At 40.3% G+C, this 72,089-nt stretch overlaps 1 protein-coding gene across 2 annotated transcripts; it reads right to left on the minus strand.

Annotated features, from left to right (window-relative positions):
• Positions 1-35,218: 35,218 nt before the first annotated feature.
• On the minus strand, positions 35,219-58,880 carry LRRC58 (leucine rich repeat containing 58). Of its 2 annotated transcripts, none has more exons than XM_064285916.1 (4): positions 58,299-58,880; positions 46,812-46,940; positions 45,043-45,320; positions 35,219-41,226 (listed from the first exon to the last, which is right to left on the minus strand). In XM_064285916.1, exons 1-4 carry the CDS (start codon positions 58,796-58,798, stop codon positions 41,111-41,113), a joined length of 1,023 nt encoding a protein of 340 aa, XP_064141986.1. In that variant the 5' UTR covers positions 58,799-58,880; the 3' UTR covers positions 35,219-41,110. The 2 variants fall into 2 exon arrangements, with proteins under 2 accessions (XP_064141986.1, XP_003412885.2); XM_003412837.4 differs by having other exon boundaries at positions 35,219-41,319; positions 58,299-58,875.
• Positions 58,881-72,089: the final 13,209 nt, after the last annotated feature.

Consider the following 72,089-nt stretch of genomic DNA (forward strand, 5'->3'; position numbering starts at 1 on the left):
GGCCTGCCTAATCTTTGGTTGAAGGATGAACCTCAGGAGTGACATCAGTACTGAGTTAAAGAATGTCCTGGGGAGGTGAGGCCAAGATGGTGGAGTAGTCAGACACTTCTGGTGATCCCTTTTACAACAAAGACCTGAAAAAACATGTGAAATGATTATATTTGTGACAAGCTAGGAGCCCTGAGCATCAAAGGCAAAGTCTGAAAATGGACTGAGCAGCAGGGGGAAGGAGAGATGGTTCAGAAGTGGAGAGGAGTTGCTGGACCTGAATTGCCAGGAACCCTCAGGCACCATTCACTGGAGCAACCACGGCAGGGCTGGTGGTAGCATCCTGGAAGCAGCTTCCTCAGGGAGAAACAGCCAGCCACACAGCATACTCACACGTCCAGAACCAGAGAAGAATGGGGCAGTGAGCAAAAGCTAAGTTTTTGTATATATTTTACCACTCCCCCAGTCCTCAAGCCGGCTTCAGTGGGTGTCGATTTCCCTGGGCCTGAGATAGGCTCTGCTGGGCACCCTGAGTCATTCTACCAGCTTTGGAGAAGGAATAAATTGACAACTGGGGAAAAGATAATCTGTCAACTCCATTAAGCTGGGGAGCTCAGGACAGAAGTGGCTCCTGTCCAGGAATAAATGGTCTGTGGACTTTGAATGACTTTTCCTCCTGCATGGACCAATGTGGGCCTCTTTCAGGAGACTAGGCCCTTGTTAGCAGACTGCAACTGTTTCAACTGTGCGGTAAAAGGGGGGTGTTTGATGTTTGACACTGCTTTGCCTATTAAACAGGGTCCTCACCCACCCATATCAGGGGCCTAAGGACTGGTGGCTCCACCCACGTCACCTAGCCACCCACGACAGGGGTCCAAAAGCACTGGGTGCTCAAGGTCCAGCTGCAGAACCCACCCACCTGTGCACTCTGGGGAACAGGGATGCACTTTTCTCACAGACACTGGGCGACAGTTGTCAGTGCCCGCCTTGTTCAGAGCATGACCCCCTGCTGCAACTAGATACCAGTACTTACACCAATCACCCCTGTCCCTCTAAGACTGTAGGACAGAGCCTCTACCACATGCTTGATGACCAACAACCTGGATACCTGAGCTGAATCCACACAGTAAAAGTGAATGGACTCCTAGTCTCATGTATCTGATAACAGCTGTAGCCACCTGGTAAAAGTACATTAGAGCTTCAAAGGCAAAAATAATCAAGCTAGCTCACTCAAGCAGCCTATCTGGGCATATCAAAAGAAAACAAAACAAGAAGCTAGGATACAGTAAGCATACATAAAACACACTAGTACAATAATTTATACATGGCTCAAAGACAAGAGTTGATATCAAATCACATAAAGAAGCAGACCATGATAGCTTCAATAAGTTCTGAAAACAAAGAATCAAGGGATCTTCTGGAAGAAGGTGCCTTCCTGGAATTACCAGATGCAGAATACAAAAGATTAGTATACAGACCTCTTCAAGACATCAGGAAGGAGATCAGGCAATATGCAGAAAAAGCCAAGGAACACACAGATAAAGCAGTTGAAGAACTTAAAAATGTTATTCAAGAACATAATGAAACATTTAATGAGCTGCAGGAATCCATAGAGAGTCAGCAATCAGAAATTCAGAAGATTAACAATAAAATTACAGAATTAGGAACTTAATAGAAAGTCAGAGGAGCAGAATTGAGGAAGTGGAAGGCAGAATTAGTGAGACTGAAGATAAAACACTTGGCCCCAATATATTCAAAGGAAAATCAGATAAAAGAATTTTTTAAAAAATGAAGAAACCCTAAGAATCATGTGGGACTCTATCAAGAGAAATAACCTACGAATGATTGTAGTACCAGAACAGGGAGGGATAACAGAAAATATAGACAGAATTGTTGAAGATTTGTTGGCAGAAAACTTCCCTGATGAGAAGATATCTATCCAAGATGCTCATCAAACTCCACATAAGGTAGATCTCAAAGAAAGTCACCAAGACATATTATAATTAAACTTGCCAAAACCGAAGATGAAGAGAGAATTTTAAGAGCAACTAGGGATAAAAGAAAAGTCACCTGCAAAGGAGAGCCAATGAGAATAAGCTTGGACTACTCAGCTGAAATCATGCAAGCAAGAAGGCAATGGGATAACTTATATAATGCATTCAAGGGAAAAAATTACCAGCAAAGAATCATATATCCAGCAAAACTGTCTCTCAAATTTGAAGGCGAAATTAGGACATTTCCAGATAAACAGAAGTCTAGAGAATTTGTAAAAACCAAACCAAAACTACAAGAAATACTAAAGGGAGTTCTCTGATTAGAAAATCAATAATACCAGATATTAACGCAAGACTAGAACACAGGATAGAGCAACCAGATGTCAACCCAGATAAGGAAATCACAAAAATAAATCAAGACAAAAAAAAACGCTCAAAACAGGGAAACAATGATGTCATCATGTAACAGAAGACAACATTAAAGCAATAAAGAGGGACTAAAAAAAAAAAAAAAAAAAATTTTTTTTTTTTTTTTAAGAAATGTATTTTTTTTTTAAGAAATGTAGTCATAGATCTTTCATATGGAGAGGAAGACAAGGCAATATAAAGAAATAAAAGTTAAGTTTAAACTTAGAAAGATAGGGGTAAATATTATGGTAACAACAAAGGAGACTAACAATCTTACTCATCAAAATAAAATACAAGAAAAAAAAGACTCAACAGAAACAAAATCAACAACAAGAAATAAGAGGAAAAGACAGTATATAAAGATAAACTACTCAACACAAAAAATTAAGTGGGAAAAAGAAACTGTCAACAACACACAAAAAGACATCAAAATAAGAGTACTAAACTCATAAAAAAAATACCTATCTATAATTACACTGAATGTAAATGGACTAAATGCGCCAATAAAGAGACAGAGAGTGGCAGAATGGATTAAAAAAACGTGATCTGTCTATATGCTGCCTACAAGAGATACACCTTAGACTTAGAGACACAAACAAACTAAAACTCAAAGGACAGAAAAAAACAAGCAAGCAACGATCAAAAAGAGCTGGAGTGGCAATATTAAGTTCTGACAAAATAGGCTTTAAAGTTAAATCCACCACAAAAGATAAGGAAGGTCGCTATATAACGATTAAAGAGAAAAGACACCAGGAGGATAAAACCATACTAGATATTTACACACCCAATGACAGGGATGCAAGATATATAAACTCTAACACCATTGTGAAAAGTGAGATAGAAAGCTCCACAATAATAGTAGGAGACGTCAACACACCACTTTTGGTAAAGGAAAGAACATCCAGAAAGAAGCTCAATAAAGACACAGAAGATCTAAATGCCTCAATCAGCCAACTTGACCTCATAGACATTTACAGAACACTGCACCCAACAGCAGCCAAGTACACTTTCGTTTTTAGCGCACAGGGAACATGCTCTAGAATAGACCACATATTAGGTCATAAAGCAAGCCTTAGCAGAATCCAAAACATCAAAATATTACAAAGCATCTTCTCTGACCATAAGGCCATAAAAGTAGAAATCAATAACAGAAAAAGCAGGGAAAAGAAATCAAACACTTGGAAACTGAACAATACCTTGCTCAAAAACAACTGGGTTATAGAAGACATTAAAGATGGAATAAAGAAATTCGTAGAATCCAATAAGAATGAAAACACTTCCTATCAGAACCTTTGGGACACAGCGAAAGCAGTGCTCGGAGGTCCATTTATATCAATAAATACACACATACAAAAAGAAGAAAGGGCCCAAATCAGAGAATTATCCCTACAACTTGAACAAATAGAAAGAGAGCAAAAAAAGAAACCCTCAGGCACTAGAAGAAAGCAAATAATAAAAATTAGAGCAGAATTAAATAAAATAGAGAACAGAAAAACAATTGAAAGAGTTAGCAAGACCAAAAGGTGGTTCTTTGAAAAAATTAACAAAATTGATAAACCATTGGTCAAACTGACAAAAGAAAAACAGGAGAGGAAGCAAATAACCGGAATAAGAAATGAGACATGTGATACCACAACAGACCCAACTGAAATTAAAAGAATCATATCAGATTACTACAAAAAATCATACTCTAACAAATTTGAAAACCTGGAGGAAATGGATGAATTCCTAGAAACACACTACCTACTTAAACTAGCACAAACAGAGCTAGAACAACTAAATAGACCCATAACAAAAGAAGGGATTGAAAAGATAATTAAAAAGCTCCCAACAAATAAAAGCCCGGGCCCAGATGGTTTCACTGCAGAGTTCTACCAAACTTTCAGAGAAGAGTTAACACCACTACTACTAAAGGTATTTCAGAGCATAGAAGAGGATGGAATATTCCCAAACTCATCCTATGAAGCCAGCATATCCCTGATACCAAAACCAGGTAAAGACTCCACACAAAAAAGAAAATTATAGACCTATATCCCTCATGAACTTAGATGCAAAAATCCTCAAGAAAATTCTAGCCAATAGAATTCAAGAACATATCAAAAAAATAATTCACCATGACCAAGTGGGATTTATGCCGGGTATGCAAGGATGATTCAACATTAGAAAAACAATTAATGTAATCCATCATATGAAGAAAACAAAAGACAAGAACCACTTGATCTTATCAATTGATGCAGAAAAGGCATTTGACAAAGTTCAACATCCATTCATGATAAAAACTCTCAGCAAAATAGGAATAGAAGGAAAATTCCTCAACATAATAAAGGGCATTTATACAAACCGAACAGCCAACATCATCCTAAATGGAGAGAGCCTGAAAGTATTCCCCTTGAGATTGGGAACCAGACAAGGATGCCGTTTATCACCACTGTTATTCAACATTGTGCTGGAGGTCCCAGCCAGAGCAAGTAGGCTAGATAAAGAAATAAAAGGCACCCAGATAAGTAAGGAAGAAATAAAAGTCTCTCTATTTGCAGATGACATGATCTTATACACAGAAAAACCTCAAGAAAACTACTGAAACTAATAGAAGAGTTCAGCAGAGTATCGGGATAAAACATAAACATACAAAAATCATTTGAATTCCTCTACACCAACAAAAAGAACATCGAAGAGGAAATCACCAAATCAATACGATTTACGATAGCCCCCAAGAATATAAAATACATAGGAATAAACCTGACCAGAGACATAAAAGACCTATACAATGAAAACTACAAGGCACTACTGCAAGAAACCAAAAAAGACCTACATAAGTGGAAAAACATACCTTTCTCACGGCTAGGAAGACTTAACACTGTAAAAATGTCTATTCTACCAATAGTACAATGCAATTCTGATCCAAATTCCAATGACACTTTTCAATGACATGGAGAAACAGACCACCAACTTCATATGGAAAGGAAGGAGGTCCTGGATAAGTACTGAAAAAGAAGAACAAATTGGGAGGACTCATACCATCTGATTTTAGAGCCTATTATACCACCACAGTAGTCAAAACAGCCTGGCACTGGTACAACAACAGATACATAGACCAATGGAACAGAATTGAGAATCCAGACATAAATCCATCCACATACGAGCAGCTGATATTTGACAAAGGCCCGAAGTCAGTTAAATGGGGAAAAGACAGTCTGTTTAACAAATGGTGCTGGTATAACTGGATATCCATCTGCAAAAAAATGGAACAAGACCCATGCCTCAAACCATGCACAAAAACTAACTCAAAATAGATCAAAGACCTAAATATAAAATTTAAAACGATAAAGACCATGGAAGAAAAAATAGGGACAATGCTAGGAGCCCTAATACAAGGCATAAACAGTATATGAATCATTACTAACCATGCATGAACACCAGAAGAGAAACTAGATAACTGGGAGCTCCTAAAAATCAAACACCTATGCTCATCAAAAGACTTCACCAAGAATAAAAAATTACCTACAGGCTGGGAAAAAGTTTTTAGCTATGACATTTCCGATCAGCGTCTGATCTCTAAAATCTACCTGATACTGCAAAAACTCAACTACAAAAAGACAAATAACCCAATTAAAAAATGGGCAAAGATATGAACAGATGCTTCACTAAAGAATACATTCAGGTAGCTAACAGATACATGAGGAAATGCTCATGATCAATAGCTCTTAGAGATATGCAGATCAAAACTACATAGAGATTCTGTCTCACTCTTAACAATGCTGGCATGAATCCAAAAGCACAAAATGGTAAATGTCGGAGAGGTTGTGGAGAGACTGGAACACTTATACACTGCTGGTGGGAATGTAAAATGGTACAATCACTTTGGAAATTGATTTGGCACTTCCCTAAAAAGCTAGAAATAGAACTACCATATGATCTGGCATTCTCACTCCTTGGAATGTATCCTAGAGAAATAAGAGCCTTTACACAAACAGATATATGTACACCTGTGTTCATTGCAGCAATGTTTACAAAAGCGAAAAGATGGAAGCAACCAAGGTGCCCATCAATGGATGAATGGATAAATTACAGTATATTCACACAATGGAATGCTACACATCAGTAAAGGGCAATGATGAATCCATGAAACATTTCATAACGTGGAGGAATCTGGAAGGCATTATGCTGAGTGTAAGTAGTCAGTTGTAAAAGGACAAATATTGTAGAGACCACTATTACAAGAACTTGAGAAATAGTTTAAACAGAGAAGAAAATATTCTTTGATGGTTATGAAAGTGGGGAGGGAGGGAGGGAAAGGGGTATTCACTAATTAGATAGTAGACAAGAACTATTTTAGATGAAGGGAAAGACAACACAAAATACAGATGAGGTCAGCACAAGTGGACTAAACCAAAAGCAAAGAAGTTTCCTGAATAAACTGAATGCTTCAAAGGCTGGCATAGCAGGGTAGGAGCAGGGTTTTGGAGACCATGGTTTCAGGGGACATATAGGTCAATTGGCAATAATAAAATCTATTAAGAAAACGTTCTGCATCTCACTTTGGAGAATGGTGTCTGGGGTCTTAAATGCTAGCAAGCGACCACCTAAGGTGCATCAATTGGTCTCAACCCACCTGGAGCAAAGGATAATGAAGAACACCAAAGACACAAGGTAATTATGAGCCCAAGAGACAGAAAGAGCCACATAAAGCAGAGACTACATCAGCCTGAGACCAGAAGAACTGTATGCTGCCGGGCTACAACTGAAAACTGCCCTGACAGGGAACACAACAGAGAACTCCTGAAGGAGCAGGACAGAAGTGGGATGTAGACCAAATTCTCGTAAAAAGAACAGACTTAGTGGTCTGACTGAGACTAGAAGGACCCCAGAGGTCTTGGTCCCCAGACTTTCTGTTAGCACAAGATAGAAACCAATCCCAAAGCCAACTCTTCAGACAGGGATTGGACTGGACTATGGGATAGAAAATGATACTGGTGAGGAGTGGGCTTCTTGAATCAAGTAGACACATGAGACACATGTTGGCAACTCCTGTCTGGAGGAGAGATGCGAGGGCAGAGGGGGTCAGAACTGGCTGAATGGACATGAAAATAGAGGGTGGAGAGAAGGAATATGCTGTCTCATTAGGGGGAGAGCAACCAGGAATATATAGCAAGGTGTATATAAATTTTTGTATGAGAGGCTGACTTGATTTGTAAGCTTTCACTTAAAGCACAATAAAAACTCCAAAAATAAGAATGCCCCAGGGTCAAACTCTCAGTGTTCCTCCAGTCTCTGTCAGACCACTAAATCTGGTCTTTTTTTCTATGTGTTTCTTCTAGACAGCATATACTTGGGTCATGTTTTTTATTCATCTGCCAAGCTATGTCTTTTAATTGGAGTGTTTAATTCATTTATATTTAATGTAATTAATGATAAGGTAAGATGTATCTGCCATTTTGCTATTTGTTTTACGTATATCTTACATCTTTTTTGTTTCTCTAGTCCTCAGTGGTTAAGGGCTCAGCCGCTAACCAGAATGTTGGTGGTTTGAAACCACCAGCCACTCCTTGAAAACCCTATGAGGCAGTTCTCCTCTGTCTTATAGGTTTTCTGTGAGTCAGAATCGACTTGATGGCCTTGGGTTCAGTTTGGTTTTCTTTTGGATTAGCCCTCCAATACTGCCCCCTTTTGTGTTAAGTAGATATTTCCTATCATATCATTTTAATTCCTTTGCTGTTTCTATATATATTTATGGTTTTTTTCCACCAGGCGCTCCTTGGAAACTCTGTGGGGCAGTTCTACTCTGTCCTATAGGGCGCTATGAGTCGGAATCGACTCAACGGCAGCGGGTTTGGTTTTTTTTTTTTCTTAGCGGTTGCCCAGGGGATTACAATTTACATCTTAATTTAAAATAATCTAGTTTGGATTAATACTAATTTAATTTCAATAGTGTACAAAACTTTGCTCCCATATTGTTTCATTCCCTCCGCCTCCTTTGTGCTAGTATTTTAATTCAAACATTATATTATTTTATACAGTATAAGGCTATCAATCCGATTTTATAATGAATTGTTGCTTTATGCGGTTGTCTTTCAAATCAGGCAGAAGAATAAAAGAATTATAAACAAAAAATACACTTATACTATATTTTGCTTTTGCCTGTGTAGTTACATTTACCAGTGTTCTTAATTTCTTCATATGGATTTGATTTCCTGCTAGTGTCGTTTCACATCAGCCTGATGAACTCCCTTTAGCATTTGTTGTAGGGCAAGTCTGCTAGCAACAAACTCAGTTTTATTTTTTAGGAATGTCTTAATTTCTCTTTAATTTTTGAAGAATAGTTTTTCCAGATTTAGAATTCTTGGTTGGCAGTTTGTTTTTTTTTTTCCCTTTTAGCACTTTGAATGTCATTCCTCTGTCTCCTGGCCTCCATCGTTACTGATTTAAAAGTCAGACGTTAATCTTATTAAAGATCCCTTGTATGTGAAGTCTTTTTTTGTTTTTTTGCTTTTAGGATTCTGTATTTGGCTTTCTACCAATTAAAAAAAAAAAATTTTTTTTTTGTAACCAATAGAGGATGATATGGCTTGGTGTAGATCTTTTTGTGCTTATTTTACTTGGATTTTTTTAGCTTCTTGGATATGTAGATTAACAAATTTTATCAAATTCCTCTGGGTAATGACTTTATATCTCATAACCTGAAGTATCTCATAGCCTGGAATTCCTCAGGTAATTGAATAATTTATAAACTGGAGATTACTAGAGGGAACTTGAAGAAGGCCAGAGAACACACTCATGCGCATTTTAACAGAAACCTTTCAAGGATAAAATGCCTGCATGACTTGTTCGTGCCATGAATGACTGCTTAAGTGAGGTGGTCGAATTCAAGGTAGATAGGAAGAAAGGACACTTCCGTGTTGGGCTGGCCTATGTGATGTTTTGGAATAGGTAGAGCCATTGTTCTTGTTTTAGACTTCTCCTGTGGTCTTACCTGAGGCCCAGAGCACTGAATGAATAGACTGTGAGTAAGCGTCTGAACTCTGAGCAGATTGTCCTACAGGTACCCTCCCTCTTGTCATCCATGTTAACCCTTCTCATGAAAAAAATGAGCTCTATTTTCTACCCTCTTGGTTTCTCATCTAGACTCTTCCTTTCGTTATGTCCCACTTGGATTGAAAACAAGGCTCCAAATTTTTTTTACTTTGAAACTGACCTGAAAACCTCTAGATTCCTCAGGCCCCACCCCCATCAACCAACTAGTGGCATCAGGTGCTAAATGCTCCCTGCCTGACCGCCAATTGACCTCCATAAACTGGCTTCAAGTTGCACTGGTACCTACGCTGTTGTGGTTAGTTTGTGAATGATACGTTATAAGGAGGTACTGTTGTCAGAATGACATTCATTCTTTATTACTATTCTTCCAACAAGTATTTATCAGTTGTAGGGGACACCAACCTCAGCCTTTCCATTTTTTTTCTTAACTTGATCCAAAAAGCAGTTTTGCTTTCTCAGAAGTGTTGAGGAGAAAGCTTACATTCTTCTTCCTTTCACCTTCCATTTGATATTTCTTATGGTAAGTAGAGTGGTTTTTATGAGTGTTATTTCAGGGGAAAAAAGACAAGGGGCCCTTCTTGGCGTTCTTTTGGAATTATCCTATGCACAGAAGACAAGCATTCTTTTCTTCTCCATATGGTAATCTAGTTGGATTGTTCTCAAGGACCTCATAGAAAAATTCTCACAGAGAAAAGTGCACTTGACCTGTCCTAAGAAGGTTCAGATTTCATAGGGCAAAGATTGGAGACGGTATTGCAGATAGAGGAAGTAGAATGAGCCAGAGCATGGAGGAAGGGATGCTCAAGGCAAGAAGCCCTTCAATGGAACCAAAGAGGTTTTATGGGGAAGTAATGGGATAAAACGGGCAGGTAGGTTGGAAGAAGATTATGTGATTTTTTTTTTTTCTTTTTGGTGATGATAAACATAGCAAAACATACATCAATTCAACAATTTCTACATGTGCAATTCAATAACATTGGTTACATTCTTCAAGTTGTGCCACCTTCCTCGATATCCTTTTCCAGATTGTTCCACCATTATCAACACAAACTTATTGCTCTCTAAGTGTCTCATGTAACATTTTGAGTAGCTGTTGTTGATTTGATCTCAGAGATAATTTTTTTAAAAGAACACAATGCTTGAGGCAGATATTCTTTCCTAATTAAGCTAAACGACATCAGGGGATGGTTTTGGTTTAAGGTTTAAGGCTTCAAGATATCTTTAGGATAATAGTTTTGGGGGTCATCCAGCCCCAGTGGTTCCAGAACGTCTGGATTCTATGAGAATTTTAAGTTCTATTCTACATTTCTACCATCTCCCCACTTTGATCAGATTTCTTCTATAGATTTTTTAATCAAGTCATTCAGTAATAGTAGCCGGGCACCATCCAGTTCTTCTGGGCTCCTGGCAAAGGAGTCAGTTGTTCATGGGGGCAATTGGACACATATTCCAGTTCCTCCCCCATAGCCTGACCCTTCTTCTTCCTCTGACGCTTCAGGCATATAGAGACCAATTGTTGTACCTTGGATGGCTGCTCGCAAACTTTTAAGACCCCAGGCACTGATTGTGTGGTTCCTTGACTGCTGGTCTAATCAGAGGCAGCAAAGCCTAATGGTTAAGTGTCAGTGGCCCTAGGTAAAAAAAAAAAGGGGGGGGGGAGGGAGTCCCAATAGAATCTAAACTCCCTGAGAGAAGAAAAATGTTCCATAAATAAATACCTTCATATATTACCCACTCAGCATAAAATCATACAATACCAAAACTGGCAAAGATTTTAGAAGTTTTCCAGCTCAACCTTCTAATTTTACAGATGAAAAAACAAGCTCAGGGAGGTGCAATGACTATACATATAAACACTAAGTGCACACCTAAAAAACATAAAGATGATGTCAGTGTGAGAAATTCATCCCTTAGAAATAAGACCATCAACAGCATCGTCTTTGAACAAGAAAGGAAGATGTCCTCCAGAATTCTAAAACACAGTGGGTGAGAACTGTTTCAGGTGGCAGAAATTCAATAATGTCCTATAAAGCAAGTGGGCAGATTTCTGCACCTTACATGTGTGGATACTGGTTCTGTGTGAACCAGAGGGACTGAGTCACCAGTAATTAGCAGATTATTGTTAGGTCATTATTTTTTCGTGTTACAGTCATGCACTGAAAAGACTCTTAGGCTCACTTTCAACCCCCAGAAATCTTTTGTTGGTGCATGCTGGGATGAATGGGAGGCCAGTAGAGAGACTTATCATTATGAGTCTCAGGAGAAAGGCTGTCTCCTAGGCCTTGCTTCTCAGACCATGAGTTCCACGGGACAAGAGAGAACAAGGAGCAGAGAAGTAGACATTGTATTAAGACTAATTAAATTAATAAAACTGTAATTCTTCAACCCACTTTCGTCACCAAACATTTTACGTGCTTAGGCCCCACACAGCCCAAGGGAGAGTTTCAACAGCTGGTCAAGAGCACCAGCCTTCCCCAACGGGATATCTAGAACCCAGCAGAGTAGATGCAAACTGCCAGTCCTTTGATGTTGGTGACTATGTCCAGCCCTTCTTGGGGATGAAAGTTGAGTAAGGCTTAGCCTTTTAAGCAAATGTCTTTTTTGCTTTTAATAAGCTGCCTTTGCCTGTGAGAAGCTGCATTTTCACAGCGGGAATCCAGGGGCTGGGCAAGCCCTGGGCAGAACATTTGGGATCATTAGGAATGAGAACTAAGTGAAAGTTTAAATTTTTTCTCTTACTATGTATTGTAAAAATCTCAAAGAGTACAGAGTAGCAAAAAAAAATAAATAAAAATCACCTCTAGTCCCACCATCCAGAGAGAACCACAGTTAATATTTTGGTAAATATTCTTTTAGACTTTTTTATGCATAATATGCATCATATTTTATATATTTTTTTAATCTTTTTTTTATTAGAAAACTTATAAATGCTTGGGGTAAATCTATTGAAACAGTATACCAAAGCGAAACCCATTCCTGTTGAGTTGATTCCAACTCACAGCGACCCTATAGGACAGAGCAGAACTGCCCCATAGGGTTTCCAAGGAGTGGCTGGTGGATTTGAAACAGTATAGGAATGTAAAATGTACTTCCAAATGTATATTTTCATGACATTTTTCATGTTAGTTCAGAGAGATTTATTTCATTCTTTTTAACAGTTGCTCGAGCAGTAGTCAGTGTTATGAACGTGCCATCATTTGTTTGGGTATTCTCCAATTGATAAAATTTGTGTAGCTACTGACTTTTCACTGAAATGACACAATCAAGATACTTACACTTGTTTCTTTGTGCTAGTATTTTCTGGAAGAGGAATTTCTGGGTCAAAGGGTATGGAAATACACTGTTGTGTAACCTGCTTTTTTAACCTATTCGTCTATTATAAGCGCCTTTTCAGGTCATTAAATATTTAATTTAGCTGCCTGGTACTATAATCTAGGAATGTATTAAAATTTATTTTCCTTATTCCCTAACACTAGAAATTTCCAGATTTTCACTATTATAAACAACTTTGCAATAAACATCACTGCAGCTCAATTTTTGTACCCATGTTTAAAATCACATCCTGAAGATAAATTCCTAGGCATAATATTGCTTGTTCAAGGAGTATGCACATTACAAAATAACCTTTATTGTTTCTTTCTTATTATAGAAACAATACATGGCCATCATAGATGAGAAAATATAGATTGACCAAAAAAAAAAAAAAAAAAACTATCACACATAAACTCACCACCTAGAGGTAAATTGGTCAAAACTTTGTGGAGGTAACTGTATACTTTTTTTTTTTAACGTGAGTGTGAATATAGAGTACATGCTTCTTTGAGCAGCCTATGATAAACAACTTTTCATTCACTACCATTATTATTTTTAATATCTGCCTCATGTTATATTTTATAGGTGTACCAAAATTTATCTGCACAATCCTTATCGCTGGACAGTTAGGTTGTCAGTGCATATATTTTAAAAACTTTTGGTAAATAATGACAAATTGCCTTCCAAAAAAATTGTTCAGTATTCCTTTCCACCCGAGTATGAGAGACTGCCAGCAGAAATAGAAGTTTTTCAGGGAGCCAGTAGCGAGGACTGAAATGATGGCTTCCCGGAACGTATAGACTGACATCTGAGGGCAAGACAGAGATTCCCTGCATGACTGGACAACTGAATGAGCCCCGAAGAATCCCAGGCAGGCTAAGCCAGGATCTAACGTGCTGCAGCAATGGGCTCAAACAGCAACGACTGTGAGGATGGAGCAGGGCTGGGCAGTGTTTCGTTCTGTTGTGCACAAGGTCGCCACAAGTTGGAACCAACTTGATGGCACCTAACAACCTTTTAGAAGGTGAGGCTGAGTTCCATTGTCAACTCAGCTAAGAACCCCACTGCTGAAGTGAATCCTAAGCACATATTTTGTGAGTGCCTGACTCTGCTCTGTGACCTCAGAAAGCTATGATAAATTCCCTTTTTATTTTCCTTAAGAAATAATCTATCTTGATTTATCTCTCTTGAGTTTCCTATAAACCCTTTTGACATTTTCAATTTGCTCTATTTCATTGAGTAATGGATTCTTTCAGTCCATTATCCACGTTGTATACTCTTCATGTCAAATTTTCCTACTTCAAGACTTAAATACCCTGACATTTAACAGAGTAGGCACTCCCTGTTACCTCATCTGTACTCTTTGTGATTTCATAAATTCTGATCATACCTCCTTTCAGTTTTCATTGTTGTGGTTTGATCTACCTTTTTGTTTGTTTGTTTGTTTTAATAATAAACTTTATTTTTTAGAGCAGTTTTAGGTTTCAGAAAAATTATGCAGAAACTAGAGTTCTCAAGTGTCATGGGTTGAATTGTGTCCCCCAAAATATGTGTCAACTTGGTTAGGTCATGATTCCCAGTATTGTGTGGTTGTCCTCCATTTCGTGATTGATGTAATTTTCTTAAGTGTTGTAAATCCAAATTGCTGCCTGTGGTTAATGAGGCAAGATTAGGTTATGTCAAAGAGGATTAGTGTGGGATGAAACACCCTTATTCAGGTCACATCCCTGATCCAAAGTAAAAGGAGTTTCCCTGGGGTGTGGCCTGCATCACATTTTATTTTACAAAAGACAAAAGGAAAGAGAAGTGAGCAGAGAGTGGCGGACCTCATACCACCAAGAAAACAGCACCGGGAGCAGAGCACATCCTTTAGAACCAAGGTTCCTGTGCAGAGAAGCTCCTAGACCAGCGGAAGATTGGTGACAAGGACCTTCCTCCAGAGCTGACAGAGAGAGAACGCCTTCCCCTGGAGCTGATGCTCTGAATTCGGACTTCTAGGCTACTAGACTGTGAGAGAATAAATTTCTATTTGTTGAAGCCATCAACTTGGGGTATTTCTGTTATAGCAGCCCTAGAAGACTAAGATACCATGTAACCCCTCTTTCACTTTATAAAGTGTTTCTCCTGTTAGTAACATCTTATATTCATGTAACACATTTATTACAATTTATGAAGCTCTATTCTTTTTTAACCCATAAAATTTATGATTCTCAAGCCCTTTGGTCCACCTTATGTGGACCTTCCTGATTCCATTAAATTATTATTAGAGTACCTACCATGAGGTCTTTAAGTGGTACAAATGTTTTGTGCTTCACTGCCAGTCTACAGGTTGGCGATTTGAACCCACTCAGCAGTACTGTGGAAGAAAAGACCTGGTGATCTGCTTCTGTTAAGATTACAGCCAAGAAATCCTATGGAGCAGATCTATTCTGTAATACATGGGGTTGTTGTGAGACAGAAACTACTTGATGGCAACTAACAACAGATTCTCCAAAAGGGACATAAAGTTGGAAAACTTACAGTCCCTATTACAGTATTATTCACAATAGCCAAAAGGTGGAAACAATACAAGTGTCCATCAACTGATGAATGGAATAAACAAAATACAGTATATGCATACAATGGAATAGTATTCAGCCATAAAGAGAAATGAAGTTCTGATACATGTCATGACACGGATGAACCTAGAAAACATTATGCTAAGTTATATAAGTCAGACTTAAAAGGGTAAATATTGTATGATCCCACTTATATCAAATATCCTGAATAGGCAAATGCACAGGACAAAAGGTTATTAGTGGTTGGCAGAGCCTGGAAACAGCGGGGGATGAGGGGTTATTGCTTGAGGGGTACTGAGTTTCTGTCTGGAACAATCAAAAACTTTTAGAAATGGATCATGGTGAAGGTTGTACAACATGGCCAATGCAATTAACGTCACTCAGTTGAACACTTAAAAAATGATAAAATGGCACATTTTTGTTATATGTATTTTACTACAATAAAATTATAAACAACACTTATGGCCCTTGATGAACCTGCTGTTCTCTTCCCCTGGGCTGTAGTTGTAGCCCAACAGGCCAAGTTTCCAGGCAGAGATAGGCAAGGACGTTGAGGGTGGACAGTCCATTCACTAAGCCACAAGGCCCTTTAGTGATGAGCAGAGATGGAAATTCATTTTCTTAACTTCTTGTGTCACAGAAGCAGACTCTCTGCAAGGCTAGGAAATTACCTCACAATCCCGACTTCTGCCTAGAGATTCTCCCTCCACTTGGGGCCTCTCCCTAAGCACCACGGTATTGGCCTCAAGGGGCACTGGAGTGAACCCCAGTGATGGTAGCTAAGGTGGGGAGGAAAAGGCTGAAATGACACCGGATTGCCCATATCAGAGAACTGTGTGACAGAGAGAGGGCCCTCACAAGACCCTCCAAAGAACTCAAAATTTTGATGTCTGCCACCCAAAAAACATCAACAATCTGCCTGTGTGAGCCGCAAAAGCAGCCACAGACATGTTTAAAGTGAAGAAGTGTTTGCCTTTTCTCCCACCTCCATTCCTTCTCCCTGTCCTTGTCACTGAAGCAGACCCCCAAGCCTCTCAAGGCAGAAGCCCAGCCTATTCTGAGGGAAGGGTGAGAGCTTTAAACCATATGAGGGTGAAGTTTTAAATGGATTGGGAAGTTAAGGAGCAGTGGTTGTTCAGTGGTCGAATTCTCGCTTTCCTTGAGGGAGACCTGGGTTTGATTCCCAGTCAATGCACCCCAGGAGTAGCCACTACCCGACCGTCAGTGGAGGCTTGCCTGTTGCTATGATGTTGTACAGGCTTTAGCAGAGCTTCCAGACTAAGACAGACTGAAAAGAAAGGCCTGGCGATCTGATTCTGAAAAAATCAGTCGACGAAAACCCTACAGATCACAATGGTTCAATTCCATTGTCCATGGGGTTGCCATGAGTTGGGGGCAGACTCAACGCTAGCTAACAACAACAGCAACAGAAAGTTATGAAATCCGCCCAAGATGCTCAACAAAACACGGTTGAAAGCAGTGACTGAAAATAAAACTATTTCATGTTTATAAGCCACCGAATATAAAGTCTTCAAAATAAACCAGTTTCGTGCACATCTGCTTTGATGCTGCAATTCCACAGTTAGGAGTGGAAACTACAAGATACAGCAGCTAACATACGACAAGATAATATATGTATATATATACACACACACACATATAAATACACATAGTGCTTAAGAGCTTGGCTGCTAACCAAAAGGTCGGCAGTTCAAATCCACCAGCTGCTCCTTGGAAACCCTGTGAGGCAGTTCTACTCTGTTCTATAGGGTCGCTATGAGTTGGAACCAACAAGACGGCGCTTAACAACAACATGAATCAGGATCGACTCAATGTCACACAACAACAACGTATAACACGATGTTTATTGCAGTGTTATTTGTAACAGCAAAAACAACTAGTAACAAAAAGAAAAATAGCAACAAAAAAACAAACTGGAAACAACATAATGGTATCAATAGGATACTGACTGAACCAGTTATCTCGATCACACATTTAAAACAACAAAAAGAATAGTAGCTCTGTACGTGTGGACTTGAAGATATTTTATTAAGTGAAAAAAGCAAGGACAACACAATGTGTATAAATCTTTAAAAATTAAAACTGCTTGTATAAAAATAAAAATGTGCACATACATAAAAAACATATTTATTTAAAAAAACTAAACAGTTGCCATCAAGTCAATGCCAACTCATGGTGACCCCCATGTGTGTCAGAGTAGAACTGTGCTCCACAGACTTTTCAATGGCTAATTTTTTGGAAATAGATTACCAGGGTTTTCTTCTGAGGTGCCTCTGGGTGGATTCAAACAGCCAACCTTTTGGTTAATAGCCAAGTATTTTAACTGTTGACACTATCCAAAAACAACAACAGAAAAAACCTTTTGTTGTCAAGTCTATTTTGATTCATGGCAACCTCGTGTGGTATATAAACTAAAAATATTCCTGGAAGTATCCATAAGAAACTTAAGAATGGCTTCCTCTGGAAAGAATGATTGAGATACTATCTCTTCATTTTATACCTCTAGGTGCTGTTTGAATTTGTTATTAAGGGCTTATGCATTGATATATTTTTTTAATATAACATATATGTGATATATGCATGTAAATTAATTTTAATGAAAGAATACGAAGAGAATGAGATGCTGCCGCCGGAAGAGAGGCGTCTGAGGTGTGAGAAAGCTGTGAGGTGGCAGTAAAAAGTTCAGTGCCTTGTCCTGTGACACTCGCTCACTGATGACTGGTGCGTAGGAGGCTACTGAAGTTTTTATGGAGGGTTCAGAAAGAAGCCAGGAAATGCACCTATTTCTGGAATCTGTTGAGGATGGGAACCTGGTAACTTTTATTTCCATTCCAGCTGTGATTAGACTCCGTAATGTTGTGTGAAATTAAAGAGCAGGAGGGTTTACTGGGCAGTGGGACCAGTTTACTACCTGAATAACCAAGGGTTTGACTTGCCCCAAGTTGTATGTAAAACCCGGGCTGGATCTCCATTGGATGAGACGCTGTCCTGGACTCCTGAACTCCTGGATTCTCAGAGCTGAAAAGGACTTGGATGTACCCTCCTTTTCCTTGAGGACACTGATACCCAGGGAAGGACATGTGGGTGGTAAGTGACAAACAGGATTGGAGCTCAGGCGTCCAGGCCCCTAGTCAAGTACTGTTTTCCTATAGGTTTGACACCAGCACTGTTCTAGTCCTGGTTCCACTATCTTCATTCAATTTCTCTTCCTGTTAGATGCCCAACTGCTCCTCAGAAGCGAAGGTCTGGTGTTTGGTGATTATATTTCTGATACTTTGCAGGATTCTGATTACTAATACTTTATCTAGAATGTTTGCACCTGTATTGTGAGATTAGTCTGTAGTTTTCTGTTTTTGTACTACTGTATTTCACCGATTCTGTGATGTGTATTTTTTCACATTTCAGCATCTCTGAAATCAGGATGCAGCTGGCAATTGCTGTCGGCGTCATGATGTTACTGGAATAAGGTTCTTGCTTCTCACCGGTCCAGAATGAGCAGGTAAGGCACGTAGTTTTCCACACGAGCAAAGCTTTATTGACGAGGCTTGAGAGCGGAGAAGAGGAGGGCCTAGAGCAATGCATACCCTCATCTCACAGAACAAAAGCCTGGCCTGAGTTTTTTAAAGTTCTTGGGTGGGAAAAGATTCATGTTTATTCATAGGCACAGGCGGGGATATGTTAACTAAGGTGCAAGCGCAGAAGCTCTCCAAGATGGCTCCTGTCCTGGAGGCCTCTGGGATTTGTAGCAGGACTTATTATGGGGTGTCGCGCCTGCACAGTCTCTCACTGCCCGGGGTTCAATTCCCAGCTGGGGTTGCAGCCCCTCTCTGCCCCTGGTGGAGGGCCATACAGTGGTCACAGGCGGATGTTCTGTGTGTCCCTGGGCCTGGTTTTCTCCAGCTGCTTCTGAAAGGCAACTTTAACCCCATTGTTTTGGGGAATGGCTTTGTGCCCTGGCCCATTTCTTGTTACTTTGTTTGCTGATTTGGGGACCCCTCTGTTCTCTGTCTTACTAAGTCTCTAGGTTCCACACTCAGCCCCCTATTACCTTCCTGATAGTATTGTCTATTTCTTTTTTACTTGTTTCTCCTCTAACCACACCAGTCTCTTTGCTGTTTCTCAAACAGTCACCCTCTGATCTCAGGGCCTTTGCTCCCTGTCTTAATGACACAGCTGTCACTGGCTGTGCTGTACCTGTGTGAACTTGCCTGAAACCTTCCCTTGACACCTGCTGGCAAGAGCAGAAAGCTACTGCATCAAAACCTGCCAAGTGAACGTCAGCGGTTAGGAAAAATCCCAGAGACAATAAAGAACCCTTCTTTTAGGAAAGGCAGTATTGCCAACGCTTTGGGTAGTACACAGGGCGGGCGATATTGTGTGGAAAAACATAGAGTTGGGTGCATTTGATTGAAAAGTGATTCAGAAGAGCGTGACTCTGAATATGAAGTTTTCCTTTTTAGGAGTGCTCTAAACCAATAGATGAGAAAAAATTTTTAATTTAAATGAAAATCGTAAGTGATAAAGTCACAGTTTAGTTGGTAGCATTTTTATGTTGTTGCTGTTGTTGTGTGCCATTGAGTTGATTCCGACTCATAGCGACTATATAATGGTGCATATAATGTGTATTTCACCGTCACTGGCATGCTAGAGCAGAAGAAATACTGTAGCTTTGGTATTGAACCACAAAATGAATTGAGGCGACTTTTATTTTCCCTCCCAGGCCTTGCATTTAAGATAACACCAGAATTAGCTAAAGGTCAGTTATACTCAGAAGTGAACCAAGGTGGTCCCGGGGGCCTTTTCCAAGTAGATATCTTTAAGCCCCATTCCAAGCTTTTCAATGCTCAGTGGTCTGTTTGTATTTTCCTTATGTCAAGGTCCATTTTGATAATGTGTATTTTTTTCTAGAAAATCACCTATTTTCTTTAGGATTCCAGTTATTGTCATGGGTTTCTCTCATTATACTTTTCCAATTTTTTCTCTCTTTGTAGTTTTCTACACAATTCTGAATCTAATCTACTTTTACTATCTTTTTTTTTTCCTTAATCAGGGTCGATCTTATTAATCTTTTGCAAAGAAGGATTTCATGTATATTTGTACTTCGTACTTCTAATTTCAGCCTTCATCTTTATTAATTTGATTTTCCTAATTTCTTTTGGTTTAATTGCTTTTATTTTCTAATTTCTTAAGAAATTTGTAAAGAAATTAGTTGGTTAGGAAAAACTAACTTTATTTTAGATACTGTTTTCTTCGAGAATGAAAACATCTAAGGAATACATTTTTCTCTTAGTTTTCACTGTGACATTTTGGATTGTGGAATAAAATGTCCTTTTTTCATTGCTTTATAGAGATTTTATAATTTTGATTCCCTCTTTGTATGGTTTTGGTCATTTTTATATTACTTATTTTCAATTTTATTGGGTTAATATCAAAGAATGTGCCTTTTAGAGTCTGGTACAGTTTTCTTTGTGGCCAAATATTTTAAAAAATACACATGGTTGCCAAAGAAATGTTTGGTGGTGGTTGTTTATCCGAGGTACGTTAGATTTGATATATAGTTATTACGTCAAATTTATTTATTGTATTATTCTACTCTGGGTCCTGCCATATTTGTGTATACTGAACTAGATTTCTCCAGTTTTAAGATAAACATTAAAGTCTTATGTTATAACTGCATTTTACCAAATAATTCTTGGAATTTTTTTGGTAATTTTTGCCTTATCTATTTAGCTGTTACCTTGTTGGCTGTATATATTTACACACTCTCAGTCCATGATCTTCTGTCTATAGTTTATCTCTGTATCTCTATCTGTCTTTGTTCTCATCTACTCACTACCAATTCCTCTCTTCTTTGTCCTCTTGCCACCTCTGTTATGATTCATCTGCGGTTTGTCTAGAGTCTCTCTCTCTCTTTTTTTTTTTTTAATAAAGCAACATAAAACTTGTGGCTTGTTTTGTAAGAATAGGGTACTTTTAGCCAGGTGCTGAGCTGGTTATGTCGCATTTAATTCTTGAACATTTTGAAAGTGCTTAAAGATAAAAAGACCTGATGAGGTTGTTTTTTGTTTTTGTTTTTAATTCTTTAATCACTTTCAAAATGCTCAAGAACAGAAGCCGTCATGGCCATCTCTTTCTTCTTCTCGCAGCTTCTCAGGCCACTCAGTGGTTTCACTACCTTGTAATGACAGCTTCGGTTCCGGGCTGACCTCCTCAACAGATTTTGTAGGGACAATTCCAGTTATCTATCTCTGGTTCGGACAAAAGTCTCATTTTCAGTAATGCTTCTGTAAAAGAAAAAAAAAAAAATGGCACTAACACGTTTAGTCACTTTTATGAGGCTTGAGAATGAACAGCGGCCATTCTTATGGTGAGGAAACTTGATTAGAACAAAAAGTGAGTTTAAGGATGGATCCCCCTCTCTTGGTAGATGAAAGAAGAGTGAGCCAAAAGAGTCTGTTTCTTTCTGAATTAATAATAATACCAGAAAGCACTAGGCTGTCAGAATTTCTCTCGGATATATTCTTAGGAGTGGGATTGCTGGATCCTATAGGTTTTTTGTTTTTTCTAGCTTTCTAAGGAGGTGCCATATGGTTTTACAAAGAAGCTGTACTATTTTGCATTCCCACCAGGAGTACATAAGAGTTCCAGTCTCCTCACAGCCTCTCCAACACTTGTTATTTCCAGTTTTTTTGATTCATGCCAGTAATGCCAGGGTGAGATGGTATTTCATTGTGGTTTTGATTTGCGTTTCTCTAATGGCTATTTTTTTTTTTTTAATGGCTAGTGATCGTGACCATTTCCTCGTGTGTCTGTTGGCTGCTTGAATGTCTTCTTTGGTGAAGTGTCTGTTCATTTCCTTTGCCCATTTTTTAATTGGAATATTTATCTTTTTGTTGTAGAGGTGTTGGATTTTCTCACAGATTTTAGAGATTAGGCCTTTGTCTGATTTGAAATAGCCAAAGAATTTTTCCTGGTCTCTATGGTTCTCTTTTTACTCTTTTGGTGAAGTCTTTTGATGAACGTAAGCATTTAATTTTTAGAAGATCCCAGTTATCTAGCTTATCCTCTGGAGTTTCTGTGTTGTTGGTCATGGTTTGCATCCTGTTAATGCCATGTATTAGGGCCTCTAGCACTATCTTATTTTTTTCTTCTGTGTACTTCGCAGTTTTTGGCTTTATATTTAGGGTTTTGATCCATTTTGAGTTAGTTTTTGTGTATGGTGTGATGTATGGGTCCTGTTTCATTTTTTTGCAGATGGTCATCCAGTTTTGCCAGCACCATTTGTTAAAAAGACTCTTTTCCCCATTTGATGGACTTTGGGCCCTCTCATCCAAATTTATACACATATTGTTTTGTGACTGCAATCCCCACAATCTGATAGCACAGTTCCCCTTTCCACCCTGGGTTCCCTGTGTTCATTTGTCCAGTTCCTGTGCCTTCCTGCCTTCTCATCTTGCTTTTCAGCAGGTGTTACCCATTTGGTCTCTTAAACTTGATTGAGCTAAGAAGCACGTTCCTCACGTATGTTATCGTTTGTTTTATAGGCCTGTCTAATCTTTGTCTGAAAAGTGGGCTTCTGGACTGGCTTCAGTTCTGAGTTGGCAGAGTGTCTGGGGGCCATTGTCTCGGGGGTTCCTCCAGTCTCTGTAAGACAAGTAAGTCTGGTATTTTTCTGTGAATTTGAATTCTGTTCTACATTTTTCTTCTGTTCTGTCTGGGACTCTGTTATGACCCCCATCAGAGCAGTCAGTGGTGGTAGCCGGGCATCATCTAGTTCTTCTGGGCTCAGACTGGTAGAGTTCATGTGCTACTTTAGTCCTTTGGGCTAATATTTTCCTTGCGTCTTTGGCTTTCTTCACTCTGCTTTTTCCAGACAGGATGGGACCAATAGATATATCTTAGATGGCCACTAGCAAACTTTTAAGACCCCAGACACTACTCACCGAAGTAGGATGTAAAACATTTTCTTAATGAACTATGATATGCCAGTTGACCTAGACGTCCCCCAAGACTATGGTCCCCAGCCTGCACACTCAGCAGCTCAGTCTCTGAAAGTGTTTGAATGTGTCTAGGAAACTTCTATGCTTTTACTTTGGTCCCCTTGTGCTGACTTCCCCTATACTGTGCGTTGTCTTTTCCATCACCAAAGTTGACACTTGTCTACTATCTAGTTACTGATTTCCCCTACTCTCTCACCAACCTTGTAACCAAAAAGAATGTTTTTTTCCTTTGATGGTTATGAGAGGTGGAAGGGAGGGGGGGAGGGAGAAGGGTTTTCACTAATCAGGTAGTAGATAAGTACTATTTTAGGTGAAGGGAAAGACAACAAACAATATAGGAGAGGTCAGCACAACTGGACTAAACCAAAAGCAAAGAAGTTTTCTGAATAAACTGAATGCTTCGAAGGCCAGCGTAGCAGGGGCGGGGATTTGGGGACCATGGTTTCAGGGGACATCTAAGTCAATTGGCATAATAAAATCTATTAAGAAAACATTCTGCATCCACTTTGATGAGTTGTGTCTGGGGTCTTAAACGCTAGCAAGTGGCCATCTAAGATGCATCAATTGGTCTCAACCCACCTGGACCAAAGGAGAATGCAGAACACCAAAGACACAAGGCAATTATGAGCCCAAGAGACAGAAAGAGCCACATATACCAGAGACTACATCACCCTGAGACCAGAAGAACTAGATGGTGCCCAGCTACAACCGATGACTGCCCCGACAGGGAACACAACAGAGAACCCCTGAGGGAGCAGGAGAGCAGTGGGATGCGGACCCCAAACTCTGATAAAAAGACTAGGCTTAATGGTCTGACTGAGACTAGAATGACCCCAGAGGTCATGGTTCCCAGACCTTCTGTTAGCCCAAGACAGGAACCATTCCTCAAAGCTAACTCTTGAGACAGGAATTGGACTGGAGTATGAGATAGACAATGATATTGGTGAAGAGTGAGCTTCTTGGATCAAGTAGACACATGAGACTATGTTGGCATCTCCTGTCTGAAGAGGAGATGAGAGGGTAGAGAGGGCCAGAAGCTGGCCAAGTGGACACGAAATGAAAGAGTGGAGGGAAGGAGCGTGCTGTCTCATTAGGGGGAGAGCAATTAGGAGTATATAGCAAGGTGTTTATGAATTTTTGTATAGGAGTCCGACTTGTTTTGTAAACTTCCACTTAAACCACAATAAAAATTAAAAAAAAAAAAGAACCTAAGTCTGAAAAAAAGAATGTTTTTTTTCTGTGTGTAAGCCTTTTATTGAGTTCTTATAATAGTGGTCTCATACAATATTTTTCCTTTTATGATTTACGTATTTCACTCAGCATAATGCCCTCAAGATTCATCCATGTTGTGAGATGTTTCAAGGATTCATTATTGTTCTTCACCATTGTGTGGTATTTCATTGTGCGTATGTACCATAATTTGTTTATCCATTCATCTGCTGATGGGCATCTAGGTTGTTTCCATCTTTTTGCTATTGTGAATAGTGTTGCAATGAACAGAGTGTGCATGTGTCTATTCACGTGACGGCTCTTATTTCTCTAGGGTATATTCCTAAGAGTGGGATTGCTGGATCGTATGGTATTTCTATTTCTAGCTTTTTAAGGAGGCACCATATTGTTTTCTGAAGTGGTAATACCATTTTTACATTCCCACCAGTAGTGCATAAGAGTTCCAATCTCCCCTCACCTCTCCAACATTTGTTTTTGTGCTTTTTGGTTTAGTGCCAGTGTTGTCGGTATGAGATGGTATCTCGTTGTAGTTTTGATTTGTATTTCTCTAATGGGTAGTGATCATGAGCTTTTCCTCATGTGTCTGTTGACCACCTGAATGTCTTCTTTGGTGAAGTGTCTGTTCATACCTTTTGCCCGTTTTTTAATTGGATTGTTTGTCTTTCTGTTATGGAGATGTTTAAGTATTTTGTAGACTTTAGAGATTAGAATCTTAAGTATTTTCCTTAGGTGGGAAAGCTTGAGTGTTAGTCTCTGACTTCTTACATATTTGCGAGTATCTTTCTTTCACCCTGACAACTAATGATGTCTTGGCTGGTCCCAGAGTTCTTGAGTTGCAGTGCTTTCCTCTCAGAAGTTTGCATGTTTTATTCTGCTGACTTCTAGCTCCTGGCGATGCAGATAAGAAGCCTCATTCTTTTTTCTGCATAATAAGGCAACTTGTTTTTCTGTGTGGAGGCTTGTAAAAATTTCTTTTTCCTTAGAGCCCAGGAATCTTACTAGGATATTCATAGGTGTATGGCATAGTGGTTAAGAGCTCAGTTTGCTAACCAAAAGGTCAGCAGTTCAAATCCACCGGGAACTCCTTGGAAACCCTATGGGGCAGTTCTGTTCTGCCCTGTAGGGCCGCTATGTGTTGGAACCAACTCAATGGAACCTAACAACAACAATTTTCTTTCATCTATTCAGCCTAGAAATTGGTGAGCCCATTTAACCAGTAGCCCCAGGTATTTCTTGGCCCAATAAAAATTTTCCCTTTTATGTGATTAATTATTGCCTCTCCTTAATATGTACCTTTTCTTCCATCTGTAGCTCCTGATATAGTACGCTAGGCCTCTTCGATCTACCCTCAAGTTTCTTGTCTTTTATGATTTCAGTTGTTTTATATCTTTGCTCTCTGTGCTTTGATGTATTTTCTCCACTCACTCTTCTAGCCCATTAATTTGAGTTTCATCGTGTACAGACTTGAGCTGAAAATCTTATTTTCTTTCACACCAGAGGTTTTAAAAATTTGTTTCCTGCACTTTTCTCTCATTTTCTGTACTTTTGTACTTTTCTCTTATTTTTCTGTACTTGTTGTGGTCTCTTCCAATGGCTGTATTTTGCTGCGTATATGTTCTGTTTCCACCGTCTGTCCATCACTTTGTCATACTGTGGAAGCTATGCCACCAGCATATAAAATACCACTCATAAAATACCACCAGGGTCACCCATGGTGGAGAGGTTCCAGTGGAGCGTCCAGACTATGACAGACTAGGAAGAAAGGCCTTCTGAAAATTAGCCAGTGAAAACCGCATAGATCACAACAGAACATTGTCTGATATAGTTCTGGCAGGTGAGCTCCGTAGGTTGGAAGGCACTCAAAATACACAAAGGCCACAAAAATGCACTTGATTATACCAATGATTGTGAAGATGGCACAGGACCAGGCAACAGTTTGCTCTGTTATACGTGGGGTTGCCATGAGTCAGAGTCAAGTAGATGGAAACTAACAAACAACAGGTTCTGTTTGTTCTGACTGATCCGCTATTAACTCACTTTAGGTGTATTATTTCCTTTGTTGTTTCAGTGTGGTCAGGGCTGGGTGTGGAATATTCTAACAGGCAGCAGATGGACATAGGAGGGAGGCAAAGCGGTCTCCCACTCTGGGCTGATTGTGTAGAGATAAGCAGTCCCTAAGTCCTCTACCGAGACAGGAAGGGAGATACCTGCTCCCTGGTCTTTTCCAATTTGCTTAGCCTTAGAGGCAGGTAGAACACAGTCCACCACTCAGTTCCTCTGTGTCTTCTGGGGACCAGAGAATCCACACATTCATGTGGGGCTGAAATCAACCTTTACTCTTAGGATACACAAGTTCTCTGACAGCCAACTTTTCTCTTGATTTCCTGTTTTGTTTTTGCCCTGGAGATTTCCAATGATGGCCTCTCTTATAGTCTTTGGTGGGGAGATCCTGACACTCTTTCTCTTTTCCAGGTCTCATACAGAGCCCATGGCCTCACTTTCACTTGGACACCTATAGGCCTTAAACCAAAACCAAACCCAGTGCTGTCGAGTCGATTCTGACTCATAGTGACCCCATAGGACAGAGTAGAACTGCCCCATAGAGTATTTCCAAGGAGCGCCTGGCGGATTCGAACTGCCGACCCCTTTGGTTAGCAGCCGTAGCACTTAACCACTATGCCACCTATAGGCCTTAGCTGCTAGTTAACTACAGATTGGAGTTGCTAGTAGGAGGAGAGGCAACTGTACTCAAGTTACCATCTTCTCAGTGTTCTAGTTCTCAACTATCTACTAAGCCCTTGGAGGCAAGTCTATCTCATTTGTTTTCCATGTCTGTTCTGGGATCTACACATCGTTATCACAATGAAGAAGGAGAAAGATAAGGAAGAGAAAGAAGCTGGAGAGGAGATTAAGAGGATGCAGATGAAGAAAAGCAAGACAACTGACAGTGCCAAAAATGTTCAGAGATGCTGGTATGTTTTCAAAAACGGCTCTTAGCACTGAGGGATTTTCTTTCTTTTTTATTGTAATTTGGATCAATATTTTCAGAGCAAACTAGCTTCTCATTAAACAATTAATATACATATTGTTTTGTGACATCGGTTGCCAACCCCAAAACATGTCAATACTCTCCCCTTCTTGACCTTGGGTTCCCCATTACCAGCTTTCCTGTCCCCCCCACCTTCTCATCCTTGCCCCTGAGCTGGTGGAGGGTGTGGTGCTTGTAGTCAGTTAGTCCTTTGGACTAATCTTTCTCTTGTATCTTTGGTTTTCTTCATTTTTCCTTGCTCCCGAAGGGGTGAGACCAGTGGAATATCCTAGACGGCTGCTCACAGGCTTTTAAGACCCCAGACACTACTCACCAAAGTAGAATGTGGAGCATTTTCTTTATAAACAACGTTATGCCAATTGAACTACGTGTTCGCTAAGACCATGGTCCCCATAGCCCTTAGCCCAGTAATCTCATCCCTCAGAGAGCTTGGATGTGTTTATGAAACTTCCATCACCTTGCCTTGGACAAGTTATGCCACCTTTCCCAGCATTGTGTACTGTCTTACCCTTCACCAAAGTTACCATTTATCTGTTGTCTATTCAGTGTTTTTTCCACCCCACCCTTCCCCCTTGTAACCATCAAAGATTGTTTCTTTTTGTGTGTAAATCTTTTCATGAGTTTTTATAGTAGTTGTTTCATACAATAATTGTCCTTTTGTGATTGACTTATTTCACTCAGCATAATCCCCTTCAGATTCATCCATATTTTGAGATGCTTTCCAGATTCGTAATTGTTCTTTATTGTTGCGTAGTAGTCCATTGTGTGTATGTACCATAGTTTGTTTATCCATTCATCTGTTGATGGGCACCTAGGTTGTTTCTACCTTTTTGCTATTGTGGACAATGCTGCAATGAACATGGGTGTGCATATGTCTATCCCTGTGACGGCTCTTATTTCTCTAGGATACATTCCTAGGATTGGGATTGCTGGATCATATGATATTCCTATTTCTAGCTTTTTAAGGAAGCGCCATATGGTTTTACAAGTGGTTTTAACATTTTGCATTCCCACCAGCACGGCATAAGAGTTCCAATCTCCAGCACGGCATAAGAGTTCCAATCTCCAGCACGGCATAAGAGTTCCAATCTCACTGCAGCCTCTCCAGCATTTGTTATTTTCTGTTTTTTTAATTCCTGCCAGTAATGTTGGGGCAAGATGGTATCTCATTGTGGTTTTGAATTGCATTTCTCTAATGGCTGGTGATCGTGAACATTTCCTTATGTGTTTGTTAGTCACTTGAATGTCTTCTTTGGCGAAGCATCTGTTCATAGCCTTTGCCCATTTTTAATTGGATTGTTTGTGTTTTTTGTTGTAGAGGTGTTGGATTTTCCTGTAGATTTTAGAGATTAGACCTTTGTCAGATTCGTAATAGCCAATTTTTTTTTTTTCCCCAGTCTGAAGGCTCTCTTTTTACTCTTTTGGTGAAGTCTCTTGATGAGCATAGTGTTTCATTTTTAGAAGATCCCAGTTATCTAGCTTATCTTCTGGTGTTTGTGTGTTATTAGTTATGGTTCGTATCCTGTTAATGCCATGTATTAGGGCCTCTAGCTTGACCCTAGTTTTTCTTCTATGATCTTTATAGTGTTTGGTTTTATACTTAGGTCTTTGATCCATTTTGAATTAGTTTTTAGGTATGGTGTGAGGTATGGGTCCTGTTTTTTTTTTTTTTTGCAAATGGACATCCAGTTTTGCCAGCACCATTTGTTAAAAAGACTGTGTTCTCCCCATTTTATGGACTTTGGGTCTCTGTCAAAGATCAAGTGATCATAGGTGGATGGATTTAAATCTGGGTTCTCAATTCTGGTCCATTGGTCAAAGTATTTGTCATTGTACCAGTACCAGGCTGTTTTGACTACTGTAGCTGTATAGAAGGTTCTGAGATAAGGTAGTGCGAGTCCTCCTATTTTATTCCTCTTCTTCAATAGTGCTTTACTTATCTGACACCTCTTCCCTTTCCTTATAAAGTAAATAATTAGTTTTTCCATCTCTTTAAAAACTGCTGTTGGTATTTGGATGCAGATTGCATTGTATTTGTAGATTGCTTTGGGCAGAATTGACATTTTCACAATGTTAAGCCTACCTATCCATGAGCATGGTATGTTTTCCCATTTATGTAAGTCTCTTTTGGTTTCCTGCAGTAGTGTTTTGTAATTTTCTTTGTATAGGTCTTTTACGTTCATGGTTAGATTTATTCCTAAGTATGTTATTTTTTTATGGGCTAGTATAAATGATAGTTTTCCTGATTTCCTTTTTGTTGTTCTCTTTATTGGTGTATAGTAATCCATCTGATTTTTGTATGTTTATCTTATATCCTGCTACTCTGCTGAATCTATTAGTTCCAGTAGTTTTCTCATAGGGTCTTGTGGATTTTCTATGTATAATATCATATCATCAGCAAATAGGGACAGTTTTACTTCTTCGTTACCAATTTGGATGCCCTTTGTGTCTTTTTCTTGTCTATTGTTCTAGCTAGGACTTCAAGCACAATGTTGGATAAGAGTGATGATAAAGGGCACCTTGTCTTGTTCCTGTTCTCAAGGGGAATGCTTTCAGCCTCTCTGCATTAAGAATGATGTTGGCTGTTGGTTTTGTATAGATGCCTTTTATTCTGTTGAGGCATTTCCTTTCTATACCTATTTTATTGAAGAGTTTTTATCAGGAATGGGTATTGGACTTTGTTGAATGCTGTTTCTGTGTCAATTGAGATGAACATATGATCCAAGGGACTTGCTTTAATCAGCATCTGCCTCCAACATGACCTTCTCGCCTTCCTAACTGCCTAATTTTATGAGGGTGTGTGCATCCATAGGGCCTGTATTTTTGGATCTTGGTGCCCATTGTTGCATAAAGAAAAGAGATTAGAGGACTGACTCAGGGGTTAAAAGGCCCAACAGAAAAATCATCCTCATCAGGGTAACGGGCTTATTAGTGACAAGCAGATATTAATAGTAAACGCCTTCCAAACCTTGATTTGGGAAAATAGGCATCTGCTTCAGGTCAGGTCAACTTCTTGGCCTTTGCTCAAAGATGGCTTTGGCCCTGGGTTTCTCAAAGGAGAAAAAAATCAATCCTACCACACAGTGGGTCCAGCATTGCCGACAGGGCCACCTGGCAGCTCACCCTTTTCTGGGACACATGGCCAGGTAAAAGTGACAGGCAGATTCTGCTCTCTGTGCCCAATGACCAAATTTCAATCTCTGGGCATGCCTATATTTACACAGGTGTCTCTGTGTGTGTGTGTGTGTATGTGTGTGAGCAAGTCTTTGGGACTGCATAAGTATCTGGGCTTGTCTGATCAGATCTCAGGAAAACTAATGTAAATATTAATTTGACCCAATTCAGGTTCCTTTCCTTAATAATACCTTGAAGAAGTTATATTACCTGGGAGTTCATAAGGATAAAAGCATAAGTAAAAAAGTGGATCTCCTCTATGGGATAAAGTTTACAAAAATAAACACGTATATATAATTAGGTGGCAATTTACAATTCATATCACATGTAACTTCACTGTGGTTCAGGTATTAATAGAAACTTCCCTCACTGGGGCGTCCATGAAATGCCCAGCCAAGACAAAGAGTATCTTGTCCTTCTTTCTTCCCACTGGACACACCAGCTCCTGTAGCTACACTAGTTTGGCTGCAGCTTAGTGTCAGGGCTGAAAGCTTCACTGTCGAAAATTCTCCTTTTTCAGCTTTTCACAGCTTGATGCTCAAGTCCTTGTATTATTGGATCAATGTCTCAACTGCATAGAGCTGTGGTCCTTTGCTCTCATTTTCCTCTTCCTAAGAGGTGTTGCACAAACACAAGGGAGGAGCTGTTGGGAGTGTGACACCTGTGTGCATTGACTTTGCAGTGGTGGAAGGGGTTCTGGATTGGGAGAAGGTCAGAGGACAAAGGGAGCAGCAACGTTCTGGAGCCAAAGGTACAAAATGAATGACAAGTGGCGCATGAGTGCACGTGCACGCCAACACGCACACACATTATACACTGTCTTATTAATGTCATTGTATCTCTCTGCTGGCATAAATAATTTATAAGCTGCGTACGTCTCTCACCTGGCTAGCACAAATCCTCAAAACCTGAGGAAGTGTTTCCTCCAGGAGATGTTAAAGAATTGCTAAGGATGTAAAATCTTCTGAGGTATTTAAAAATATGATAGGTTCTTGGCCTGACCATAAAAGTGGTGTGATGATGACTTCTCAAGCTCTCACTGCTAAACCTTTGATTCTATCGTTGCTTAGAACTAGAGAAATTCCTGCGGCAGGCAAAGTTTAAAATGTAATTACAATTTATACCAGCTGGTGCCACAGGCAGCTAGTAATCACCTGATTCATTCTTACCCATTGATCAACTACATACCTTTTATGAGACGCTGCCCTCAGCAGAAATAAAGAACTAAGATTACTTGAGTCAAAGCTGCCCATTGACATCTGTCATGCACTAAGCAAACCCTTGGAAGTGATATAAAGGGTGGGATTTTAATTGTAGATTCAGGGGTGATGCTCTCATTACCCGCTAACTCTGCCCCTGGCTGCATGTTTATTGGTTTAGGAGGAAGATGAAAAGGCTTAAGCAGAGATGACCAAAAGGGGTGTGTTGAGTGACTCAACAGTTTACAAATATTTGAGAGCTACAAAAATAGAAATGAGTTTTTGAGTACAGATAATTTTAGACTCTCAAAATTAGAAAAAGGAGCCCTGGTGGTACAATGGTTTTATGCTCAGCTGTTAATCAAAAGGTTGGTGGTTTGAGCCCACTGAGCAGCGCCGTGGAAGAAAAGACCTGGTGATCTGCTTTCATACAGATTACAGCCAAGAAGACCCTACAGAGCAGTTCTACTCAGTCACATGAGTCAGGATAGACTCAAGGACACCCGACAGCTGCAACAGAGTTAGAAAGACCTTTGGAGGTCACTGTCAGGGTTAAAGAGGTTAAACAAAAAAAAATTTTTTTAAATTCTAAAATTGTAGAAGCTGTAAAATAAGGTTAATTTCCAAGAAGTTAAACTTATTTTACATCTTTAGTTCAGCTTTTAAAATTCCCAAAGCAACATTTTAAATTCAATCTTTATTTGTAGGAAGGAAATATTCATCATGACATTTTAGGAATATTTTATTATTCAGAGTTCCCATGGCATCATGAACATACTTTCTTTTCCATTTAAGCCTTCCATGTATTTACAGAGGTCTAAAGATTGCATTCTTACTCAGATTTAAGCAGGAAAATAATCATCTAACTTCAAAGCTAGATGTAAAAGACACAGGGGTAGAAATCATTCATAATGCTTATATACCAATTTTTACTTGAGTGGGGCTGTTCTTACTGCTTCCTATCATGGGGATCTATGTTTATGGACTAACAGTGTTTTCTTCTAGGTAGATGTCTACATTTTCTTACATTTCCTGGTAATGTCATTTATCACGGCTTCTTACGTTAGCTCTGTCTTTATCTGAGCTCAAAAGAACCAGTATGTGACATAAGCAGGTTTTCCTCATATGTGGAAGCGCGATCTCTTGGCTTGTGACTATGACCAACAGGTACTTGAAATACTGACCAACCCATCCTTTCACGAGTGTTTCTGGACAAGTCGATCTGTTCGCTGCTTTCATTTTCCGTGACTGTGAAGACAACTCTGCCTTAGTTGAAGTTGGCTTCAGTGCTGCAGTCCATTTGAATATACCATTTTACACCCTCAAAACACCTCCAGTTCAAGAGAAAAGTGACTGACAGAGAAGCAAAGAGCTCTAAGTTAGCAATCAGTGCCTGGTCCAAAGTAAGCATTCAATTTAAAAAAAAAAAAAAAAAAGGACCAATTCTAGTACCAGCACCATTCATCTAAGGAAACCCGGATAAGTCAATACGTCACTTTGGGCCCATTTCTTCACTTGTTGAGAAAAACCCTCATCTGTAGACCTCAAGTTCCCATGACAGTACTTCCCCTAAGACACTGCTATCACCCTTGCTGGGCAACCGAGTCACCTAGTGGACTCTCTACAACTACAGCTGCCCAGACTCCATCTCTGGAGATCAGGTTTCAATTCGTCTGAGAATTCGGTGTGGGCATCTGTATTTTAAAAGCTCTTCTGATGATTTTAATGTGTCGCCAGATGTAAGGGCGGCTGCCCAGAAGAAACCGTTACGGGATCTTTTTCCCGCCCGTAGAACGAAGACTATCTCCTCAGTAAGCGCCAGCCTGGTGACAGTTGGTCCAGGTTCTCTGCTGGGCAGAACTAAGGGGTTTAACGTTTGATCTGTCCTTTTCTTTTGGATTTGCCTGTCCAAAGAGGTGTGGTCTTGTCAGACATGTGGTAGATGCAGCTCCTGAGGGGGAGCCTGTGGTTTTGGGTGGTTACATTCAATTTAGGGGGAAAAAATAAAATAGCACCATTCCAATTTGATAAAGCTGATGTTTAGATCCCTGAGATCTATGTCATTTTCTCAGTTGATTTTAAAGTCCAAGGGCGAAGCGTATGGTTAAGACGCATCAACGAACTTCAGCAAATATAGTACTACCTATTTCAGGGCATGAGGATTAAGGTAGGCTCTGAAATGCACTTTGAAAACAGTAAAGAGCTACCCAGATGTTTACTATTACCTAATGGCCCCCACCAGATCTCAAACTCTGCAAATGTATACATTGAGAAGAGGTACTACAGCCGCATTGCTCTGATGCTGGTAGGCCAGTCACAGCGTAGCACCCATACTGTAACTGATTTCCTGTCAGAGGGTTAGTACTGGTTCTAAGGAAATAAAGGAGGGAGCATACTATGATGGAAACAGCACTGAAGTGTGAATTCAGAGGCTTGGATCCAAGATTCAGCCTGGGGAGTCTTGGAAAAGTCATTTTCTCTCTCGAACAAGTGGGTTACATATCCCCTGAAACATCCCACCTTCCTATTTAACATCTACAAAGACTTAGACAAGTCATTACAGAAGAAAAATTTCCTCAGACACTAGTTCTAAGGAGAACACCCCCACCAGTGTATTTCCAAGGGGCCTCTTGATGCACTAGCCAGGGACGTGACAAGCTTCCCATCTCAGCAAATTAGAACATTAGATGTTTTATAAAGGCGTTTTTCCTATCCACTCTGTTTATGCCAATCCCTAACCAGTGTATTCTACAAACTCTGGAATCTAAAATGATGTCAGATATTCTAGGGTCACTAAAGTAATAGCACCGAGGAACAGGAAGGTGAAGTGTTGTAGTATCAGTGTGTTCAGTTATGACACTGAGTACTACAATACTTTGTACTATACAAAGCACTGTAATACTCTGGGTTAAGATAGTGTTATTTTGGACTAAAAGCAAGAAGTAACTAACCATAGTCAGCAAGATGATGTCACCAATTTCTTATTAGAGGATGCATCCATAAATTTGTTGAGACTGTGGAAGCAGAGGGAACTCTCGCAAACAGGGACAAGGTCTACCTCATCTTCTATCCCTTGCGTTTAGCAGACAGTAACTGCTTAATGTATGTATTCATACACTGAATAAATTTCCTAACAGATGTATAGCAAGTAACCAGGCAAATACCAACATTGCAAGGATTTGTAAAAATTTTTTTTAAAGAAAAGTACTTGTCAATTAAAATTAAAACACTGTTAATTTTTCAGAATACAGAGTAACATTCCAACAAAACACTTTTAATAAAGTCAGGCACAATGTTTGATAAGGCAAAATTCACACAGAGGGCTATTTAATATAGGATCACATTCTTTTGTCCATTCTGGGGGGAAAAGGTAATACAATTGAAGTAGCTTATTCTTTTTGGAGCATCTACCATTATAATATGCAAATTTGATACAATAAACTATATCTTGCCCTGAAATAAAATTTAATTGTTGCATTAAATTCAGTGACTGAATTACGTTTATTGAATTACATTTATTGTTATCATTAAGTTTTAAATATCTGTATGTCTACAAATAGGTATTCCTAATTCACAAGATTTCAAATTCAGAAAATGAAGAAATCAGACCACAAAAAGCAATCTGACCAAAGTAAAAGTATCTTTTCAGCATCCTTTGTTGATACCTTGAAATCCCATGCATTCTAAAAATTAAAATACTAGTTATTCTAAAAATTTCTCCCACTGTTTTTGTTTCCCATGAATACAAAGTAGATTCAGAAATGCACACTTCAGTTGCAGGCACACAGGTCTCTACCTGATTGTTGAGGTTAACAGTCTTTCTCAATAATACATCAATGTCGACCGTTTCAGTTAGTAAAAGGATTCTCTTAAAACACTGGTGTACACAGAAAAATTAATGAATTTAGTCATTTGTTTTTTGCAGTGCCAGCAACAGCAATGTCAATCTCTTCATAGTTTCCTCCCCTAACTGGAATTTAGAATAAAAGAGTCTTATCCAATTTACTCACAAAGAAAGGAGAGTTCTGGTGAATGCAGACGGTCTCTCCAGCACGGCTTTCTGGTATGACTGTATATGAACAATCTTTATTACACTAATACGTTGTTATTTACTAGATTGAATACTGTCCTTTACAACAATAACTGAAACTGACCAAGGCCAGGTAAAGTCTAGTAGCACCCAAATCACTATTACCCTGTGAGTATTCAACAATGTGTAATGTCTGACAGTAAATTGTTATTTTCTACATCAATAAAGACGGGCCAAAAAGAGAAAAAAGAAGGGGAATACTTACATGCAAAAATATTAAATATACCTCCTTTCACCCTAGCATTACAAAGCAAACCAATGGGAAAAAATGCTAGGCCTCATGGTAATATCTTAAAAAAAAAAAACAAACCAAACTCATTGCCATCGAGTAAATGCCGACACATAGTAACCCTGTAAGACAGAGCAGAACTGCCCCACGGGGTTTCCAAAGAGCAGCTGTTGGGTTCAAACTGCCAACGTTTTGGTCAGCAGCCATATGATGTCATAAATACAAAGTCGATTAGGAACTGCTGTATTTCTTCAGTGGTCCCACATAACATTTCTTTATAAAATACAAAAGAAGAATATACCTTTTCGTTAATTTTATTTCAGGGGACACCTAATCCTTGTGGCTGTGACCTTCCATGACAGTGTGCAGGACTGAGTTTCCCTCCCCAGAAGCCCTAGACTCACAGGCATTAGGCCCTATTTTGAGAGAAGGAGTCTCCCAGGATCAGTCTTTCTCCCTCAAGTCAAATGTGAAGGATCTATCGCAAACAACTTCTAGTCCCCAAGCGTAAGGCACAGATGTTCTGATCACAAATGAAGGCACTGCTACCATTAAAGAGATCATGACTATAATGAAAATACAGAAGTGGATGCTTTCACATTCATCAATGTCACACAGGGTGTAGAAGTTAATATAGCAACAATGAAGGCCAAGTACTTCTGTTCTACACAGAGTAACGAGAACTGTGTATTACAGGTCACAGTGCTTAAATACCTCTACAACAGTGTTGTATGTGGGTGTTTACTGTTACATACCCAGCATAACTTAAAAGATCACTATTTTGGACTAACTGGACAGTAATATTAATACATAATAAAATCTTGACTTTGAATGAGAGGAAAGGGGGTTAGTTAAAAATTAGGTATTTCTAAATAAATGCAGCATAGATAATTTACATACACATATTGCAACTGATACAATTTTGCCTGTAAAAGGTCTTATGAAGATTAAGGAGTAACAACCATTAGCTTCTTATATAAAGCTATTGCTAAAAATGTTTTAAAAGGTCAAGCTTTATTTGTAGTAATTATTTGCTTAGTGTTTTTTTTTACACAGTGAAAAAGTAAACATTAACCTAAGTGTACCTGCTGTACCACAGATACTAGATTAATGAGGTATTACTTTTTCCCTTTGGGAAGATCAAGGCCGGCCAATAAGAAGGTCTGACTACTTGCTGACTTTTCATTATGGAGGGATGTGAGCAATCTCCCAACAGACAGCGAACAAATGTGGTGACAGAGGCTTTCAGCGGGCCACTAAAAAACTTTCTAAACAATTTCACTATGACTTTAGTGGGCTTTCCTGGCTCTGGGCTCTCCCTGGGAGCCTGCTAACTCCCCTTCCCCAGCCTTCATGGCCTTTAAAGACCTCTTTCATTTAATACTCCAGCGATGCGCCTCTGCCTTTTCTCCTGTTGTTTAACCCTGATATTTATGACGTCTGGGAGAACTGGTCTGCAGTGTCACCCTGCCTTAGTATGGACTGCCTTTAGTTTTAATTACATAAACACAAAATTTTCTTTATCTTGAAATACAGTTTACAATGCAAATCCATTTAAATTTGGCAAACTTAAAGTTCCAAATACCAGGAATCTTAGAACAGGAGACACCTCGGGCATGTATTTAGAAGTAAAATATGAATGATCACCCTCAGATCTACCTCCACAACTCAAACACAAGTAATACTGAGAGTCCTGACGAGCCTGCCCTAAGGTCAGCCAGTCCCTGGCACCGTGGAAGCAAAATATTGTATTAGCTCATCTTATTTCCTAAAATCCTACAACGATTTCACCAACACAGTTTGATGACACTGAGAGAAATGGATTCTGGAAATAAAGGCTTTAAGAATGTGTACTCTACCCATCCCCATTCCAAATATTAGTACTGAAAAATCTAATTCTAAAAATATTAATGCTTTGGTCCACAGAAGTTTTGGTCACTAAAATCATTCAAGTCGAGCATTATTAACACCTTATTTCATTATGAAAATCAGGCTTTGCAGTTTTGGAAATCACTAAAAAAAAAGTTACTTTGTTACCTATAGTTTAGACACAAACGTGACTTAGCAACTAAAGAGATAGGCTGTCATTTTAAAGATACAGTCTATGGCTTAGGAGCCGATTATCTGGTTTCCATATTATCAGGTCCCTTATGTCTCACCTTCTGGTTAATTTCTATGATAACCAGTTATGAAAACAGGGAAGTCAAGGGAAAAAAAAAACAGGGAAAATCTTAGAAATTATCAGCAGCTCTTATAAAAGGTTAGGTCAACAATTTACAAAAATAATAAAACACTTAAATGTAGATCTCATTAAAATTCACCGAAGATGGCTACACACAGATGGTAGATTTTAAACTGTACATACAGAGAACCATACATTTTGTTGAAAAACACTATGGTATAAATCTGCATTGTATAAAAACCAAAAAAACAAAACTGTTGCCATCGAGTCGATGCTGACTCATGGTGACCCTATAGGAGAGAGGAGAACTGCCCCCATAAGGTTTCCAAAGAATGGGAGGTGGATTTGAACTGCCAAGCTTTTGGTTAGGAGCCAAGTGCTTAACCACTCTACCATGAGGGCTCTACACCGTACAGCAAAGGCTAAAAACTCTTTCTGGTTGAACTCATCTATGTCTATAGAAGTTCAATTGTACACCTTCTTTCAAGGAAGCTGAAAGGGTCACGTAAGGTTAAGTACTACGTTTACATACTTAACCCAAAGACTAACTCTTAGAAGATTACCCAAGATACCACTTAGGTCAAGCTGGCAGCCAAATGGGAAGCAAGCAGAGGCATTTAAATTAGAAAAACTTGGTCACATCAATTTGAGTATTTTACTATGAACACAATATTTATTTTCTATGAAAATATTTTATGCATCTTAACTAAGTCACCTACTTCCAAAACATTTTGGGGCTGTCATTTAAGCAATGCCTACATCATCTCTCCCTCCTGAAATTTCGTGGTTTGCAGCTTGCTATGGCTTGAATGGGGAAGTAAACAACGTAGACTTGCTTTTTATCACTTCTATTTTATGATGTAATCACTCACGCACTAGGCATTAGAAACATACTGCATTACTTCTACAGACAGAGAAAATTGCTCAATCAAAGGAATAAAGAATCTTACTATATTATGTAACAAAGTGAAAGGACCCACTCTATAGCAGCGTTTCACAACTGCAGTTCATGAAACTCTTGTGATGTTTCATGAATTAACATAAAAATAAACAAACACCTAACTATTCTACTCTGTATTTTCTTCTAAAATAAAAAATTATATATACATATGAAAATACTTCAGGCAAGTATGTATCATTACTGTACAACAATCTGACATATGTGATCCAGACACAGAGGCAATATAAATGGTGCACCCCAGTCATGAACACCCGCAATGCACTAATGCACGTCTGGCCTGTGCGTTACGGTAGAAGTAACATTTACCAACAAACCGTCACGTTATTATATGCTGATTATCTCATGAGTGCTAGTTTGTACGGGCTATTTTATACCAACTTATATTATTATGCAATTTTTAATGCATATTAAACAGATTAATAAAAATTTGGTCATTTCTTTTTCTTTTTTGTTCATTTCTCATAGCAATCTCTAAAATTATTTTTCAGTTATACTTTAAGGATACAGTATTTTAACGAATTTTTTAAATTTCATCAATACATTATTTTCAGTAAGTATTCCATTGTCAAAGCAGCTTTCGAAGCTCTGTTCTACTGTGTATAAACAAGCTGACTCCTGCCCCCAATTTTATTTGGCTAGCTGTATTAGTTTAGTTACAACTGAACAAATAGTTGTGTTAGAAAGCTACAGTACAGTACATAGACATAGGCAAGAGTCATAGCTATTAAAAAATTTTAAATTCATTTTTTCTCATTAAATACAAGATATACAAGAGCTTTCATAGCGTACATCTTTTCTGCTGAAAACTGGTATCTGTCTTCTAATGAACAGATTGATGAAGACTGTGGCCTCCCATTAAGTGTCAAAGTGATTTGCTTGCAGGGGGCTTCACTTTGTGTTTAAACAAAAAAATGAAGCTAAGGTGCCATGAGCTCAAATGTCAGATATAAAGTTGTTTACCTAGTTCTGATAAAGCATATTTATAGTGTTTTGTGTAATATGTCAGGTTATAAGAAGCTCTAGCATTATATCTTGAGTAAGGCTATATCCTTACTAGGATTAAGGCACTACACTAACAGCGGCTGCTGGTTAGACTAACAGCCACCATGTAGAACAGAGGAGCAGAGTGAAGAGTTTTAATATCCCACACAAAAGTTACATCCCTTACTTGACCAGCATTAGTAGGTCAGGGAAGTGTAGGTCCTATGCAACCATCTCTGAGTTTATCTGACTGGTACTGAAATTCAGACATGGGCAGCGTAAGAAGGAAGGTCCAATCCTCTTTATGGCACAATGTTCAATCTAAACCCAAGGCCAACTCTGGTAAGAATTATAGTTCTGATACTTTCTTCATCTCTACTGCCACAAGTCTTGGTTTATTATAGTACTGCCTGTCAGAACGTATCATTCTGCTGTGTGACTCACACAAAATTTGAGTGAAAATTGCAAACGATCAACTAAATTTGAAACTGCCGTTCAGAGTAAATCATATTCAAAGAATTCAAACATGTTACTGGACTTGTTCCTGCTGAAGTAGATGAAACACAACATCTTTTACATCATCTCCAATACACACATAGACATTCAAGATGGAAACGAGGTGAGGGTCTAGTGAACTTCCAACTCGCCTTTCTAGCCACCTTTGCTCAGTCTTTCCGTGTTTCACACCACACTGCATTCTTTTCAACCAAGAAGAACTTTCTGCATCCTGTGTGCAGCAACACCAGCTTCATCTTCCGAGTCAGATTCGCTCTGGGACGTGGAGCTGTGAGAGGCCGAACTGCAAGGGGAAGAGCACTCTGGGGAACACAAGTAATGCATCAGTGGAAGGCGGTACTTCCCACAGAAGTCCACAAATTTAATTTGCCTGACACAGCAGTCAAAGTAGACTCCTGGAGAGAGGAAGGAATACAATGTAATCATTACAAAGCAAAGAAACCGTTGCATTTTCAACCCTTCTCCAGCATTCTTGAGAAACATCATATAAACTCTCCTCTTGTGGATCTCAGGCAGAAGTAGTAGCAGCTTCTACAGCTATCTACAGAAATATTATAAGGTCTTAGGGGCGGCAATTTGGCTTCAAACAGGAGACCCAGGGATTCACCTTAAAAGGATCCGGCATAGAAAACATATGGTTTACTTTGCTTGTTTTCTCTGGGTGACTTGGAGGGGAGTGGCTGATGGAGTTTGTAGGATACCTAAAGTGCCCTTCTTTCATCCCCCAAGTCAGGGAGCATAAGAAAACTCCAATAATAATAATCTTAATCAAGAATTAGTTATTATACTCAAAATTTTCAGAAAGGAGGTAGCTTTCAGTCTCCCTGCTCTTACTTGTTGGGGAGCCAAAATTAAACAAAATGGCACCTTACGTTTGCACAGGCTCTGAATCTGTAGGTTCCAAAGCTGTTTCACAAATGGTCTCACTTGACTCTCCCACAATTATATATTAAAACAAATACCCAGCTCTTCTGACTCCTAATTCCACACTCCTGTACTCTTTGGCCCTTCGGCTCAATATTTCCCAATCTTTCACAGGCCTATGACAGGAAATTTGCTTCGATGACCTGGAAATCTTAGGGATGGGAGACAGCAAGTAGGGTGGCACTTGGGATACATGCCGGTCTGATTTACCAGGAAAACCCCCCCCCCGACCCAGCCACTTCCCAAACAATTTCTGATAGTGAAACAAATGTCTGTGCACTGGGACTCTAAGGACCATTTTCCATTTTAAAAATGTGTAAAATAATTTGTTTTAGGTCGGGATCCCTTCTGCTCTTGATGGCCTCTGGCCTGCGGCAAAAAGACAGCTGAGAGGTGAGAAATGTAGGAAAACATGTCCAGGGCATATCCAACACACACCGGTCTCACTACGCACTGCCTGATGTGTTAGTGCACCCATCCGCTGAACGAGACACCTCCACACGTACTACGTGAGAACGAGGTGAGGTCAGGGGAGCTAGGGCTCAGAGGAGAACAGGCGCTGCTCTGCCTATGTCCTAGCTGACCCTCAGGGACACACCGCACACTCCGACACACACGAGCTGTCACAATGGTTGCGGTGTAACTACTACATCTAGAACTTTGGGTCCCACTGTCCTTCTGGGGATGACCCTCAACCTCTATACTCACCTATGTTTCCTCTGGCACAACTACTCTGTGTGTAGCACAAAAGGTGCCAAAGTAAACAGATGTGGTGCAAGCAAGGAGAAACAACATTTGCTCTGTTTTCCTGATACTTCCCCACTAACCCTGCAGTAAATCCTGCAGTAAACAAACAAAACTCATAGTTTAAATAGGGGAATTCATGGTATGTTACTTTGAACAATTCAATAAACTGGCCAACCAACAGACCCATAATAAAATTGCAAAAAATATGTGCTTCCTGAAAACAGCTGGAAGTAACAAAATAAAGCACTATGGAGATCCCATGAGTTAAACTAACACAATACTATTTGTCATCTGCAAAATCTCAGACTACGTAACAACAAAATCTCTAACAGGATATAAAATTATTTTAGCTTAACTTACAGTTGAGTAAATAATGAGTCTGAGGGGGGAAACATTTAATGGTTTCATTTTATATATTACCTAAAATTTTAAAGTAAAAAGTTTTAAAATCTAAAATCTTTTAAAGCATTTTTGTTCCTAAGATAAATAGCATCTCAGTATACTGAAGTACCCAAAAACCAACCCAGTGCTGTCGAACCACTCCCTACCCCAATTTACACAGGGAGCCCTAGAAATGCTCAGCCCTCAAACAGTCACTGTGGGATGGCTGCCCAGGAACCTGGGGAGTCTGCCATTTTATTGGTCATGGCTCTTCCTATGGACTCTGAACTTTTCTTCCACTTTCCTGCCATAAAGATGTGACAGTTTCTGGATCCCTAGGATTTCTGGACCTTCTTGTCTGACCTAATTTCTGTCTAACCTCTTCTATTCCTTCCTTGCTTGCTTTCCCTCCCTTCCTCCCTCCACTCCCTCCTTCCTCTCTCGCAGTTGTAAAGAAATCATTTCAGAGAGAAAAGAGAATCCTTGCAGAGGTCCATTCTAGAAAAGGACAGATTGAAAGAAAAGGAAAGGTTCAAAGAAGAGACCAGGAGTCCCTGGGTGGCACAAACGGTTAAGCACTTGGCTGCTAACCAAAAGGTTGGTGGATTGAGTCTGTCCAGAGGGACCCTGGAAGAAGGACCTAGTGATGTATTTCCAAAAAATTGGCCATTGAAACCCTATGGAGCAAAGTTCTATTCTGACACACATGAGCTGGAATTGACTCAAGACAACTCTGTTTTTAAAGAAGAGACTAGATTTAAACTATTAAGCATGCGGGTCTGGTGTGAATTCCCTTGCCACTGTTAAACCCAACTTAGGAAAGGAGAGCCACACAGAAAACCGTAAGCACGTGTGACTTGATACAGCACAGTGACCTCTGCTTCTAATTCTGGGAGTGCCCACAAACGGCCCAGGGTAGTGTCTTTTTTGTGTTCTAATATTCTTTGATGAATTTAATCATTTTCTCCCTTTTTAACCTTCTGACAGTTTCAAGACAAGATGGGACGTCCAAGGAAAGCACCAGCTGGTTCCAACCATCATCGTGCAGCATGTCCTCAGCACCTATGTTTATCTTGCAACAGTAAAAACCTCTCTGAACCCTTACTAAAGTGGGTTTTGTTTTTTTTTTTTTAAGTAGTCTTTATGAAGGCACCAAAATAAAATTACCTGACATCAGACTCACCAATTCCCACCCACATCCCCTGGCACTCCAAGCCCTTCACAACTTGGCCTCGACGTACCTTTTTCATTCTTGTCTCTCCTGACCCCCCTAACTATACATTCCAGAGGAATTATTACTCACCCAACATTCTGCCTCTACTTTGCTCTCTTCATCTGAAAAGCCCCCTAACCTCAGTCTTACCCCATCCCAGTCCAAGTCACCTTTTGGGGCATACTGCAAGAGTCATCATCTTTTCCAGATCTCATTAAATGTCCTCTTTCGCCCCTCCCATTTCCAACAGCACTTTCACACCCTTAAGACACTTACTTTACTCTGCCTTATATTACATAATTTATTCAATTCCTTCTAAATGCTCTAAACTCAGGAAATATTGAACTGGGGACTCAGAAGAATATAAAGTTCCAGGATACATCCTGAAATCAACACACATGTAGCCTGTTTTCATACCTCTTGAATCATTCTTGTAAAGGTGCCTGAAAGACAGATGGTGAGCCTAAGAAAAGGTCTTTCAAATAAATATGGAAGGTGTCCAAACATTTGAGACCCTTTTTAAAAATAATCAGGACAGTTTATGCTTCCTCTCATTTTACCATCTTCCTTCACTATCTCATAGAGTTCCAAGACAGGATGAGACGTTCTGGGTACCCTTCCTTGTGTTAAGAATGGTAAAGTATTATGAAAAGAATTACAAAAAAAGAGAACCCACAGTGGGTAAAATGTCTTACTTTGTGGTAAACAGCTGAAAACATGAAGGAAACAGAAAACAGAGGCCACCTGCCTTTCTCTGAGAGAAGACCTGGCTAATTAAAGCAATACTTAGATCATCAAATGAAAAAAAAAAATAGCTAAATGAGTATGAAATATGAACAATGAATTAACTCACCTCCACACTTTGGGTTTGGGCAGTTGCTGGCTAAACCTAAGTATCTGAGAAGATTCTCAGGGAGATCATAGGGAGTGTAGGAAATGTTTCGGGTTTTAATAGTCCGTGCAGCTAGTTCCAGGAGAGTTGGAGGGTCATAGGTTAAATCTCTAACAAAACGAACAACCAACGGATTTCCTCGCAAACTCAACTCTTGCAACTGAATAAGGTTGAGGATCTCGCGAGGTAGGTATGTCAGCAAGTTATTGTGAAGACTCAGGGAACGAAGTGAATGCAACCTGGAATGAATGCAGTACAAAGATCAATGGTGGTACGCAACAGAGTTATCAAGAAAGCTAAGTATTTTTCTTTAGCAATCTTCATATATGTATATATATGTATCCCGACCCATTTCCGCTGAGTTGATTCCGACTCCTAGAGATCCTACAAGACAGAGTAGAACTGCCCCATAGAGTTTCCAAGGAGTACCTGGTGGATTCGAACTGCCAACTGTTTTGGTAAGCAGCCATAGTTCTTAACCACTATGCCACCAGAGTTTCCACATATATGTATATATCCATGTAAAGTGCCTGATTTCCCCGTAAGAATGAGCGCGTAAGGTCAACAGGAGTAAAATTTAAAAGATGGCACAATGGTTAAGAGCTGTGGCTGCTAACCAAAAGGTCGACAGTTCGAATCCACCAGCTGCTCCTTGGAAACCCTCTGGAGCAGTTCTACCCTGTCCTATAGGGTGACTAAGAGTCGGAATCCACTCGACAGCAATGGGTTTGTTTGTTTGTTTGTTTTGTAAATGAGATCACAGTAAAGATTTGCAAATGTCATGTACTTTTGCCCTTGGAATCTTCAAAAAAAACCAAGACAAACTCATCGCCTTTGAGTCTACTCCGACTCATAATCACCCTACAACAGAGAGCAGAACTGCCCCACAGGGTTTCCAAGGCTATAATCTTTACGGGAGCAGACAGCCACATCTGTCTCCCATGGAGCAGCTGGTGGGTTCAAACCACCAACCATTCGGTTAGCAGTGGCGCACCACCAGGGTTCCTCTTGGAATCTTAGAGAGCTGAATGTAAGTACTCTGATGTGGCACCCCATTGCCGTCAAGTCGATTCAGACTCACAGCAACCCTACAGGACAGAGTAGAACTGCCCCATACCACAGGGTTTCCAAGGCTGTAATCTACGGAAGCAGACTGCCACATCTCTTCCCCCATGGCGTGGCTGGTGGGTTTGAACCGCTGATCTTTCAGTTAGCAGCTGAGTGCTTAACCATTATGCCATCAGGGCTCTACCTGCTAGATTTACAGACCGTTTTTTTTTTTTTTTTTGACATGCTATGTAATTCAGATTATCTAAGAGAAAAGATTTTAAATACAACATAAATCCAGATCCTTCATGTTACAAAGCTTAATTAGGATAGAATGCTTCATTGTCAAACATAAAAGCACTAAAAAATCACACAAACTACCCAAAACCAAACCCATTCCCAACGAGTCGATTCCGATGCAGAAATTAATGCCAAATTTATGCTCTAATTTTGATTAGAGCAAAGAGGCTGAACAGATATTCTGAGGAATAAACCAGAATGTTCAAAAATAACATTAAAAATAAGCAATCCAACTTCACAACAAACCTCAGAACTATGCTTCTCATGCATCACTTACTTTGAGAGCGCTAATTATTTTTTATATATAAAACACGTGGGTGAATAGAGGCCGTAAGTCCTAGATTTGGATTTCCGTGTATACATAAACTGCCCAAAATACTCACTGTGAAAGCTGAGGAGGCACGCTCTGGATTTTGTTGTCGCATAATACCAAGTAATTTAGAGAAGGCAGATTTCCTAATTCTGGTGGGATTTCTTTGATGAAATTTCCTCCAAGATATAAACACTCTAAACTGCAAAAAATAAATGAAGCAAAAAAAGAAAAAAGTAAATGAATACAAGTTGGATGAGATACCTCATTATTTCTACTACAATGAACACATTTCATCTATTCATTCAGCAAATGTTTTACTTAAGATCTGCTACATGACATACAGCTTCTAGAGAAACAATGCAATCTTCACAGACCTTATTCTACAGCTACACAGAAAGACACACTAACGTTAGGCAATATCATAGTTAAACAACACAATCCAAGGCCCAAAATTAGCAAGATGGGATTAAAATAGCAAAACAAGCAGAACAATCCATAAATATACGAGTCAAAAAAGATGAAAAATAAGAAAAGACCACAGTAGTTCCGATTGGGAAAGGCTTCCCCAAAGTTTTGTAGCTTCAGCTGGGCTTTGAGTTAGGCCCATTTAGATGAGAGGAAAGATACTTCAGATTGGAGGACACGGTTTTTATGGGACAACGAGTACACCTTCTAATAGAAAAAGAGAATTCAAGTTGAGGAACCCAGAGACAAAGCTGGAGAGAGGCCAGATTACAGGAACCTTAAATTTCTGTCAGTTTATTGTAGTGTGGTGACTTGCCTGTTGCTATGACGCTAGAAGCTATGCCACTGGTATTTCAAATACCAGTAGGATCACTCACGGTGGATGAGTTTCAGCGGTGCTTCTAGATTAAGACAAGGAAGAAAGGCCTGGCAATCTACTTCCGAAAATTAGCCAATAAAAACCCTATGGCTCACACTATATTGTCTGAGACTTCAGCTCACTTACTTTGGACGTGTCATCAGGAGGGACCAATCGCAAGAGAAGGGTATCATGTCTGGTAAAGTGGAGAGCCCGTGAAGGTGAGGCTGACCGTCCTCTATGACATGCAATGACACAATGGCCACAACAATGGAATCAAACATACCAACAATCATGAAGAGAGGGTGCAGGACCAGGCAACACTGGGCTGTGTTATACAGACGGGGGCACCGTGAGCTGGAGTCGGCCTGACAGCAATCAACAACAACATGCTTGGATCTGATGCACTACTAACCAATGGGCAAACTACTAGCCTTTTTTCTGGAAAGTAGATAAACATGTCTTAAGTCTCTAAGTTTTCTCTTTGCTCAGACTATAGCAAATGTACTCTCCGGAGGCTATCTAAACAAACTATGTGAAATTGACCACCATCGCAAAATTAAGTTCCAGTTAATTATCCTGTTTCCCAACGGTAAGTTAACAACACTTTAGACGGAGCATGTACTGATCACAACATAACACTACTCCATGTGGTGATGACTGTGGAAAGGCTTCTCCCAAAGATTACTGCAGGAGGGGGTGGCAAAATCAGTTCTTGTAATATATATAAACATAAACAAAATGCACACCTGGGAGGGCCAGATCCCACAGGGCCTTTAGGGCTATACAAAGGATTTTGAATTTTATCCTAGGTACGATGGGTTTTGAACGAAGGCAAGTTACGTAATTTGACTTAGACTTGAAAAGGATCACTTTGGCTATTCTGTGGAAAATGGATGGGGTGATGGGGAATGGAAGCAGGAAGACCAGGCTGGAGCCCAACGCAGTTCAGACAAGAAAAGAGATTTGCCTGGTATATCTTTAACTTCCTGAGATATTTTTAAGTGTAACTTGTAAACAGAGTACAATGCGATCACTGATATGTTTGGACTTGTGTTTTCTATTACCACGGTATAGCACAATATATTTTTCCTTTCAGCTCTGCTTTCTGTTGTACTTATCAAGTTTTCTTTTGTTCCATCCTACAGTTTTGAGTTGTATATGGTATTTTGATTTTGCTAGTAGTTACCCCTTTAATTTCCTTTGCTCTTCCCCTTCCTTCCAAACACACACCCAAGCTTCCTTCTCTTCATATTATCTTCTAGAATTAGTTCTACCTTGATTTGAAAATAAACTTAAATATATTTATTTCCAATCGATAATTATTCGGATTCATCAACAGGTATTGTTGATTTATGTGTTCACAGTTGTTTTCGGCAGCTTGCTATTTCTTTTAAAGTTCATTTTTCTTCTTGGAGTACATCCTTTAGAAGGTACTTCAGCAAGGATCCATGGTTAATCTGAGTCCTCTGTGTCTGAGTTATTTATTTTTCCCTCACTGTTAAATAACAGTTTGGCTGGGCATAAAATTCTAGGTTGACAGTTATTTTTCCCGAGCACTTAGAAGACACTGCTCCATTATCTTATTAGAGCCAGTATTACTGCCATTCCTTTGCAGGTAAAAAATTTTTTTTTCCTCCTTGGTAGCTTTTATGATGTTCTATTTATCATCATTGATCTGAAGTTTTACTATAATGTGTCAAGATATCATTTTACTTTTGTTTATTCCTTCTCAGTACTTAGAGATCTCTCTTTAGCTGTGGGAAATTCTCAGCCACTAATACCTTAAACATTGCTTCTCCTACATTCTCTCTCTTTCTAAAATTCCTATTAGACAGCAGTTTGAACTTCTGGATCAATCTTCCATGTCTCTTAACATTTTTTGATGTGTTTCTTTGTCTTTGTGCTACATTTCTGGAGAATGCCTCAGTGAGATCTTTCAGCTTACTGATTTACTCTTCGGCTGGCTTCAGTCTACCATTTAGTCCATTTCGTGAGTTCACAATTATCTATTTTTATTTCTAACATTTCTAATTGAGGTTTTCATAATTGTCAGTTGTTTTTTAACTTCCGATTCTTATTTCACTGGTAAAACTCCTTCCTTTACCTCTTTGAAATTAGATAATGAACTTATTTTAAATTCTTTTCAGGTTACCTTATCATATTTTCTCAGGTACAATTTCTTCCATTTGCTGAATTTCTTGTGCAGCTTTTATAATCTCAGCCTTTCCTTGATGTGTAGTGATTCAAAAGGCTAATCTGAATCTGAAGTTTTGTCATTTTTAAAATTGACTAATGACACTTTTTTCTATTTCTGATTGTGTAAAGCTTTCAAGATTGCATTTCCCTCTTTAGATTTACAATGCTTAGTAAAAGCAAACAGAAAACTTTAATTTTGATATGTTATTTGTACTCTGTCAAAGATTACCTTGTGGCAAAAATCAATTGTCTGGTTACACGACTAAACTCTCCTACATATAAGTGCTTCAGCACTGGTGTAAAAGGTTCCATAGATAGCATTCTATAGTCCTACCGAGCATGGCATGAGTTTAATAGGATCAATAGCCTAAGTTAGTGCTCAGTAACTCAGAAATCCCACTTTTCAATGATGAGTTACCTGAAAAGAATACAATATTGAGTCTGATATTATGAGTCTTGTTGCTGTTAGGTGCCGTCAAGTTGGTTCCAACTCATAGTGGCCCTATGGACAACAGAGCGAAACACTGCCTGGTCCTGCGCCATCCTCACAATCGTTGGTATGCTTGAGCCCATTGTAGTAGCCACGGTCAGTCCATCTCGTTGAGGGTCTTCCTCTTTTTCTCTGACCCTCTACTTTACCAAGCATGATGTCCTTCTCCAGGGACTAGTCCCTTCTGCTAACATGTCCAAAGTACATGAGACGAAGGCTCACTATCCTCACTTCTAATGAGCATTCTGGCTATACTTCTTCCGAGACAGATTCGTTCATTCTTTTGGCAGTCCATGGTATAGTCAATATTCTTCCCTAACACCATGATTCAAAGGCATCAATTCTTCTTCAGTGTTCGTTATTCATTGTCCAGTTTTCTGTATGCATATGAAGTAAGTGAAAATAACACAGCACAGGTTTTAGGTTAGGCACACCTTAGTACTCAAAGTGACATCTTTGTTTTTTAACATTTTAAAGAGGTCTTTTGCAGCAGATCTGCCCAATGAAATACACTGTTTGATTTTCTGACTGCTGCTTCCATGGATGTTGATTGTGGATCCAAGTAAAATAAAATCCTTGACGAATCTTTTCTCCATTTATCATGATGTTGCTTATTGGTCCAGCTGTGAGGATTTTTGCTTTATGTTGAGGTGTAATCCATATTGAAGGATGCACTCTTTGATCTTCATCAGTAAGTACTTCAAGTCCTCTTCACTTTCAGCAAGGAAGGTTGTCTCATCTGTATACCGCAGGTGGTTAATGAGCCTTCCTCCAGTCCTGATGCTGCATTCTTCTTCACATAGTTATGAGTCTAAATAATAGAATTACTATGGAAGCGGAACTACAGGTATTCCCTGCTTTTCAAAAGTTCACTTTCATTGCTTGGCTTTTACGAAAGATCTACGTTAGTACCTGTTTTTGCTAACCAATAGAAATTCAAAGGAGATTTTCGCTTTTACAGTAAAAAGTGGAAACAGCATTTAGTGTTTGTTTTGTAACAAGCCATTAAAGAGGCAGCCACACACCGGGAACAACAAGAGTAAAGCTCCTTCCCTGGGAACTACACTCAACTCCTGCTTTATACAGGTTGTGGACTTATTATATCAGTCCTGCTTTTAGCATATGTTAGTGCTATTTTAGGTTTTATGTGTTACTCAGTATGATTTGGTAGGTTATTTTTTGGGCCTGGAAATGCTCAAAAAGTTTTCTCACATAAATTAATGGTAATTGATTCTTCACTTTACATCATTTCAGCTTACAAAACGTCTCATAGGAACATTCTTTCAGATGGGGGGGACACCTGTACTTTAATGAGAAGACTGGGAAAAAGTTTAGCAATCTAAGAAGTCCTTTTAATAAGGGATTCAATATTTAAACAACAACTTGCAATAGTGTCTAGTGGGGGGAGAAAAAAAGGAAGAGTGAGTTTAAGGACAGTTAAAATACTGTCCTTCCTATCCACTTAGGTAAGGAACCAAGAGAAACTGGCCTCTAGTAGTCAGATATCAATTAATGTCCAGGGTGGGGACTGCATGGACAGAAAAGATGCAAAATTTTAGCGGTTACTAAGGTGACTTTGGCAGAGAAGGATCTGATGCTCTCGGACACAACCAAGCCCACAATCATGCAATTGTATAAGTTCACTTTCACAATTGACAGGTATTATTAATCATATTATACAATCAGCATACTAAGTTTAAACTTTCAGGCCTATTTCTCTCTATTAAATTTCTACAACACGCTCTACTGATTCCAAACATGCTGCTCATTAAGAACAAAGGAAACTATTCTTGAATTTGAAGCAAAGTTGTAATGTTTAAATGTTCTTGTATTTGTCCACACTCGACCTCTATAACCAGGGTTGGAGCAATTCTATTCTTTCAGTGTTCGACAAATGTAGAAAACAGGGAAACCATTCACTAAACTTATGGAAGGAACATTTCCTTTCCTTTCTATTTAGAGTTAACAGATAAACCTTAAAGTTGCATCTGGAAAAGTACACCACCTCAGCAATCCTTACAGACACTCATTATGAGGGTGGTGGGGGGCCTTTTCTCTAGCACAGGCCAATGACTCACTGAAAAATATGCTAAGCCCCCTTAGTGTCAATCAACTTTAACTGCAGGTATAAACAGAAAATGTTTTGCTTTTCCACCTAAATAAAAACAGCATTAAATGTGATAAAAATATACACTAGTACTATATTATGGTTGGTTAAAGGGAGATGGGATTAAAGGGAGACAGGGATGTACACAAAAAGGCAAAAAACAGAAAGACAGGAAGATAATACCCTTTGTCATCGAGTTGATTCTGACTCACAGGGACCCTGCAGGACAGAGCAGACCTGCCCTATGGGGTTTTCTAGGCCATAATCTTTATGGAAGCAGACTGTCACATCTTTCTCCAGCAGAGCAGCTGGTGGGTTGGAACCACTGACCTTTAGGTTAGCAGTTGAATACTTAACCACTGCACCACCAGGGCTCCTCATAGTAAGATTAGAGCCATATATCTGTGGATAAAGAAAGTTGTTTTCCTGAAGCATCCCCACATTGAATCGTATTTAAATATTATCACTCATCACAGGCTTTTAAAGTATATCAGATGTACATTACATGTTCAAAGGTAGCACAAATGGAGGCATCATCTCTTGGTACCACCCCCCCGAAAAAAAACATATAACCTAAACCCACTGCCATCAAGTCAATTCTGACTCATTGTGACCCTATAGGACAGCACAGAACTGCCCCATAGGGTTTCCAAGGCTGTAAATCTTTACAGAAGCAGACTGCCATATCTTTCTCCTGTGGAGCGGCTAGTGGGTTTGAACTACTGACCTTTCGGTTGGCGGCTGAGCACTTTAACCACTACACCACCAGGACTCTTCACCTCTTGGCACCTGCCCCAAAATAAGGCAATAAAACAAGGCAGAAGAAGAGGCTGAAAGGCAGAGAAAAACTCAGTATGTGGGTCTAAATTGATAAGTGTTTTTATTCAAACCTTACTATATACTATTTGGAGACCTGGTAGCACAGTGGTTAAGAACTATGGCTGCTAACCAAAAGGCTGACAGTTCGAATCTACCAGCTGCTCCCTGGAAACCCTGGGAACCCAGTTCTACTCTGTCCTATAGTGTCACTATGAGTCAGAATCGACCCAACAGCAACAAGTTTGGTTTTGGATGTACTATTTATCAACTAGTTGAGTCATCTCTTTCCAAAGATGATAATCTTTGGTACCAAAAATTATTTGGACATGAGTTGCCCGTTTGGTCTCCCATATTTGATTGAACTAAGAAGGACATTCTTCACGTGTTACTGTTTGTTTTATATGCCTGTCTAATCTTTGGCTAAAAGGCTGACTTCGAGAGTGGCTTCAGTTCTGAGTTAGCAGGGTGTCCGGGGCCCATAGTCTCGGGGGTTCCTCCAGTCTCTGGGAGATCAGTAAGTCTGGTATTTTTTTGTGAATTTTCTGGGGCACTAATCTTTAATTTTTATTTTGTCAAGATCCTCATATTTTCATTTTCTAAAACCAAGTCAAGCAGATAGTGAGAGAGGAGCCATGAACAGAAAAAGGAAAGCATTATTTGAGAAAAAAAGATTGTGGGGAGGAGTTCCAAAGAAACTCACTTGTGCTCCAACCTACTCTCCAAATGTCTAGCATTCTGGATGCCAAACAAGCCTGAAGCTTTCGTTTGTGTCTATGAGTGACAAGTTATTAAGCTCTTCTTCAATTAATTTATGAGCTAATTGAGAGGAATAAGGGGTAGGCGCTCAGAAGAAATAGATCAAAATACAAATTACACCTACTTTTCCAAGATTATAAAAACGAGCTCACTCATAAATCAGCCAAACAGTTATTATCCTTACTTACTGAGGAAAAACCAGATGAACTATGTTAACCCTAAAAATAAAATTTTCGGCACCTGCTTATTTACGGTACTTTCAAAGTTATTTTTCAGAAACCAGTTTTTAAAGATTTTGCTTCCCAGGATCAGGATCAACAAGGTATAGAAAACACACGCATGAAGACACTGCTAAATTTGAAGAGGTCAGTGCACCAATTACGTCAAAAGCATGCATTTATTGTTTAGTGAGAGCTGAAGTCTCCTTTCTGGAAAGCTGAAAGGTGGGGGGAAAGGGGACGTTTTCATGGATTATAAATTCTGCATTTTTAATTTTATTGTTGTAAAATACATACAACAAAAAAATTGACATTTTAAACAGTTTTTAAGTGTACAGTTCAATGACATTACGTTCATTTTGTTGCACCACCATGACCATTATCTATTTCCAAGAGGTTCTCATTGCCCCATGCAGAAACTCAGTACTCCTCAAGCTGTAACTCCCCATTTCCCTCCACCAGCCCCTGACGACCACTAATAAACTTTTGTCTCTCTATATAAGCCAATTCCAGACATCTGCTATACATGGGATCATACAATGTCTGTCCACTTGTGTCTGGCTTACTTCACCTAGCACAACGTTTTCAAGGTTCATCCATACTGTAGCATGTACCAGAATTTCATGTCTATTTATGGCTGAATAACATTCCATTATATGGATATAACACATTTTGTTTATCCGTTCATCTGTTAACGGGCACTTGGATTGTTTCCATCTTTTGGCTATTGTGAATAATGCAGCAGTGAACACTGGTGTACATGTATCTGTCTGGGTCCCTGCTTTCAAGTCTTTTGGGTATATACACAGGAAAGGGATTGCTGGGCCATACGGTCATTCTACGTTTAACTTTGTAAGGAACCACCAAACTGTTTTCCATAGTAGCTTCAGCAATTTCTCCATATCCTCATTTGTTATTTTCTGTTTTTCTGATAAAAGCAATCCTAGTGGGTATCAAGTAGTATCTCACCGTGGTTGTGATCTGCATTTCCCTATGGAATTGATTCGATGGCACTGGGTGCTGGGTTTAATGTCTGTGTTATCTTTTAAACTGCTTAAAGAGGGCAAATATCTTCCTAAGGTTCAAAAACACTAGCCCAGGTTTAAAAAGCAGCACAGCCATGGCATAAATGGTTACCAATGAGATCTAGAGAATCCATGTTTATTCTAAGAAAAGATGGTGTTCTTGGGCAGTGTTATGGACTGAATTGTACCCCCAAAAAGGTGTGTTAACTTGGCTAGGTCATGATTCCCAGTATTGTGTGGTTGTCTACCATTTTGTGATCTAATGTGACTTTCCTCTGTGTTGTAAATCCTACCTCTGTGGTGTTAATGAAGCAAGATTAGAGGTTAAATGGAAACCCTGGTGGTGTAGTGGTTAAGAGCTAAAAGAGCCAAAATGTCAGCAGTTCAAATCCACCAGGCACTCCTTGGAAACCCTGTAGGGCAATGAGGCAGGACTCAATCTACAAGATTAGGTTGTAGGTTGAGTCAATCTGTTTTAAGATATAAGAGAGATGCGAACAGAGAGATGGGGTGAGGGCGGTGGGAGGTAGGGGGGTGGGTACTCGGGGACCCCCTACCACCAAGAAAACAGAGCTGAGGGCAGACAGCATCCTTTGGATCTGTTGTCCCTGTGCTGAGAAGCTGCTAGACCAGGGGAAGACTGATGACAAGGATCTTCGCCCACAGCTGACAGAGAGAGAAAGCCTTCCTCTGCAGCTGGTGCCCTGAATTTGGACTTCTAGCCTTCTCAACTGTGAGAAAATAAACTTGTTTGTTAAAGCCATCCATTTGTAGTATTTCTGTTATAGCAGCACTAGGTAACTAAGACAGACAGGTACTTCTGGGTTTAAGTGACCGAACCTCTGTTTCTACATTTTTGAAGCTTCAATGCATTATTTTAGTAGGGAGTAATAATCACCTTTAAGAGTTAAACCACATGACTCTCAACTGTCACTATCCGGCCCCAAGCAAGTCACTGACACTAAATTTATTTCCTCATCTGTCAAAGGAAGAGAATGGATCAGGTCATTGCCCAGACTGCATCTACCCCGAAGAGTAGACGACACCGACACAACCCTTTCAGCATGGTTTAAACCTCAATTAGTGTTGACTGTTATCAGTAGAGAGAAACGGAGCATATAACTGAAAGATGAAAACAGTGACATAAAAGTTCCCACACACTGTTGGAGCCAAAGGCACAATGACCACAGGTAGCACAAATATTAATTAACCCAGAATATCTGGTCAATCAGGCAAGCAGCTTTGAACAATTCTTATCACATATGCAATGTGACTTAAGTCAGAAGGCTTAGGTTCCAGTTCCACTCTGCCACTGTGGAAAATTCATGGATTTGGACTCAGAGACCCCAGAGGTCAAATCCACTGTTACCAGTTACTGGCTTTGTGATCTTGGGTCTTAAACTCTCTGAGTGTCAGTTTTCTCTGAAAAAAGGGAGTATGTCTTCATATCATAGAGTCATCGTGAAAATTAAAAAGCATATTTAGAGCACCTACAACAGGGTCTATTACATTGTAAGTAAGTAGCATTTTTTGGTCTACCTTTTTTTCCCCAGGTGATAGAATTAATACTTGCCCTGGGTTCTTCTCAGTATATTGAGAAATTCAAATGAGAAGGTTGGAATTACGTAAAATCAAAATTAGAAGGACCAAAGCCTGTTTCAAACTCTCTCCAACCTTTTATTTCTGACCATTTCTACAGGCATCATCCTAGTATAAGCTATCATCATCTCTCATCCTGTTACAACGGCCTCCTAACCAACCCCAAAACCTTCTTTTATCTCTCCACTCTAATCCCACACAATAACAACTGTAACTAAACAGTGAGGTTTACAGTTGGTTGTTTGATGTCTGTCTCCTCTGCTAGTACGTTAGCTACCTAAGGGCACAGATTATGCTCACCAATGTAACCCCAGCACCTGACGTACAGTAGGTACTCAATAAAATATCTGTTGAATGAATAAATGCATGACATTTTGTCCAATAGCCTCATTTTGGTTAAGGACATGCTAAGTAAGAAGCCAGAGTTCTTATCCTCAGGCCAATATTCTTTTAACTACATTAAACACAATGGTCCCTTCTAGCATTTTATGGATGGGAGATAGGGCTTTTCCCTACTTTGGACAAGGAAGTTGCTCTCACTCTATTTCTCACTCCCCTGCAGGGAACTTCTGGGGGGCTGTCACCATCATGCTTCTCCAGTTCCTCCCTCCATTTAATTCAACATACATTTACTGAATAATCCAGCAGGTGAGATAGACCTGTAAACTAAGAATTACAACCGACAAGGTAAATGCAACGGTGGGATGAATGAAGTATGGAACCAGTGACGTTTAGGCAACAACTGTTGTCCAAGGAGCAGGAAAGGAAGGCTATACAAAGGGGACCCTTGAGACAGGATGAACACGAGTTTGCCAGACGCAAGAAACCGTTCAAGCCAAGGAGCAGCACGTGTACAAATAAGCACTTAAACACATATTTAGTGAGCACCTAGAGGGGCTGGGAAAGTGCATGGCTCACTGAACTCCACAAATACCACTGCTGGCATTGCCACGGAGACAGGGCAGCTGTGAACGTTAGTGGAAAGCTATGCTAAGGGCAAGGGCTTTGATCTACAGGCATGAAAAACCACTGCAGACTTCTGAGCAAGGAAGTGACAACCTCAGATTTACAGTTGCCTGGGTACCTACTGGAAACCCTCGTGGCGTAGTGGTTAAGTACTTCCGCTGCCAACCAAAGGGTCGGCAGTTCGAATCCGCCAGGCACTCCTTGGCAAGTCTACAGGGCAGTTCTACTCTGTCCTATAGGGTCGCTATGAGTCGGAATCGACTCAAGGGCACGGGGTTACTGGGTGGGGTACCTACGCAGTTCGGATTACACCCCGAGACCCAAAAAGACGACACATATGGAATATTTCCAGCACAATACACCAAACGTTATGACGCACACCATCTTCCCCACAACTCGCTGAGACGGCTGGGCAGCACTCACTGCCAAAGAGCTCAAGAGGGAGCCAGGAAGAGGTCGGTGACGTGACGAAGCCGGGTCGGCGCCCCGGGGCTCCTGGCCATCACCCCGGATCCGGCCCCCGCCCCATTCCACACCCCGCAGGCCCGCGCTCACCTCTGCAGGTTCTCGATCTCGGCGGGGATGCTCTGCAGGCGATTGCCGCCCAGGCTGAGGGTGTGCAGCGCGCGCAGCTCCAGCAGCGAGGCGGGCACCTCCTGGAAGCAGTTGCCGCTGAGGTTGAGCACCTGGAGGCTGCGACAGAGCGGCGACTGGGCCAGGCCCTTGGGCAGCGCGCCGGGCCCGCCGAGCAGGTTGTTCTTGGCCAGCAGCGTGCGCAGGCTGCGCAGCGCGAGCAGCTCCGGCCCGAGCGCCGTCAGCGCGTTGCCGCTCACGTCCAGCAGCTGCAGGTGCGAGAAGCCGCTGCGCAGCGCCCGCGGCAGCGACGCCAGACGGCTGTGAGGCAGCAGGAGCCGCAGCAGCGCCTCCCGCGCGCCGCGCCGCTCCTGGGCCTGCGCCTCCAGCTCGCTCTCCAGCGTCTCGGGGGACAAGCTGAGGCGGGACAGGTTCAGCTCGGCCTCCCCGGCCGCGGCCACCACGGCTCCGGCCTCCTCCATCCTGGCCGCCGCCGGCCGAGGGGCCCCGGAGTCTGAGAAGGCCGGAGCTCGGCGGCGCCCCGGAACCTGAACCCGCGCTGCGTCGGAAGTGGCGCGCCCGGCCGAGGCCGGCGACGGGAGCCGCGGGGTGCGCGCGCCGCTCGGGGCCGGGCGTCGCCTCACGTGGCGCGAGGCGCGGAGGGGCCGGGCGCCGTCTCTGTCACGCGCGCCGCTCGGGGGCCGGGCGTCGCCTCACGCGCGCCGCTCGGGGGCCGGGCGCCGTCTCTGTCACGCGCGCCGCTCGGGGTCGGGCGTCGCCTCACGCGCGCCGCTCGGGGGCCGGGCGTCGCCTCACGTGGCGCAGGGCGCAGAGGGGCCCAGGGGGCGGTGCGTGGGCTGCGCCCGGAGGGCGGGGAAAGGCCGGCGAATGCGAAGTCGCCCTGTGGTCCTGCCGGTTGGGGGAAGCCATGCTTTGGAGTCCCTGCAGTCTGCTGGCCTGTCGCCGGGGTCCGGGCCGCCTCTGTAAACAGCTGGACCGTTTGCCTCTTTGGCCTTGAGGGTGCGCGCGTCACTTTGTCCCGCCCGCTTGGTGATCAGTTTAGAAGTGGGGCCCCTGGTCTAAAGGATTGTATGTGAACACGGGTGGCACAGTGGTTAAGAGCTCGGCCGTTAAGAGAAGGTCGGCAGTTCGGATCCACCTGCTGCTCCTTGGAATCCCTAGGGGGCAGTTCTACTCTGTCCTGTAGGGTCGCTGTGAGTCGGAATGGATTCCGACGGCTACAGATGGGGTTTCCGGTTTCAGCTCCATTACAGCAAGCCCCAGGAATAGAGAGTTAGGGATTAAAAGGCAAAACTGACCCCAGAGTGTGAAGGCAGCCTGTTGAGCTGGCCTAGAAATCAGAGTCCCTGGCTTCTATCTTGGGTTCACTGTTAACAGATTTGTGTCTTGGACAAGGGATTTGATACCAGTTTTCTCAGCCATAAAATATAGGTAATATCTGCCCTGCTTGCCCTACAGGATTCTGTAAAAAAAAAAAAAGTGATGGAAAAATAATGTCTCAAGTAAGGTCATTTAGTTTATTTTAATTATGGAAGCACTTTTATGATTTTTAGTCTAAGTGGTAATGGCCAGGAGTGAACTTGGGAGGCATGGGAGAGGTTTGTGGAGATCGCTCAAATTAATTGACCGATTAAAAAACTCAGCATTGAAATTGACAGCAAGTGTACTGAAGTTTACGATTTTACTGGGAAAATTCTGACTCTGGCTTTAACTTAGTATCTCTAGTTAACATATATTTTCTCTCTTGCCCCAAACATGGTCTTTTCTGATACTACTTTTTATAATATTGAGAAGTCATGGGTAGAAATGAGAAAAATAGTGGACTAATAAGCAACATTATGATGTTAGGTGTCCTCGAGTCAACTCTGACTCATAGCGACCCTAAGTACAACGGAAAGAAACACTGTCTGGTTTTGAGCTATCCTCACAATCCTTGTTATGCTTGAGCCCCTTGTTGCAGTCCATCTCATTGAGGGTCTTCCTCTTTTTCGCTGACCCTGTACTTTACCAAGCACAGTGCTCTTCTCCGAAGACTGATCCATCCTGATAACATGTCCAAAGTATGTGAGACGTAGTCTTGCCATCCTCGCTTCTAAGGAGCGTTCTGTTGTACTTCTTCCAAAAGAGGTTTGTTCATTCTTTTGGTGGTCCACAGTATATTCGATACTCTTCACCAACACCACAACACAAAGCCATCAGTCCTTCTTCAGTCTTCTTTATTTATCAACCAGCTTTTGCATGCATATGAGGCAATTGAAAACACCATGGTTTGGGTCAGGTGCACCTTAGTCTTCAAGGTAACATCTTTGTTCTTTAACACTTTAAAAAGTCTTGTACAGCAGATTTGCCCAGTGCAATGTGTCTTTTGATTTCTTGACTGCTGCTTCCATGGGTGTTGATTGTGGATCGAGGTAAAATGAAATCCTTGACAACTTCAATCTTTTCTCCATTTATCGTGGTGTTGCTTGTTGGTCCTGTTGTAAGGATTCCATACTGAAGGCTGTGATCTTTGGTCTTCATCATAAGTGCTTCAAGACCTCTTTACTTTCAGCAAGCAAGGTTGTGTCATCTATGTAAGGCAGGTTGTTAATGAGTCTTCCTCCAATTCTGATGCCCTGCTCTTTTTCATGTATAGTCCAGCTTTTTGGAGTATTTGTTCAGCACACAACTGAATAAGTATGGGGAAAGGATACAATCCTGACACACACCTTTACTGACTTTAAACCACGCAGTAACCCCTTGTCCTGTTCCAATGACTGCCTCTTGATCTATGTACAGCTTCCTCATGAGCACAACTGTTCTAGAATTCCCATTCTTCACAAAGTTATCCATAATTTGTTATGATCCACACAGTTGAATGCCTTTTCATAGTCAATAAAACACAGGTAAGCATCTTTCTAATATTGTTTTTTTTCAGCCAAGATCCATCTGACATCAGCAGTGATATCCCTGGTTCCATGCCCTCTACTGAATCCGGCTTGAATATCTGGCAGTTCTCCATCAATATACTGCTGCAGCTGCTTTTGAATGATCTTCAGCAAAATTTTACTTGCATATGATATTAATAATATTGTATGATAATTTCCACATTCAGTTGGATCACCTTTTTTGTGAATAGACCTAAATATGGATCTCTTCCATTCGGTTGGCCAGGTAGCTGTCTTCCAAATTTCTTGGCACAGATGAGTGAGCACCTCCAGTGCTGAATCTGTTTGTCAGAACATCTCAATTGGTATTCTGTCAATTCCTGGAGCCTTGGGTTTTTGTCAGTGCCTTCAGCGCAGCTTGGACTTATTCCTTCAGTACCATCAGTTCCTGATCATATGCTACCTCCCAAAATGGCTGAATGCCTACCAATTCTTTTTGGTATAGTGACTCTGTGTATTCCTTCCATCTTCTTTTGATGCTTCCTGCATCATTTAATATTTCGCCCAACTCAAAAACCAAACCCATTGCTGTTGAGTCGATTCTGACTCATAGAGACGCTATAGGACAGAGTAGAACTGCCCCGTGGAGTTTCCATTGAGCGCCTGGTGGATTCCAACTGCTGACCTCTTTGGTTAGCAGCTGTAGCTCTTAACCACTACACACCAGGGTTTCCATTTTCCCGGTAGAATCCTTCGGTATTGCAACTCGAGGCTTGAATTGGATACTGGTGACATAGCTTCCAGCATCACAGCAACACTCAAGCCCCCACAGTAAAACAAACTGACATATGCATGGGGGAACATTATGATAAATGGAGAAAATACTGAAGTTGTCAAGAATTTAATATTACTTGGATCCTCAATCAATGCCCATGGAAACAGCAGTCAAGAAATCAAATGATGTATTTCATCAGCAAATCTGCTGCAAAAGACCTCTCTAAAGTGTTGAGAAGCAAAGATGTCACTTTGAGGACTAAGGTATGTCTGATCCAGTCAATTGTATTTTCAGTTGCCTCATGCATGCAAAAACTGGACAATGAATAAGGAGGAGCAAAGAAGAATTGATGCATTTGAATTATGGGGTTGGTGAAGAATGTTGAATATACCGTGGGCTACCAGACGAAGGAACACATCTGTCTTGGAAGAAGTACAGGCAGAGTGCTTCTTGGAAGCAAGGATGGCGAGACTTCGTCTCAAGTACTTTGGACATGTTATCAGAAGGGGCCAATCCCTGGAGAAGTACATCACGCTTGATAAAGCAGAGGGTCAGCCAAAAAGAAGAAGTCCTTTGATGAGATGAACTGACACAGTACTGCAACAATGGGCTCAAACATAGCAACGATTTTAAGGATGGCAGAGGTAGTGTTTCGTTTTGTTTCGTAGGATCGCTATGAGTTGGAACCAACTTTAAGTCACCTGATACAACAAAATAACACCTGCAGGGCACTGTGGTAGAAACCATTTTAATTTTTAAAAGACCTCAAACTATCTAGTTGTTGAATTTAGGAAAAGTGTAACCAGATCATTGAATAGCTGATACCTGAGACACTGTGTCTTCTAAAGTTGAAAATTGTGTGTCTGGCTTATCACAGCTTTTGGCAATGAAACTGTAAATTTCCTTGCAAAATGCTTATCAGTATCTAATTATAGCGGACTCCTATTTTTACAGAATAAAAAGAAAAGAAAAAAAAATTTTTTTTTAATTCATTTTTGTATTCCCTATCCCCTACCACCACCAATTTCTCACAGACAATTTGGGCATGTTTTAGTTAACTGATTTTTTTTTTTTTTTTAATAGATTGGAGTGTAAGGTCCACAAGAAGAGGAACTGCCTGTCTCATTTATTGTTATAGCCCTAGACCCTAACACAGTGCGTGGTCCATTGTAGGCACTATCTTTCAAATGACTGAATGAAAAAGAAAATGTTCATAAATACAAAGGTTTAGTTCAAGAGGAACTTCTATTTACTAGGAAAATCCAGGAACTTTATGTGCAATTTTATTTATTTCTCACACCAGCTTTATGAAAAGGAATTTTTATTCCTGTTTTTGAGGTTAGTGAACTCAAGGTCAGAAATGGTAAGTCACTTGTCTGGTGTTCCATAGAGACTAAAAGGCAGAGTAGAAATTCAGCCTAAGGAGTATGTGACCTAGTTTAGCCTTTTTTTTCTTTCTTCCCCCCTCCAATCCTGATGCCGGATTCTTCTGCGTACAGTCCAGCTTCTCGGATTATTTGCTCAGCGTACAGACTGAATAAAAGGATAAAAGATTGGTAAAAGGATACAGTCCTGATGCATACCTTTCCTGTTCTTGAACTACACAGTATCCCCTTATTCTGTCTGAATCACTGCCTTGTGGTCTATGTACAGGTGTGAGCACAATGGAGTGTTCTGGAATTCACATTCTTCACAATGTTAAAAACCAAAATTCACAATGTTATCCATAATATATTATGACCCACACAGTTGAATGCCTTTTCATAGTGAATAAAACACAGGTAAACATCTTTCTGGTATTCTCTGTTTTCAGCCAGGATCCATCTGACATCAGCGATGATATCCCTTGTTCCATACCCTCTTCTGAATCTGGCTTGAATTTCTGGCAGTTCCTTGTCAATGGACTGCTGCAACTACTTTTGAGTGATGTTCAGCACAATTTTAATTTTGTGTGATATTAATGACATTGTTCGACAATTTCCGCATTCTGTTGGATCACCTTTGTTTGGAATGGGTACAAATATGGATCTCTTCTAGTAGATTGGCCAGGTAGCTGTCTTCCAAATTTCTTGGCATACAGGAGTGAGCACCTCCAGAGCTGCGTGCGTTTGTTGAAACATCTCAATTGGTAGTCCCTCAATTTCTGGAGCCCTGTTTTTTGCCAAGGCCTTCAGAGCAGCTTGGACCTCTTCCTTCAGTGCCATCAGTTCTCTATCATATGCTACCTCCTGAAATGTTTGAAAGTCGACCAATTCTTTTTGGTGCGGTAACTCTGTGTATTCCTTCCATCTTCTTTTGGTGCTTCCTGCAGAGTTCAATAGTTTCCCTGTAGAATACTTCAATATTGCAACTTGAGGCTTGATTTTTTTTTTCTTCAGTTCTTTCAGCTTGAGAAATGCTGAGCGTGTTCTTCTCGTTTGGTTTTCTGTCTACAGGTCTTTGCACATTTCATTATAGTATTTTACTTTGTGTTCTCAAGCTGCCCTTTGAAATCTTCTGTTCAGCCCTTTGACTTCACCATTTCTTCCCCAGAGTGTCTTCTGATATCCATTTTGTGATTTTCTTTCTTTCTTCTCTTGTCAATGACCTCTTGCTTTCTTCACGTATGATGTCCTCCCACAACTTGTCTGATCTTTAGACGTTAGTGTTCAATGCATCAAATCTATTCTTGAGATGGTCTCTAAATTCAAATGGGATATGCTCCATGTCATACTTTGGCTCTTGTGGACTTGTTCTAATTTTCTTCAGCTTGAACTTGCATGTGAGCAATTGATGGTCTGTTCTGCGGTCAGCCCTTGGCCTTGTTCTGACTGATGATGTTGAGCTTTTCCATTGTCCCTTTCGACAGATGTCAACTTGATTCCTTTTTTTTTAAAATGATTCAAAGCAATTATAAAATCTTGCAGTAGTTCATAGTAAGTATTATAAATGGCATTGTCAATGTATAATACTTTAAAACATTCTGATTGTTACAATTGTGGGGCACTTGCCTTGGGGGTTTGGGGTTTTGTGGGCTTTAGACAAAGAACTTGGAGTAGGGCACTTAGGGGCACCTGAATCAGACAAAATTCAGAGTAGGCCAACTGACCTGGCTTTTTAATGGGTCAACCCAGCCCAAGCATTGTGCCATGCTTGTACCACATGACCCTGCCCTGACCACAGCTGATTCATAGATCCATGGCAGACATCTGACCAAGGCAAGCCCACCTGGAGACCTATCACTTGTAAAGCACTGCCCAAAGAGAGAAAGACAGAGACGTCAGATTTTTTCTCTCTTTCTTTCCTAGGAACTTAATCTAAGGAATCCAGAGGGGAGTTGCAGTTGGTAGTCAATCAGAAAGAAGCAGACACATATGGAATGCTGCTACTTTTCATCAATTGTGGAACGTAAGAGCAAATGTTCACAAAATGCTGCTGCTGAGGTCTAGGGCTGCCTCATTCAGACTGGCACTCCAGGCGTAGGTTCACTGAGGCCAGCTTTTTTTTTTTTTTTTTGCAGAAGTTTCTGTTTCTTCTTTTTTTAAAAAAATTTTTTTTTGTGTGTGTGCTTTAGGTGAAAGTTTACAGAGCAAATTAGTTTCTCTCTCAAAAGTTGATACACGAATTGTTTTGTGACATTGGTTGTAATTCCCGTATTGTGTCAGCACTCTCCCCCTTTCCTTTTATACCCTGGGTTCCCCATGTCCATTTGTCCAGGTTTCCTGTCCCTTCCTGCCTTGTCTTCGCTTTTGTGCCGGAGTTACCCATTGGATCTCATTCACTTGACTGAACTAAGAAGCATGTCCCTCATGTGTGTTATTGTTCGTTTTATTTAAAAAAAAAAAACAAAAAACTTGCTGTTGTGTCTCAGCAGGTAGTTATTGCCGTTGTTTGTGTCTGTCACGTCCACCCGACTCATGGTGACCCCAGGTACAACTGGATCAGAAAGTTGGGATCCATAGGGGTTTTTATTTATTTTGGCTGCTTGTTCAGAAGAGATTTCTAGGCCTTTCTTCCTAGTCCATCTTAATGTGAAGGCTCCACTGAAACCTGTTTAACATCATAGCAGTACACAAGCTGCCACTGACAGATGGTCGTGGCTGCGCATGAGGAGCCTTGGCTGGGAATTGAACCCATGGCTCCTACATGGAAGACCAGCATTCTAGCACTGAACCAACAATGCATTACTCTTACTACTAGTATTAGCAATAGTAGCAGTAAAAGTAGTTATTACTCTGTCACGCATTAGATTATGATTAGGGTAAAGAGAAACAAAGTTAAGAGCGATCTTTACTCTTAATGGCACAATTTCCTCAGACATCCTCTGCTCCGGGTCATGCTGTGACTTGGGGGTTAAGATTTGGATGGTTGGTTTGACCTCTCCTTGTCCCTGGGTCTTGACATCCAAAGTTTAGGCTTACTGTCTTGTCTACCTCCAAGTTATATCATGACCTCAAGCCTCCTAAATTAGATGCCTACCTCCATACCAGCCACCTGTAATTCAGATTGATCAACATCATTTAAAAAAAAAACCCATTGCCATCAAGTAAATTCTGACTCCTAGTGACCCTATAGGACAGAGTAGAACTGTACCCATAAGGTTTCCTAGGCTGTAATCTTACAGAAGCAGATTGCCACATCTTTCTCCCACAGAGTGGCTGTTGGGTCCGAACTGCCGACCTTTCAATTAGCAGCCAAGTACTTAACCACTGTGTGACCAGGGCTCCTTTCACACACACTAGAATGGCTTTAATCAAAAAAGATAATGGGAGGATAGAGAGAGCTGGAAGCTGGCAAAATTGTCACGAAAGGAGAGACTGGAAGGGCTGACTCATTAGGGGGAGAGCAAGTGGGAGTACGGAGTAAGAGGTATATAAACTTATATGTGACAGACTGACTTGATTTGTAAACGTTCACTTGAAGCTCAATAAAAGTTAATAATAATAATAAAAAAAGACAGATAATAACAAGTACTGTTGAGGACGTAGAGAAATTGGAACCCTCATACACTGCTAGTGGGGATGAAAAGTGATGCAGCTGCTTTGGAAAAGAATTGGCTGTTCCTAAGCAAGTTAAAAAAAAAAAGAAAAAGAATTGCCAAATGAAACAGGATCCATACCTCATACCATTCACAAAAACAAATTCCAAATGAATTAAGAACTTAAAGGTGAAAACTAAAACCATAAAATTCTTAGAAGAAAATGCAGGGGCAAGGCTGTCAGGCCTACATTTTAACAATGGGTTATCTAATATAGTAACTAAAGCACAAACAGCAAAAGACAAAATAAATGGGACCTTATAAAAATTAAAAACTTGTTTATCAAAAGACTTTACCAAAAAAGTGAAAATATAAGCTACCAACTGGGAGGATATCTTCAGAAACCATATATCCAATAAGAGTCTAATAACCAAATATATATAAAAATTCAACAACTTAACTACAAAAAGACAACACAATAAAAAATGGGCGAAGGACTTGAATAGACATTTTTCCAAAGAGGACATTCAAATGGCCACCAAAATATAAGAAAAGGTGCTCAGTGTCATTAGTCATCAGAGAGATGTAAATCAAAACCACAATGAGATACCATTTCACTCCCAGTAGAATGGCCAAGACAAACAAACAAACAGAAAGAACAAATGTTGGTGAGGGTGTGGGGAAATTGGAACCCTTGTCCATTGTTGGTGGGAATGCAAAATGGTACAGCTGTTGTGGAGAACAGTGTGGTGGTTCCTCAAAAGAAGCTAGAAATAGAACTACCATATAACCCAGCAATTCTACTGCTAGGAATATACCCAAGGGACTTGAAACCAGCAATATGAACATAAATTTGTACAACAGTTTTCATTGTAGCATTATTCGCAATAGCCAAAAGATGAAAACAACCTAAATGCTCATCAATGGATGAATGGATAAATGAAATGTGGTACATATATACGATGGAATACTACCCAGACAAAAAGAGAAATGAAGTCTTGATACAGACTACAACATGGATGGAGCTTAGAGACATTATGCTGAGTGAAATAAGTCAGTCACAAAAGGACAAACATCATAGGACCTCACTTACATAAAAAGACAAGAACAGGCAAAAGTATAGAGACCAAAGTTTATTGGTGGTTACCAGGACAGGAGGGTGGGGGAGAAGGGCAAGAGGTCATTGCTTTTGAAGTACTGAGTTTTGTTTTATGGTGATGGAAAGACTACATTGATTAAAGGTAGGATTGCACAGCCGATTAATGTAATTGCTGTCAGTAAGTTGTACACCTACAAAAAGTTGAATTGGCAAAAATTGTGTGATAGATACATTTACAACAACAACAACAACAAAAAGCAGTTGCTGAGACTCCTTATGTACAACTAAACATCTCGGGATTTGGTTTCTTGGTTTGGAGGTTTAGGGTCATCATTTCATGGGACATCCCAGTTAATTGGCCTAATATTTCGTTTACTGCTTGTGTTCTACCTCCTAGTTTGTTGTGTAGTGCCTGGGGTCATAAAAGCTTGAAAGCCGTCATCCAAGTTACAACAATTGATGTCTGTTCACCTGGAGCAACATAGGAAGAAGAAAAGTCAGGAATAGGAGGAGGAAATGGAATGTGTGGCTAATTGCCTCCATGAATAGCTGTCTCCTTTTCCCTGAGACCAGAAGAACTGGCTGGTGCCGGCTACCATTTAGAAGAATCCTAATCTAAAGGAGAAACATGCAGAAAAAAATTTCAAATTCTCATGGAATCCAGATTTTCTGGAGCCGTGGAAGCTGGATGAACACCCAAAACTATTGCCCTGAGATAATCTTTAAACCTTACGCCATAAACCAAAACTACCCCCTGCAATATGCCTTGCAAACACATTTTTAACCAACAAATACAGCCATAAAGCCAAACAGTGGTTTAGCTTAACTAGTAAAGAATGTCTGCCTCGAACATTGTGTTCTTTTAAGGTCTATCGGCTCAAACTGACAACAGCAACTCAAAAAATTAGGTAGAAAACTTGGGGGCCAGCGAGTTTATATTAATGGGGGGGACAATTAGGAAAAGGAGGGTGAGAATGCTTGCAGAACTTGAAAGATGTAATCAATGTCACTGAATTGTACAGGTAGAAATTCTTGAATTGGTGTAAGGTCTGCTATGTGTATTCGCAACAACAAAAACTCAAATAAATAAATAAATAATAAAATTACCACATGACCCAGCAATTCTATTCCTAGGTATGTATGTATATATCCAAGAGAAATAAAAACCTATGTCCACACAAAAACTTACCTTCAAATGTTCATAGCCACATTACTCATAATAGCCAATGGTAGAAACAACCCATATCTACCCCAGCTGATGAAGAGGTAAATAAAATGCAGTATATTCATACAATATTATTTGCCAGTAAAAACTAATGAAGTATGAACATGTTACAATATGGATGAACCTTGAAAACATTATGCTAAGTGAAAGAAAACCACCCAGGCATAAAAGATTACATATCATATAATTCCATTTCTATGAAATGTCCAAAACAGGGGAATCTATAGAGATAGAGGAAACCCTGGTAGAATAGTGGTTAAGAGTTATGGCCCCTAACCAAAAGGTCGGCACTTCGAATCCGCCAGGTGCTCTTTGGAAACCGTATGGTGGCAGTTCTACTCTGTCCTATAGGGTCGCTATGAGTCAGAATTGATGGCATTGGGTTTGGTTTTGGTTTTGGTATAGAGATAGAGGAAATCCTGGTGGCATAGTGGTTAAGTACTACAGGTGCTAACCAAAAGGTCAGCAGTTCAAATCCACCAGGCGCTCCTTGGAAATTCTGTGGGGCAGTTCTAATCTGTCCTATAGGGTTGCTGTGAGTCAGAATTAACTCGATGACAATGGGTTTGTTTGTTTGTTTTAATAGAGACAGGAGCCTTGGTGACACAGTAGTTATGCACTTGGCTGCTAACCAAGAGGTCAGCAGTTCAAACCCACCATCCTCTCTGTGGAAGAAAGATGTGGTAGCCCTGCTTCCGTAAACATTACAACCTTGGAAGCTCTATGGGGCAGCTCTACTCTCTCCTATAGGGTCACTATGAGTTGAAATTGACTCGATGGCATGCAACAATAACAGAGAGACAGAAAGCAGATTAGTGGTTGCCAGGGGCTGGAGGGAGGGAGAATGGGGGGTGACTGCTAAAGAATGTGGGGTTTTTTGTTGTGGTGATGAAAATGTTCTAAAATTCACTGCGGTAATGACTGCGCAACTCTATGAATATACTAAAAACCATTGAATTGTGCACTTTAAGTGGGTGACTTGTATGGTATGTGAATTATATCTCAATAAAACTGTTATATATGAAAAACCTTAACCCCAAATAAATCAGATACAAAGTAGCATTCGTTAATTGTCATGCAGAGACATCACCAAATCCTATGAAAATTCAGAGGAGAGATCATTTTAGGCCGCCACAGCTAGGAAAGCCTTCATGGCCTGGTGGGATTTTGGTAGAAATGGGATGAGGCATACAAACTTGGAGGAAAGGAGAAGAGAGGAATTGCTTGAGAAAGAACACAAAACCAAGAAGGAAATTACAGCCCAGTCTGGGAAATGGTTAGGGGTCTGGTTTGGCTGATGTGCTTAATGCTGGTGGTTACCATGGCCAAGTATTGCCACAGTTTGTAGAATAATGGGGGAAAATACTTAAAATTGTGACTTTCTGAAAAAGTCTAAGGTGCACTGTTAAGATACGGTGTGAAGGAGGAGTAGTAAAATTTCAAATGATAGACAGGTCTAGCCCATGGAGAGAGTGGTCTGAGGACCAGGTGAGGAGGTTAGCACTGATTCTTTCCATACTTTTCAAATTCTAAATTACATTTCCTGGTAAATTTATGTCAGCATCTCATGAAAAGAGTACAAGGTTTGGGAGAGTCTGGAACCTGGCACCTTTGCAAATAGCCTTATATCTGAGCACAAAGTATTCCTCACAGTTTCTGAACACTACAGTAGCATTAGATTATTCCTCCTGTACCTTAGGGCGGAAGTCAAGTGTAGGTCTAGCCTCAAGTCCTATAGCGTGAATTAGAGAAGGGATCTAAACTGATAACAGTTATTTCACTTCGTTATGTTCCATTCCGCCATTATTTTATTGAACCTAACCAGTTGCCATCAAGCAGATTTGGATTCATGGCAACCCCATGCGTTTCAGAGTGGGACTATGTCCATAGGGTTTTCAGTGGGTGTGGCCTTTCAGAAGCAGACCTCCAGACCTTTCTTCCAAGGTGCCTCTGGCTGGATTTGAATTGCTACCCTTTCAGTTAGTAGCCAAGCAATTAATCATTTTCAACACCCAGGGACTCCTTTGTTAAACCTCTTATACTAGATACTATAGGTGTTTTAAAAAATGTCTAACAGTTCTACTAGATCTACCTTTAAGTTTATTTCGAAAGTGGTTGGGTGTTTTCTTCACTCAGCCACTGAAAGTGATCAGAGGAACTGACAGTTTCTGGAGACCCAAAGTAAGCAGCTGCATTCGCAGTCAGGTGGGCTGAGGGCTCCAGGGTGAAGCTGCTTCTGGCAGGGATTCCCAACAGAAGGCCTCCTCTTCCTGTCTTTAGCTAATTTGCTCTGTCCCAATGAGTCTGTTCACCAGGAGAAATGTCCTTCAGACCCTTGTCTACAGTTCACCTGTGCTGTGTGTTCAGTGTCAGGAGTAAGTCTGCTCAGCCCAGACCCTGACAGTAATTCATGTGCTGTAGGGGTGGGAAAGAGAAAGGTACCCTAATAAAGAACCAGGTGTTACTGAACTTGAACTTAAAGGTTAACAGAAAAGGCTTGGAACGGGAGATGCAAACCATACTTCTCCATAAGAGAAAGAGAATAAAAAATAAACCTTGTTTCCTCTTTCCTTCCTGTACCCTCACTCTCTGGACCACATTCTTTGTGTAAGATCTGTCTCTCCATTTATTTATCGTTCCAGTTATCAAGTGTTCATTGCAATGTAAACGTAAAAGGTCACTATAGAAAACTGAGAGACATGTAATGAAAACAACCAAAAATCATCCATAATTTCACCATTCAGAAATAACCATTGCTAACATTGTGTGCATTTCTCTCCTTGTCTAGATGCATGTTTTTCCACCAAGTTGAAATCATACATATGTGTA

The sequence above is a fragment of the Loxodonta africana genome, chromosome 1 (genome assembly GCF_030014295.1).
Source record: "Loxodonta africana isolate mLoxAfr1 chromosome 1, mLoxAfr1.hap2, whole genome shotgun sequence".
Lineage (NCBI taxonomy): Eukaryota > Metazoa > Chordata > Mammalia > Proboscidea > Elephantidae > Loxodonta > Loxodonta africana.

What these genes read in the sequence shown, in the direction of transcription:
- LRRC58 (XM_003412837.4), bottom strand. Translation starts at nt 58,798, where the DNA reads ATGGAGGAGGCCGGAGCCGTGGTGGCCGCGGCCGGGGAGGCCGAGCTG. An exon ending in GTGCCTCCTCAGCTTTCACA is followed by an intron (nt 45,321 to 46,811) that starts GTGAGTATTTTG and finishes CATTCATTCCAG; the next exon opens with GTTGCATTCACTTCGTTCCC. An exon ending in CCCAAACCCAAAGTGTGGAG is followed by an intron (nt 41,320 to 45,042) that starts GTGAGTTAATTC and finishes TCCTCTCTCCAG; the next exon opens with GAGTCTACTTTGACTGCTGT.